The sequence below is a fragment of the Chenopodium album genome, chromosome 7 (genome assembly GCF_948465745.1).
Source record: "Chenopodium album chromosome 7, dcCheAlbu1.1, whole genome shotgun sequence".
In the NCBI taxonomy this organism is placed as follows: domain Eukaryota; kingdom Viridiplantae; phylum Streptophyta; class Magnoliopsida; order Caryophyllales; family Amaranthaceae; genus Chenopodium; species Chenopodium album.
This window is the reverse complement of record NC_137840.1, coordinates 6,430,793-6,494,049: the sequence shown is the minus strand read 5'-3', so window position 1 is coordinate 6,494,049 and position 63,257 is coordinate 6,430,793. Positions and strand designations below refer to the sequence as shown.

The window sequence follows — 63,257 nt, the reverse complement described above, 5'->3', positions numbered from 1 at the left end:
AAAAATAAACATATATGAACATATTTGGTAATTAAAAAATAAACATACGTTTTTTTAGCTCTTCTTTATATCTTAACCTTTTCTTCTTCTTTCTTACCTTTATTAGTTTTCTATCTCCTCGGTTTTCTTCTCAATTCAAAATTTTCTCTCTCCTATTTTTTTTCTTTTACTTAGAAGTACATTTTCTTTCTTACCTCTCTTCCTTCAATCTTTAAACTTCTTTATCCTTCTACTTTGGGTATTCTCCAATTCGTCATCTTCTTCATTGCAATTGTGATTCTGGAGCTAAATTTGTTTTTTATTTTTTTTTATTTTTTTTTAATTTGTTCTATAAATATATGATCTGATTATGTGAATGTTATAAAATTGTTGAATTCTATCAATTTTGCATTTGTAATTCCTAATCTACCATGTTATAGATCGGTACTTAAAGATCCTAAAGGCTTAGCGTGGTCTGAAGAAATAAAAGGAAGAAAGGAGTGTAAGGATTTAGGTACTTGTAGGCGTCATTCAAAATGCGCCTACGTAAGCATGTTGTGAATATGCTTCGCACTCATAGGAAGTGGGAATTGACATTATACGATTAGGGACAAGGAAATTAGGGAGTCGCCAACAAGTTTTTGAGGAACTTGTAAACTGTGTTCACGGATCATTTAAGGCAACCACGAATAAGGGACAACGATTGACCCGTGAAGGTTACACCCATACATAATACATGAGCTCGAGATTACTAACTCCATATGGTTCGGAACTACGAAAAGGAGGATCGGTGATGATGGTACGAAGTGAGTCATGTAGTCACATTCGCCCGTATTGGCCTCTACACGATTCTTATAGTGAAAAGTATTTCCTGCGGTCTTAAAGGCATGCAAACAAAGATTCAATTTGCTCCAAACTATAATTATACTTAATTGGTTGAATATTAATATAACATATAACTCTAAAATATTGTGATCACTTGATTAAACAATAAGATTAAAAAAATAAACCTAAACTGATCATCCAAATTATCTTATTAGTCTTAATATTCCAATTACATATTCCTTTTAATTTAAACATGCAATATGGTGATCAACATTGGAAGCAATTTAACAATAATATTGTTAGTCAAATCAAATCATAATAAACCTAATCATGATACTAGCAATATAAAATAAAATAAGTAATTAGTGATTAATTACTCACTTTCCGTGTTTCCTTCAATTGCTACATCATGAATAAATTGTTAGTAACTTCAATAAAAATATAAATTAAATTGAAATTAAATTAAATAATAGTAGAGTTGATTTGGGGCCAAACCCAGTCGGATCTATCTTTCACGTCTTGGTTTAAGTATAGAATTTCGAGTGTTGTATAGACTCTTTAGAGTGCTTATTGAAGGAATAGTGTAATTAGGAAAATAGGTTAAGGCTTAGAATAAAAGAGAGGAAAGAGAATGATTTTTTGGTGCATAAGAGAGGAAGAGAAAAGGATTTTTGGTGCCTCGAAACTAAAACTAAGTAAATCAGGTTCGTATTTATAGAGAAAATATGATAGATGAAGCAAGGAACCCTAGAATTGAAGGCGCCGCGAAGCAAAACAATAAAAAAAAACTCGTGTCACGGCATGTGTGCTGTGATACGGCGTAATTTGCCTTGTCACGATATTTCTACCGTGGCGCGGTATTTTCCAGTTTTCACTTGTTTTTAAAACTGTAATAACTTTTGATCCGTAGCTCACAATAAGGCATATAATATATCGTTGAAAATCTACTCGACCCAAACAAAATCAGGTCAAAATCTTTTGTAGATTTTAATGTATGGTCATTTTAATGAAAGGGTGTCGGATTTGCATTGGGCCGAGTTTAGTGCTTTGCTTATATATATATATCTTTGTAGACACCTAAAAATGTCTCCCAAAAACCAAACACGATGATGAACAACCTTTCACCGCCACTATTGGTCGGGTTCAGTATTTAATCCTGTAGACACCCATTTGTGTCTCCCCAAAACCAAACCCAGTGATGAGTGCCTTTCACGTCGAATCATAATCGAATGAAACGAAAGTGTGGAAAGGTCTTGTGTTGCGGAAAGTTTTATTTCTTTTCTTTTCTCTCCTCTCTGTTTTTGAAAACTTTATTTTTAGAAAACAGCCAATCCAGTTTGGTTGGTCCATGATATGGGTCCAATAGTGGTGTAGTTGGATGGGGCTTGCAAAGACCTTTCCAACGACATATTATAAGCCCAATTCCGATGAATATTGAGAAATTTATGGCCAATTTACTAAACTGGGCCCGGTTTGAGTTTTAAGTACGGCCCAATGATCTAGGGGAGGGCCTAATATGATTTATCATTCCTAATTACGGCTTTGGTCTTCTAGAACATTCTAGAAGGTTCTTATCATTCTTAATTCAATTAGGATTCTTCAGAGTTTTAATTAGATCAAATAGCATTTTTGACTGAAATTATATTATTTTATCTTCCAGTACGGTAAGTTTATTAGATTTTCGAAAACGCGTTGAAAGCCGATTTGGCGTCCAACCCCAGGCCTTGGCGCCTGGAATCAGGATTGGCGCCAGACGCCAGCCATTGGCGCCTAGCGCTAGCCACTGGTCCTGGCGCCAATGAGCCAGGGCTGGCGCCAAGTTAGTTTTGTGATCTTCAGACTCTGTTTTGATAAATTATCTTTTTTGGATGATTTTCTCTAAATATCGTATCGAGAACTCCGTTTTCAGGGATGAAGGGTCACCAATTCTCTTTATTCATCATCTTCATCTCTTTCATCAATAATTCTTAACATAAATTCATTTATGCATTCTTTCTTCTTTGCTTTTTAATACAAAATTCCGCATTCACAAGATCTTGAAACACCTAGCCATATTCGAAGTTGCCTTCGCCCTAGACGTGAAAGGTTTTAATTTCTGAGGGTTTGGTCCCAATCTCTCTTTCAATTATTTAATTTGATTGTTTTGATTATTATTTTCCTTGAAGTTACTAACGTGTGTATTTTGTAATTAGAAAGAGGTACGAGGCATCCACATAAGTACTTTATTGATTAATTGATTTTATGATGTAGAAATCATGTTTACATTGTTATTATGATATTCCTAGTATCATGTCTAGGGTAATTTTAATATTAAATATGATTGCTATGATGCCTTTTATTCTCTTCCTAATATTTATGATTGTTAGTATCATGTTAGGGTTAAAGCTTTGATTTTTATTGCTTAGTGACATGCTAGGGTTTGTTATTAATCTTGTTAGTATCATGCCTAGGATCTTGCTATTTTTATTATGCTTTAATATTAACATGAACATGATCATGATCATGATTATGATTATTATTATTATTATTTATTATTATTATGATAATGATTATTTATTATTATGTTGCTTGATGCTTATTATTTATTGCTTGATCACCTTTTATTGCATGTTAAAGGGAATTGGTATTTGCAATCACGCTTAATAAGATATTAATAATCTTGTTAGGGTTAATTATGATTAAATTCAAGTGATCGCCAATAATAGTTTATGTGTGCATTATATTCAACCAACATAGATTAAACAGGTTTAGGGTTAATCCTATTGATTGTATGTTAATCAGAAAGCGCACATGAATACGAGCAGAATAAAGTAGAGGCCTATTATTAGGGCAGGTTCAATCTCTTTTAGGTTGGATTTGTACCATCATCCCCGAACCCTTATTTGGTTCATGACCTTATGGAGTTGACGATCTCTTGGATCGTTAAGGGGTGTAACCTTCACCTCGTGAACGGTTTACAAGTTCCTTAAAAACTTGTTGGCGACTCTTTTGCTCTATCTTCTTCCCTTTTGGACGCCACCGTACTTTAGTGTATGATCACAGTGGGGTTCAAGCTAGTGGGATTTTAAAGGCTTGAAAATATTCCCTACAAATCCCGAGAGTGCTTAAAAATTCGTATTTAATTAAATTCAATTTTTGAATAGTCCATGGATCAGTCTTGATGTTTAGTCAAAGCATAGTTTTTAATTTCACCCCAAACCCTTTTTATTTTATTGTTTTATTATTTATTTTGGCCCAAACCTTTTATTTATTTTATTTACTTAATTTCTTATTTTAGCCCAAATAATAATAATAAATCAGAAATGGCCCGAAATTATCAATCGGCACTTAAAATGCTGAGCGAAACTAGGGTTAAAAATGAATTTAGACGGAAAAACGGACCACAGACTCCCGCGTCACGGGAGCTGTCCACCGTGTCACGGGAAACTGTCCCGTCTGACGGTGGGATTCCGTGTCCTTTCCGCGTAAACCCTTAACGTGTTTTCTCCCCCGTTCACTAAATATTTCCCGTGTCACGGTACACTTTGCCGTGTCGCGGTATACTTTTTTAGGGTTTTTATCTTTTTATGGTTCCGTGTGATCCCTCAGCACATTTTTTCTATAAATACCCCCTCATTTCTGATGTACGGGGCATCAATTAATTCTCTATTTTTCTATCCTCTATGCTCTAGCCTAAACACCATCTTACCCTCCTTCTTTCAAAATTCCTTCTTCAAGCACTCCAAGGAGTCCGTACTTTACTCGTGGTTCTGTCCTTAAGCCAAGGCGTGAAAGGTAGAACTGTTTGAGGGTTTGGCCCCAAATCAACTCAACTTTATTTAATTTAATTTAATTTAATTATTGTTTTATTATTATTTCCTTGAAGTTACTAACTCGTTTATTATTTTATAGTTGCAAGCAAACAGAATCATAGTAAGAATTATGTTCCTTTTAGTTCTATTATTTTTCTAACGATTTTATATTGTTGGAATTATTGTTAAATTGCTTTCAATATTAATGTTTATTCTATTATTGTTATGATCACCATATTGCATGTTTAAAGGGAATATGTAATTGAAAATCACGACTAATAAGATAATTTGGACGACCGGTTTAGGTTCCTTTTTAATCTTGTTGTCTAATCAAGAGATCACGATATTATAGAATTATATGTTGCATTAATATTCAACCAATTTAGCATAATAATAGTTTAGAGCGAATTGAATATTTTGTTTGTATGCCTTTGAGATCGCAGGAATCACTTTTCACTATAAGAATCAAGTAGAGGCCAATACGGGCGAATGTGACTCCATGACTCACTTCGTACCATCATCCCCGATCCTCCTTTCGTGGTTCGGAACCATATGGAGTTAATAAATCTCATGGATTATGAATGGGGTGTAACCTTCATGGGTCAATCGTTGTTGCCTATCGTTGTCCCTTATTCGTGGTTGCCTTTTATGATCCGTGAACGGTTTACAAGTTCCTTAAAAACTGGTTGGCGGCTCCCTACTTTCCTTGTCCCTAATCGTATTATGTCAATTCCCACTTCCTATGAGTGCCAAGCATATTCACACATGCTTTAATGTAAGCGCACATCGAGCGACGCCTACAATTTGGCGACTCCACTGGGGAGGATTCTTGGTTATTTATCGATTTGAGTGATCGGTATTTAATTAAGATGAGTGGATGAGACTTGAAAGATTCTTGAAAAATATTCCTGTGAATAATTTGGCATTGTTGCATAAGCATAGACGTTTTAACGTCGCATTTAGGTCTGTCCCGTAGGAAAAATTGAATAACTTGATTGCGTACGAAGGAAAACAGGGCACCAGTCAGATTTTCTGACTGTCGTGCCACGACAGAATCTGCCGTGTCACGGCAGTCCTAACGGTGGCTTGTTTTATCTTCTCACAATCAACTTCCTTCGATTTTTATGAAAAAAACGTGTGTGTTCTACATGCGTCTTAGCCCCGGGGGATTTAATCTCTATCAACCCAAAAACGCTCATGGCAATAAGGGTTCATCCGAGTTATTAAATCCACCCTAACCATGGAGTTGAGTTCGATTTCATCACGAACTCACGGAGCCGCCCGTTGGCGTACACCCTCAAGGGAGGCTGCCTTGCTAACGCGTCCAAACTCTTAACCATGTAACCCTATTGACACCAAATAAACCTGACCATAGTCGAACATAGAACTTGACCTTAGGTTGTGAACTATTCGTTGCATCATTGTGCCTACGTGTTTTATGTTTGGTCGTTTTGATTCTAACCTTAACAATCTTTATTTTTCTATGGTGGATTATTTTATGACTAACGATTGCCAATGGACCGTACTCACTTAGTAATTAGCGCAAAAAAAAAAAAAAAAAAATCGTGCCACGTCAGCATCCACCGTGTCACGGCAATTTCAACCGTGGCACGGTGGATTTCCAGCAAAAAAAAAAAATCTCGTGTCACGGCAATTTCCACCGTGGCACGGTGGATTTCCAGCAAAAAAAAAATCTTGTGCCACGGTGAACTTTCCCATGACATGTCAGCATACACCGTGCCACGGGAAAGTTCACCGTGTCACAGCAGTTTCCACCGTGGCACAGTGGAAACCCAGCAAAAAAAAAACCACCGCGTCACGGCAGCTTGTACCGTGACATGGTACAGTTTTCCGTGCCACGGTGCCCTTGAAATAAGTCCAATCATCTTTTTTCTAGTCTTCCGTGTTAATTTGGTCCTCTCGTAAGTCATTTTGGTTATTGTTCACATGTCTAGCCATACGATCATACCACGAGTCTTATAACATCACTTAGTCACTCACGAGTCAAGTATAGTCCACACAATTTCTTTATGTTCCGACTCGAGTCGTGCACCAGGTCGTTTATGATCGTATACTAGTTTCATGCACCGTTTTTTCGTCATAATAAAAAAATGAGTGGAGTTTTCTCACCTGTTTTCAAATGTCTATTTTTTCCTTCCTTTCCTATCTTGAGCAATAAGTCAAACAATTAAGTGAATTATTTTATTTCACAGTACTTGGTCAAGGAACAGGAATAGATTAATACGGTTCGAGTCATTACCGCAACAATCTCTCAGATCTAATAGGCGTTCAAAGAGAACTTTGCCATCTCCACATTACTTATCACCTTTCAATGGCCACTAAAGAAGATATTGAGAACATAAACAAATCCATCGAGGCAGTGTCTGCCATGATGCAAACCCTTACCTTTCACTGTTTCCACCCTTGACAAATTGAAGGAACAAATGAGTAAAATTTATAATGATTTCACTTATGTGGAACGGCCTCCCACTCCTTTGGATGCGAAGGACAGACTCCCTGAAAAGTTCTCCACTGCTGATATTCCAAAGTTCAAGCCTACTGACAATCCAATATTCCATTTGAAGGCGTTCTCTGCAACCATGGCTCTTAAGGGATTGAACGTAACACTCTTCCCTACGGTGTCCCATCTCTCCTTAGAACATGCTTGCCAACAATGGTTTTATTCCCTAGATGCCAAGTGTAGACACCCATTTGTGTCTCCCAAAAACCAAACCCGGTGATGAGTACCTTTCATGTCGAATCATAATCGAATGAAGTGAAAGTGTGGAATGTCTAGTGTTGCGGATATTTTAATTTCTTTTCTCTCTATTTTTTAAAATCTATTTTAAGAAAGCAGCCAATCCAGTTTGGTTGGTCCATGATATGGGTCCAATAGTAGTGTAGTTGGATAGAGCTTGAAAAGAGCTTTCCAACGATATATTATAAGCTCGATTCCAATGAATATTGAGGAAGTTATGGTCAAATTACTAAACTGGGCCCGGTTTGAGCATTATATGCGGCCCAATGATCTAGGGGAGGGCCTAATATGGATTTATCATTCCTAATGCAATTAGGAATGGTTTTAGTCTTCTAGATTCTTCTAGAAGGTTCTTTTCATTCCTAATTCAATTAGCATTGATAAATTGACTTTTGTTGACTTTTTAGAGTTTTAATCAGAATAAAAGAGTGTTTTTGAGGAAAATACGATTTTGTCCTCCTGTACGGTTAATTTCTATCTTATTTTAGAAAACGCGTCAAAAACTTGGTTAGCGCCTAACGCCAGCATTAGCGCCTGGCGCTAATGTCAGCGTCTGGCGCTAACTCTGTTTTTTCATGTCAGAACTCTGGTTTGATTTTTTATTTTTTTGGCTGATTTTCTCTATAAATAGCCTCCTAAAAACTCCGTTTTCATTCATCTACAATCATCAACTCTCATCAAGAATTTCTTGATTCTCTATCTCTTTCTAAACCAACCCTTTTACAAACACAATTCCTCATACATTAGCACTAGACATACCTAACATTGTTCGAAGTTGCCTTCGCCCTAGACGTGAAAGGTTTTAATTTCTGAGGGTTTGGTCCCAAATCTCTATTTCAATTATTATTTAATTTAATTGTTTGTTTTATTATTTTCCTTGAAGTTACTAACGTGTGTATTTTGTTGTTAGAAAGAGATACGAGGCATCCAAGTAAGTGCTTTAATTGTTTAATTGATATTATGATACAGAAATCATGTCTAGGTTGTTATTATGGTTCCTAGTATCATGTTAGGATGCTTGCTGTTTTGAATGACAACAATGATTCCTAGTATCATGTTTAGGGTAACAACTATAATTTCTATTATCAAATATGACAATTGTGTTTCCTGCGATGTTTCCTATTCTCTTCCTAATATTCTTGTTAGTATCATGTTAGGGTTAACATTTACAACCAGCCCACGTTCGGGGACAAGCGGACCATCTACAGCCCACGTCCGTGGACAATCGGACCATTTACAACCAGCCCACGTCCGGGGACAAACGGACTATCTATAGCCCACGTCCGGGGACAAGTGGACCATTTACAGCCCACGTCCGGGGACAAGCGGGCCATTTACAACCAGCCCACGTCCGGGGAAAAGCGGGCCATCTACAACCTACGTCCGGGGACAAGCGGACCATTTACAACCAGCCCACGTCCGGGGACAAGCGGACCATCTACAGCTCACGTCCGGGGACAAGCAGACCATTTACAGCCCACGTCCGGGGACAAGCGGACCATCTACATCCCACGTTCGAGGACAAGCGAACCAACTACAGCCCACGTTCGGGGACAATCGAACCACCATCATTTCACAGCGCAAGGTTCTTTATACACAGAGACTTGCAATCTCATCATCTGTCGACTTTCCTCAAGCATGGAAAGTATTATCCGGTGGATTTCTTCAAGCATAGAAAACCGCCAAATTCATATGTCGGCTTTCCTCAAGCATGAAAAGTATCATCTGGTAGATTTCTTCAGGCTTAGAAAGCTACCAAATTCATTTGTCGGCTTTCCTCAGGCATGGAAAGCGTTTCCAAACTCATTTGTCACCGATACACTGGTGTCAGATACGTATTCTATCCTTTTACTCTTTTATATGTGGAATTAACATTTTTCTGCAGGTATCGGCGTATATAGAGTGATTTAGGATCGCAGAACGTCTTAATTCATTCTCCGTCCATATCGGCTACTTTGACTATCGTTTTCGAAACTGACGTTTCTACAAACTCAGTCAAAGTGGGGGCTTCTGTAGACACCTAAAAATGTCTCCCCAAAACCAAACCCGATGATGAACAACCTTTCACCGCCACTATTGGCCGGGTTCAGTATTTAATCCCGAGAGTGCTTAATAAATCGTATTTAATTAAATTCAATTTTTGAATAGTCCATGGATCAGTCTTGATGTTTAGTCAAAGCATAGTTTTTAATTTCAGCCCAAACCCTTTTTATTTTATTGTTTTATTATTTATTTTGGCCCAAACCTTTTTATTTATTTTATTTAATTATTTTCTTATTTTAGCCAAATAATAATAATAAATCAAAAATGGCCCTAAATTATCAATCGGCACTTAAAATGCTGAGCGAAACTAGGGTTAAAAATGAATTTAGACGGAAAAACGGACCACAGACTCCCGCGTCACGGGAGCTGTCTACCGTGTCACGGGAAACTGTCCCGTCTGACGGTGGGATTCCCCGTGACACGGGGCACCTGCTGTGACATGGGGGTTTCCGTGTCCTTTCCGCGTAAACCCTTAACGTGTTTTCTCCCGTGGTCACTAAATATTTCCCGTGTCACGGTACACTTTGCCGTGTCGCGGTATACTTTTTTAGGGTTTTTATCTTTTTAGGGTTCCGTGTGATCCCTCAGCACATTTTTTTATATAAATACCCCCTCATTTCTGATGTACGGGGCATCAATTAATTCTCTATTTCTCTCTCATCTATGCTCTAGCCTAAACACCATCCTACCCTCCTTCTTTCAAAATTCCTTCTTCAAGCACTCCAAGGAGTCCGTACTTTACTCGTGGTTCTGTCCTTAAGCCAAGGCGCGAAAGGTAGAACTGTTTGAGGGTTTGGCCCCAAATCAACTCAACTTAATTTAATTATTGTTTTATTATTATTTCCTTGAAGTTACTAACTCGTTTAATATTTTATAGTTGCAAGCAAACAAAATCAAAGTAAGAATTATGTTCCTTTTATTTCTATTATTTTTCTAACGATTTTATATTGTTGGAATTATTGTTAAATTGCTTTCAATATTAATGTTTATTCTATTATTGTTATGATCACCATATTGCATGTTTAAAGGGAATATGTAATTGAAAATCACGACTAATAAGATAATTTGGACGACCAGTTTAGGTTCCTTTTTAATCTTGTTTTTAATCAAGTAATCACGATATTATAGAATTATATGTTGCATTAATATTCAACCAATTTAGCATAATAATAGTTTGGAGCGAATTGAATATTTTGTTTGTATGCCTTTGAGATAGCAGGAATCACTTTTCACTATAAGAATCGAGTAGAGGCCAATACGGGCGAATGTGACTCCATGACTCACTTCGTACCATCATCCCAGATCCTCCTTTCGTGGTTCTGAACCATATGGAGTTAGTAATCTCATGGATTATGAATGGGGTGTAACCTTCACGGGTCAATCGTTGTTGCCTATCGTTGTCCCTTATTCGTGGTTGCCTTATGATCCGTGAACGGTTTACAAGTTACTTAAAAACTTGTTGGCGGCTTCCTACTTTCCTTGTCCCTAATCGTATTATGTCAATTCCCACTTCCTATGAGTGCCAAGCATATTCACACATGCTTTAACGTAAGCGCACATCGAGCGACGTCTACAATCTTCTTCATTTTAAATCGGAATTGGGCTTATGATATATAGTTGGAAAGATTATTGAAAGGCCTATCCAACCAAATAATATTTGGATCAGCATTATAGGGCCACAATATCAGTCAATCTCGGTTTTGTGACGTGAACACGAAAAGTGGAAAGTAACTAAGTAAGTTATTGTTTGAATAAATTAAATAAATGGGCTAAGAATTAGGTTGGTTTATGAAATATATTGGATTAAACATGAATTTAAGCACTCCAAAGATTAAATACTTCACCTGACCAGTAATGGCGGTGAAAGGTTGTTCATCATCGAATTTGGTTTTCGGGAGACATTTTTAGGTGTCTACAGTACCATATTGCGGAATTCCACGAATCATATTCATTCGCACTTAAACAAGATCTACAAACATAACATATAAAAAAATCACATAATTTAGACCTTTAACGCTTGATTTTCCACAAATGATTGACTGCAATGAAGGGAAAATAAGAGCTCCAAGAGTTACTCCTCTACTTAGTCCACGGGCTAGGATTGAACCTCCACTATTGCTAAATAGTCAGTCACGAAAACTGCGAACCACCTTCTACGAGAGGGGAGGAGAAAACCGGGCTACGAACAACCACGACCACCAACATGCACCATACGCACCACCAGTGTATAAGGACGTGAGGGGAGAAGAGAGAGTGAGTGCATGAGGCTTTAGGGTTTGGTTGCTTGCATATTAATTCTCGATTGACTGCTTAAGTGTTTTATGCAAACCGTAGGCAAGACCTCTATTTATATTTATACATCACATGTAAAATTAAAGTCCACACCAAGCCCAAACTGCTCCCTCTCTAATCCCATATGGCTGGTGAGTCCATGAGGACCAATAATGGGCTTCTTTATTTTGTTCAATCCATCACCTTTGTGTGACCTTGTAGGAATCATTCTATTGGGCTTTGGACTATTCGATCATTGATCACGTCTAGAATGAACTTACTATCTCCTTAATATATCTAGTAATTGCACTTGAAGAAAACATAAAAACTTTCAATTCAAGGAGAGCTCAGATGTAGTTGTAGTTCTAGTTTTGAGGGTCAAAAGGCCGATATTGTCTATATGATGAACCAAGATTAATTTTAAGGTGAACATTCAAATTTTGAAGAGTTAACTACAATTAAACTTTTGTATAATTTCTATTAAAAAAAATGTACACAAAGTACTTTAAATTTAAACAAACTTTGTATAAAATGAACATTTTGTACACTAAAAATGAACATTTAGTACATAAATAATTAAAATATTTTAACGATTTATTTATCTTTATTTTTTGTTAATAATTATATACAATGAATTTGAACCTGTATGAATATATGAAAATCATGTTTATTTTTAATATATTAAATGTTCATATTTTTTTAACGTGTTCAATTTTTTTAACGTGTTCAATTTTTTTACGTGTTTATTCTTCTTATTCCAAATCTTCATTTTATTTACTGTGTTCATATATTTTTATGAAATGTTCATTATATTAGGTATAGTCCAGCTATTCTATGATTGTATATTTATTTTTTTTAAATATATAGTTGTGGGTATGGGATGAGGATGGGGTGAAAAGGGTCAGGCAGGGCGGGTACAACCTAGTATCCATCCCGTCCCATTACCCATGGTGGGTATGGTTTTTATCCCCATCCCTGCCCCACCACCAATAAATAGGGATCCATCCCCGCCCATTAGGGTGAGTCTCCTACTTGATCTGCCCAACTGACATCCCTACATGCTATTGTGTAAAAGGTAGGAAAAAAAAAACAAGTTTAAAGGAGTATTTTTCATTTTCTTGCTTGCCTTGGCTGCCAGGGCAATTCCGACGTGGTAGGGCGGAAGAAGGTAGAAACTATTTTTCAAGAAAAATGAGAAATATCATTTGCTCAGGCAGACTGGGCAAGCTCGCCTAGTCGGGCGTGAGAAGCCACGTTTGGCTGGGCTTGCTCGCGCGATCGGGCGTGGTCTTGCCCAGTCCGGGCAAGTGGGATACCGAGTTCTTGAGCGTCTTTTTGCCTTCTTCTTGGATTCCTTTCTTGTTCTCTTTTGATTCCTTATAACCCTACATTTAAGAAGATGATTATGGTGATTAAATATTCATCTTAATTTTGATTTATTCACCCCTCATTGATACTTGAGATTCTTCTATGATTTTCTATGTTTTTCCATCCTTCTCTATAAATGTAAGACTTAATTTTCTTATTTACACACTTGAAAATAATAAAACACAATAGCTTAAACACATCTCTCTTTGGGCATAAGATACTAGACTCCAACCTTCCCCCCAAAATTGCATTTGTGTGGAATTGGTGTGTTAACCTTATGGAACGTGACGACGAATACAATTGAGCGCCGCAGTTGCGCCGATATTTCGTTTTCAAGTCAGTGATTTGCATCACGACACACTGTTTTGTTCCTTTGTTTGTAAGATCAATTTTTCGATCTTGTCATCTTTTATACTATCGCTTTAGATTTCTTCCATATTTACAACACATGCAAATGCATAACTTTGACCATTAATATTTGTAATTATATACTATTAAGAAGTCTAAATAATTAATTTAATGAAAATATACCTGAAAACTAATATACAAATATTTTTCATAACAACATATGTTATTTTATACTCCGTATATCGGTAAAAAGTATGATTAAAATAAGCACATAATTATAAAACTTTAGCCAAAGATCAAAGCAATAGTTGAAAAGCTTATGTTGTATGGCAATGGCACATGAAAAAAGAGGTACAAAAACTAATAAAGAAGTAACGAATAAAAGGAAAGAAAAAAAGAACTCTCTTCATCTCTTGTACTAGACAAAAGCCCATGAAAATGGGCCTTAATCAACCTATCAGTCCATCACTCTGCATTCATCACTTCTTTTCTCTCTCCTGCCTCATTCAACATTTATTCAATCGTACGACTCGCAACGGAATTTGAATTCGAAAAATTACACCATTTTTACTTCCAATCCACTCTTCAAACCCTGTTATTTTTAGGGTTAGGGTTTTCCAAATGGACCCAATTGCTTCGATTGTCGATAATTTAAAATCATTTGCAAAATCCGGCCAAGATTTTATCTCCGGCGTTTCTCGCCGCCGGCAGAATAAGTCCCGTCAAAATCCGGTACTTTTTTTATCAATTCAGTTTAATAATAGGCCTTATTATTTTCTCCAATTTGATGCTGCAATTTTGTAAAATGCTGAATTTGGTATTGTTTCCAGCTTATATATGCGAATTTACAAATTTGTTTTGTAATTTTTCTTTGATTGTGTCAAAATTGATCTTAATTGCTTTAATTGTTCTTGTTTCGGCCAATTATACGCGGGAATCATCATCTGAGCTAGTTGACATACATATTTTTGTTTATTAATAGGCCTTATTAATTAATTTCTCCAATTTGATGCTGCAATGTTGTAAAATGCTGAATTTGATCTTGTTTCCTGCTTATGGTATGCGAACTTACAAATGTCTTTAGTTATTTTTGCTTTGATTGTGTCAATTTCGATCTTAATTGCTTGAATTGCTCTTGTTTTGGCCAATTTTATGCGGACATTATCATTTAAGCCGGTCTACGTTTATATTCTTTATTGGCTATGTTGTTGGGTGGACAATTTTGAGACATTCCTTGTTGAAAGATGTAAGTATTTGAGTATGGTAGCTTCCCTGTTGTTTGTAAGGATATTTTTTTTTTCTGTGGTATCAATGTTTCGTGCTTATGTTAAAATTTGAATATGATCATTTAGGTCCTTGTCTAAGGGATTTGGGATGTCAATTAGGCTTTCAACGAAGTTGATGTATGTTTTTAAGCTTTGAACATAATCATTTAGACCCTTGTATTGTTCGTGGGTCGATGTGAGTAATTGGCTCTTTTTTTCAATAGATGAGTACAAACCATCTACCAAGCAACAACGATAAATGCTTTAGCATAAACTGACTGTTTTTGCCACTTATCATAGTCCTCAAAGTACCTACTAGCGTGATAATTTATCATACAAACTCTATGTATGTACAGCATTTTGTTCACTAATTAAGACAATCTTCATAAGGGTTTGTATTAAGACTTGTGTAAGGGAATAACAAGATGCCACTTTTACAAAAATAAAATAAAATGCAGGATTAGATGTTGAAGTGTAAAAAATGAAATGGATTGTTGTCAAAAAACTTATCTTCCCATTGAATGATTATATTGCTTAGGGCTATGTGACTTTTTGCCAACCATTGCCTAGTGTGGCGTCTATAAACGCTGAATGGCTTTAGATGTCATGGCGTGGAAATTGATGTTTGACAGATTTGTTGCTTTCATAGGTAACAAGCCGTCTGATGGGGCTTTACAACTCTTGCCATGATATAATTTTCAGATTGAAATCTTGAAGCGTTTGCAGCGAGAAGCATTTTCTGACTTGATGAAACTTAGAGACAGACAGGACAAAGTGGAAAGAATGCTTACTTTCTCTAGGACTTCAAAGGGGAGTCCATTTCAAGACTATGGTACCAATGTGAGGGGCGAAATTGATGTGATGGGAACTTTGTTCTTAACAGATTATCTTGACCAGGAGAATGTTGATGCAATCAAAAGGACTGGAGTTAAAACAGGAATAAAAGCGAAAATCTCCTTCGAGACCAAAGTCCGCGAGAATGATATTCTTGAGGCTCAATTCATTTCTAATCAGAGCAATCATACAGGTTCTAGCAATGCTCTAGAAGGTGCTCTTTCCCTTGCTAAAGTAAGCTACACAGCCAATATGTCTGACTGGTGTTCAATGGTCGCAATTCCTATGGGGGCTAGATGTAGAGACTTGTCAGCTTCAACGGATTTTTCTTCATATCAGGTATGCAATAACTTTGCTACGCAGAGAAAATTGCTGGGTGCTCTTTTCTATTGTAATTTTTGATCTGTACTCCTATATTCATTTTAGTTTCTTTTATCTGACAGGAGAGGGGCCTTACCGATTACTCATCTTTTGGACCACCTCTGCTGCATCAAGATCATGGATGTGCAATTGGTGTCACTGTAAAAAAATCAAATGTTGTTGCTTCTTTAGCTCAGTTAGCTGCTGATCTACCAGGTTCATTTGGCCATTGCTTCAGCACCTTTGGTCAGATCGTCTGTCAGCTCCCAAGGAGTGCAAAGCTCTCCCTCTTTGGCCTTCACCAGGTGCCAAAACCAAGACAACAGGTCAGTGCTGGAGCCTTGGCAATACCACTAGGCATATTGCGACGCCAGCAGCATTCTGAGGAACCAATGGCAGCCTCACCACCAGTTGCAGGAGACTCAGTTGCTGTGATGCTTGAATCTGAACTTGATGAAAGCACCAGAGTTCGAGGGTGGTTACAAATGAAGAACGATAGTCCAAATCATCTTCAGTGGTCAGTTAGCATGTCTGATTTTCCAGAAGATGAGATTGGATGGGGTCTAAGTTTGGGCGGGACAATCCAAGGTCCAAAAAGGTGGGACCACTTTCAGGTTGAAGCGTTTCTGAAATTCAATTTGGGTAAGAGATTGAGCTTGCAACCAGCTTTTGTTTACTTCATGGATGGGAATAAGCAAACTCCTGCCTTAATGTTGAATTCAACTTGGTCTATTTGATTTTTTGTACCATATCTTGTGATTGTGACATTTTTTTGACCAAGTTTAACCTTTTGTAGTCAGTTATTATCCTATTTTTCCATACCCAATTTTATTTGGATGCATCATCATAGTGTATCTCAAGAACTGTGAGTGAAGTTGGAAAAAGTTTGTGCTGGTCTTGTCTGATCCTCACTACTTCTGTCGATTAGATTCTGTGGATATTTTCCAAAGAAATTTCCACATTCATTGCAATTTGGTGATAGCGGCAGTGATATTGATCATATATTACTCACTCTAATATTTGTTTTGTAACGCCTGCAGAATTTTCAAAGTAAAATTTTGACAGTTATTAAGTTATTGCTCATAATGCTTAGGCAGAAAATTATGTAAAAATTTTAATGTACATGTCATGCTGAACCTAATGGTATAATTTTTATACTCTCTATGATTTTGTTGACATATTTTATTATTTTTTTTGAAGAAGATTTTGTTGACATATTTAAAGACACAGAGTTATCAATTATGGCTATCAGTATTCAGTATTTGTAACATTCGAGTGAGGTGAACTCCCAATGCCTGGCGTTGGAGCATTGGCTTCATAAAATTTTTGATTAGTTATTGTGCTGCTTTAGATGCAGAAGCACTTGGATGTAGGACGATCCCCTTTGGCTCGTTGCTTCTTCAGTGCTTTTTTTTTTCTTCTTTACTTTTTTCTTCACAGGTTTTCCTTCTCAATTTTAGGTCTCCATAAAGACCATGATGTTTCTCAACCTCAGGTCCTCAGCCCTCTCAAAGTTGTGTATTTCCATTGTCGTTTCCTCACAATTCCGAACCAAACGATTAAATTGTTTGATCATGGAGCTTAATCATCCTTTAGTAAGTACTTATATTTAATTTTTATCAAAGACGGGGTTTACTTTTATCCTTTCATATCATTTGGTCTCAACTCTCAAGCTTAATTAGTACTGTAGTAATCACACCAGGTCAAACTGTCAAAGTAATGCAAAAGTTGATGTTTTACATGTAAATAAATGAGATTAACTGAAGAATCTCATTTTTTCCCTGATTCTTCACGTTAATCTCCTTGATTATATAATTATGTGATATCCTTATTAAAAAAAAAAAAAAAAAAAAATTGATCTTTTTGTGTTTTCCTGGGTTGATGTAATTACACCAGGAAAAAAAAAAAAAAGCAGCTTGCAGAATATCATGCTTTTGCATCTCCATAGACAACATTTGAGATAATTTTGTCCTTCTGTATTATTTAATCAACACCATGTGACGTTGCCTTGGATATATAAATTCAGAGCATATTCTAAAAAATCCAATGTACTTCCTATATATTCCGAGAGCACAATCAGTCGGAATCAGATCATATGTAGTTATATACTGGATGTCATACGAAGTTTTTAGGGAAAAAAAAAATTAAAAAAAAATAAATAAAAAAAGATAAGATGTCATACAAAGCATATAATTTGATACAATACAGCTCTTGCTACTAAACCTAATGTTACAGTGTAAATTGGAGCAGATTTTATAGTTGTTACTCCGTATGACCATACTTCCTAGTAATTGATTAGAAAAGTAAAAAATTAGTGAGTGCGTAATCAATCATCAATTACATACTACTAAAAGCGAATCTTAAGACACACTTGTCAATGTATTATTAACAAATTTCCTGCCAAAAGTACCTTCTAAAAAAATTATTGTTACTTAAGGAAAAAAAATTATATCTAAATTATGACATAATTTGTTTTATATAAAATATAAATCATTTCCTAACAGATTAAACTATCCATTATAAGTTTATAACTATTACATGTTTTTTAAATACAGAAAATTTTGCGTGAACTTGGTACACATCAATTACATACTAGCAAGGGGAGAGCAGCTGGGGCGGCTGCCCTGGGCCCCTTGTTAAAAAGTCCAGCTTCAATACAATACAAGGCCCCAGAAAAAGATACTTCGTACTAAATAATACTATGTATATATATTTTTAAGAAAAAAGAAATAAAGAAAACAAGAAGTGTGTAATGTACAACACTACAATAGTGCCGTAGAATTCCAAAATATCAAATGACATTTTTGGTCAACGTATTTCTTCCCTAATTTTTTGCCCAAATTATTCACTTTCCTAAGTGAATTTGATTAACTAAAAAAAAAATGTCATTAATTTTAATTGTATCCCCGCTTTTGGTAATTTTATTTTTCAAAATGTATCTCATTACAATTTTCAGTTAGTTAAATTCCTTCTCTTTCTCGATTCAATTAAAGATGAAAACTAAAATAAACGGTCTTTTTACACTTCAATTTTCAACGGGAATTTATCTAATTATATATAATTCTCTTTGCATACCCATTTTTTTTTTAATGGTGCATACATGACTTTATTCTTCAAGTTCTCTTATTTGTATTAAATTATATTTTTCTTAAACCGTATAACTACTTTCATATTCAAATATTACAAAATTCGGGGAAAAAAATCTAATTGATTGGTTGGATACTTGGTTTGAATGGTTCGGCTGGTGTAATTATTTCAACGAGAGTTACGGGAATGTAATTCAATGTTTTATGAAATTTGATGTTTTTAAAAATTATTAATCATAATAAGATATGTATTTTCATTTTGCGTACCCAATTTTCTTAAAATTTTATATAGTATATGTGAATTAGGGCCCCAATTTATGTTTTTGCCCCAGGCCACCGAAATCTCAGAAACAGCCCTGCTAAAAGCGAATCTTAAGACACACTTGTCAATGTATTATTAACAAATTTCCTGCCAAAAGTACCTTCTAAAAAAATTATTGTTACTTAAGGAAAAAAAATATATCTAAATTATGACATAATTTGTTTTATATAAAATATAAATCTTTTCCTAAAAGATTAAACTATCCATTATAAGTTTATAACTATTACATATTTTTTTTAAATATAGAAAATCTTGCATGAACTTGGTCCACAATAATATTATTGTGAACTTAAGGTTTAAACACACGTAATTGACATTATATTCAACATAGTGACCCTTAATTTTAATATAGTAACCTTATTTTTAACATAATAACCATTTTTAAAATTTGTGTGACCTTTAATGTTATTATGAACTTAAAATACGACACTATATTGAATAGTAACCTAATTTTAACATACCGATCTTTATTATTCATATTGACCATTATACTAAAAATTTCATTAAAAAAATTAACCTCTTATAGCTTTTATAATGTCATACTAACTTTTATTTCAACATAATAACCTTTGTTTTAATATAGTGACCTTAATTTTTTATTAATAAAACAATCTTATTGTTTCTAATGTTAGTGGTCCACGATAAATTAGTGTGAACCAGGTTCGTTTAAGAATTTGTATTTTAAATATTTTCTCTTGCATGTTTTTATGTTTAATATACTCTATATTTTTTAATACTCAAGTCATTATATTAAAAATTTTATTATAAAATTGTCAAAAATATTTTACAAACGTGCATTGCACGGGATTTTAACCTAGTTTATACACATAATATATAACTATATAAGCTACATATACTCCATCTATCGAAGATTTAGGTGTAAGACTTTGACTTTTATGTTTTCATATGCCTAATTCAATAATTAATATCCTTTATTATAACTAAATAAAAATTATTAAAATTAACATTACGAAAAAAAGTCAAACAGTAACATTTATTAAAATACAAAAAGAGTACATTAATTAAAGACACGTATCCTACAAGTCTACCACTGAACCAACGTGATAGACATAATTAATTAATTACATAAAGCATAAGCAGTTAAGCACATAACAGTTTAACAAGTGATAATAGTCTGAGTATCAGTGCTCCGTGGTGTAACATAAGACCCAAGTACGTACGCACGATTTCCAGATTTACAGATTTCCAAATAATTGTTGGCAGATCACAAACCGACACTCACAAAGTCTTCTCATGGCAAGACTACAGCAGCTTGACGAGACTGAGGTTAAAGCGAAAGAGAAGAAGAATAGAAATCATGGATCCACTAAATTCTTTGTCTTTGTAGATTATCTTTTTCTCTTCATTTTCTTCGCCTTTCTCGTCTTCATTCTCTTCAAGTTGTTCCCTTTCTAGATTTTAATCTCTTCATTTTCTGTACTCTTTTCCTTTTCCAATTTCCAATGATTTGTTGGAATTAATGAATTCGATTTATTGATTTTACTTTCAGATTTACGATTGTTTGTTTTTATTATTCTCTCGTTTAATGCTCTTTTTAGGTTTGATCCCAACAAAAAAATGCAACTTTGATCTATTTACAATTGCTTTGGATTGATTTGGGCTTTAATTCGTCAAAATATTTTCTGGGGTTGTTGATTTCATGCTCTACATTGCGCAATTTATGCTTATAATAGTCTCACTTTGTTAGAATTTGTACCAAAATAGCTTGGGGTTTAGTTAGTTGGGTGTCTGCTAGGTGTTTGATAAAAGTCCTAAAAGAGTGAAAATGCCGAATTGGGATACTTTGGAAGATATTGGGAATGTTGGTCAAATAGCGGGTGTTCATGCGGTTGGGTTAATAGGGTTAATAGTAGATGCTGCAAATAGGGCTAGATTGCACAAGAAGAATTGCAAAAAGTTTGCTCATCACTTGAAATTAATTGGGAATTTGTTGGAGCAGCTTAAGATAACGGAGCTGAAAAAGTACCCTGAAACAAGTGAACCCTTAGAACAGTTAGAAGAAGCACTGAAAAGGGCTTATTTGTTAGTTCATAGTTGCCAGGATAAAAGTTATCTGTATCTGTTAGCAATGGGGTGGAGCATTGTGAACCAGTTTAAGCGCATTCAAGACGAGATCGATCGCTACTTGCGGATTATGCCTTTGCTGACGCTTGTTAGCAATGCTCGCTTCAAGGTAAAGATCATTCTCTTGTTGGGTCCTTTAGCTGTGTCACGATTTTGTTGCAATGCCATATGTTTCTTAATAGTTGTTTAAGCTTTTCCTGATTGCAGATGAGGATGTTATTCTTTGATTTATTGTTGATCAATAGCTCATATGCTACAAAGTTGCAAGATATTCAGTTGCTTTATATAATTTTTCTTAAGTGTTTGTTGGGGTTTCCATTGGCATTTGTTGATGTCAATGTATTGAGGATTTGAAGTGATGTAACTTTACACGATAGTTGAGATGATCCGTAAAATGCTTGACAGAAAAAATAACTGAATGATATGAGGTGGTGTAGCTTTACATGAGTTGAGAGATAAAGATAACAGAATGGTGGGCTAACTTTATCTGGGTAATACTTCGGGATGTAATATGTTTCAATTAAGGGTGTGTGTTGGGTGGGCTGTGTCCTGTGTGTCTGGTGATTCAATATATTCCTTCTTTTGATGGACAGGAAAGATTAGAACGTATCCAAAATGATCAATATGACTATACATTAGAGGAAGAGGACAGAAAGATGCAAGTAGCAATTTTGAATAAGGAACCATCAATGGCTGATACCGTGCTTCTCAAGAAGACCCTATCTTGCTCATATCCAAGCATGCGATTTGAACAAGCCCTTCTAGAAGAAAATGAGAAGCTTCAGATGGAACTGCAGCGGTCGCAGTCTTCCATGAATGTCCAACATAGTCAAGTGATTGAACACTTGATTGAGGTAACAGAAGCTGCCTCTAGGCACTCCAGAAATTTGGAGGCTAGCTATTCAAAATCTCATGATGGAAAAGCATTCTCTGGCGTTGAGACCTGCCATAAGAGTATTGGTGCTTTGTCTACCGTCAGGTAATTCAAGCCCTGTCCCAAAAGATTGATTTATGCTTAAATTTGAACTCTTATTGCGTTATCTGTCCTTTTTTCTGCATAATGTATTTACGCTAGCATGTTTTCTTGCCTGGGTAACTAGTTAAGTCTATTAGATTTATCTGTTGAGGCGTGGTCTTGTGGAGCTTGACTGTGATGTCTAGGCTAAATTTTTTTGCCCATATTTGTACAATTGGGTGCAGAAATACTTCCATACCATCTCCAGAATATGAGGTGCAATATGCCAGGGGATCAGATGATATGGAGGACTGGCACACTGACCTGCTTGACTGTTGCTCCAAGCCCAAGTTGTGTATGTTTTCTCTGTTTATATTCCTGATATTACTACTTATGTGACATTTGCATACAAATATATAGCTTTTCAATTATAATAATGAATTCGGCTATTTCACCAAATGCCATTGAGTACTTTAAAAATTCACCAAATGCCATCGGACTTTTCAGAATTCACCAAATGCCACCGAGTTTTTAAAAAATTCACCGAGTGCCATTAATGACTAACGGTAGTTAACTCCGGTAGTCATTAAGGCTAATTATGCCACGTGGTATATTCTAATTGGTTCATTTTATTATTATTTTATTTATCAAAAAAATTATAATTAAAAAAAAAAACTGAACCCCAACCACTCTTCCCACCGCACCACCGCCCCTACGCCAACCCAACCCCTTGCCTCCACCCCCACCGGCGACCAACATCGTCGGCGGCCACCCTTCCCCCAAACCCTATGCCCCCTACCATCTGCATCCACTCCCCCCCTAAACACCCATTCTCGACACCCTAATAAAACCCCAAAAACGAAATCTCCAAAATCGAAAATCAAATTTGGTTTTCGATTTTAAGCAAGGTGGTTCAAGGGTGGAGATGGGAGGGAAAGAGGTGGTTTGGGTTCGTCGAAGCAGGAGGGATAGAGTGGAGGGGGTTACGAATTTAGGGAAATCGATATTGGGGTTTAAGGTGTCGAAACCCTAGAATTCGATTTTTGGGGATTTTAATTTAGGGTTCCGGCGTGGTGGTTGAAAGGGTGGAGCTCGGAGGGGATGAACTGATATGGGTTCTCCGGCGTGGGGAGGGGGGCTTTGGTCGTCGACGGTGGTGAGGGGAGGGATTTTTGAGGGAGAAGGAGAGTTTGCGAATCGGCTGGGTGCGTTGTCGGCGCGAGCTGGCTATGCTGGGTCGTCGGCGGCGCAGTTGTTCAAGGCTGGGTCGCCGGCTCGATTGTTCAGGGTCGCCGCCGCGTGGGGACTGGTTGGAGGTGGGGATATAGGGGTGGTGGTCGGGCTAGGTCATGGTGGGTGGGTGGGTTTTTTTTTTTTTTTTTTTTTTATTATTATTTTTTTTTTATAAAGTTTTTTATTAAGTAATTAATTTACTAATTTAATAAGCAACCAATCATAAGCCACCACGTGGCATAATTAGCCTTGTTGACTAACGGAGTTAACTGCCGTTAGTCATTAATGGCATTCGGTGAATTTTTTAAAAACTCGGTGGCATTTGGTGAATTCTGAAAAGTCCGATGGCACTTAGTGAATTTTTAAAGTGCTTAGTGGCATTTAGTGAAATAGCCGTAATGAATTAGATCTGATAAACAGTATTGCAATCGAGGTTGGATGTTTTCACTTGCAATGTAGGGCATTTATTTATTGATGTTTACATTGTCAGGTTTAAAAACATTCTTCTTTCCCTGCGGAACATTTTCAAGGATTGCATCAGTGGCAAACAATAAGCACATGTGTAAGCAACACAGTTTTTGCTTTTCTATTCTCAAGTTAGGATATGATGGTATCTTAGTAATGTTAGAATATAGCTTCATAATAAATTTGGCACAGTAGGTATTATACTATCCTGTTTTTAGCAAGCTTTCCTTTGCCTGTTTAAAATGGAAATTCTGGAGATGATCACCAAAAAGCCCAATTATATTCTAGTGCTATAAATCTCGTAATCTGATATAAAATGTAAGTTTGCTGTGCCTAGAATCGTATTAGGTGTATTGTTTATTGTTATGGAAAAAAAAAAAAATCTATAATAGGTCAAGCAAGAATTTTGGTGGAGATTCACGTTTATATACACTCGAAAGTATTTAAGATTGTTTTTGACCTCTTCCATTGTCCTTAAAATGAGTCTTGTTGTGTAATTCGGAAACAAGATCTGGCTTGAACCCTGGGTGTATTTCGAGATAGAAAAATCGCGGCTATGAAAAGGAAACTCAGACTTTGAATAATAACTTTTAACTGGCACTAAGTCTCTAAGCGATTAATTTGTTTTAAAGGTGAGTCTTATCTGAAGCACCAGACCTTTCTCTGCATTCCTCATCAGTTTAGGTCGGCTACCTCAGCCTGGCTTTACAGCCTCTTCAAATTTACATGTTTCGAAATTATCCTTTGTTTTGACAATTACAATGACATTTGAAGACTATTACTTCATTCAGAGTTTCATTGCCACCTTTTTTGTTTTGGCATGTTCAAATAAAAATCATATGATTCATATCTAAAAATCAGTTTCCTTATGTATAATGGTTTCTTTCCTCTTTTTGTAATGTTTGAAAATGTAGTACAATGTTATTAGAGTTAAAGTAGAGGGACTGTTAATGAGTTTTGTCAATGATAATGGGCCATGAAATTTCTAATTTTTCCCTGACTATTCTTGTCTCTTATTGCTACAGCTTCAGGAGATGCATGCAATGAATTGACAGCATACTCGTTGGTATTGTCATGTTGTTGCTACACTTGCTGTATTAGAAAAAAGCTTCGCAAGATACTCAACGTCAAGGTCTTACTCTTTCACTAAGCCGATCAACATGTCTTTAGCCTTATGTCATAATTTCTGCTTTCTACATATTTGCTTAGCTCCAAATTGTTGTTCAGGGAGGTGCATGTGACGATTTTCTCTCACATTTATTATGTTGCTGCTGTTCTCTTGTCCAAGAATGGCGAGAAGTGGAGATTAGGGGAGTGAAAGGTGCTTTTTACTGTAGCCTAACCAGCAATAACTATGTCATTTTAGTTTTTGCGTCGCATGCTAGTAGTATTAAAATTAATCACCTCTGTTTAAACCTTGGATGTAGGTCCAATGAAGACCATGGCACACCCACCTTCAGCACAGCAGATGGAGTTCTAATGTGACTGGAAAATCCATATTAGATACTGCCTTCCAGTTACATGCTTCATGCAATATACTCCGTGAGAGCTGCTCTTTACAAAGGTTGGCTGTGCAATCATCTGAAATCCTCTTCTCTGCCACTAATCATAGAGGGGGTGGGATGGGGAGAGAGCGAGAACTTAGGCTGTTGTTTCTATTTGCACTTAGAAGTAGAAAATGAGGATATTACATGGTAGTGTTATGTAAATAGTTCAGTGCAGGAAACATAGCGCATAGTAACTATGCAAAATTGGAGTATAAACAACTCTTTTATAAGTCCAGTTTATTACTCCTCTCACTGTGATGTTTGGATTTGAATCCTTCTCTTACCCAAATTAGCATTATGTATGTAGTGCTACATCCAGGGGCAGAGAAGTAGAAGTTCCAAATTAAAAACATAAAGAATATTTGTAGTAAACCTGAGAATAGGTGTGAATTATGCTGAAAGCACAATTGCTCAACAATCTCAGGCAGTCTGTTAACTCAGCAAAACAAATCAAATCTTACAAAATTAGTAAACCCATTCAACGTGGCGAGTTAATGATCGTATAGTCCATATTTGAATACACCAGAACTTCAACTATAACGGTAGAGAGGTATATACTATTGAAAAGGCTTATGAATTAGACCCTATTCAATTTACATTAGGTTAATGTATGCCTTTTACACTTTCTATTGAAAAGGCTTATGAATTAGATCTATTCACTTCACTTTAAAAAATAAGAGTAATATTCCATGAAAATAATTTAAGTTAATTAAAAATAAATCTAAAATTTAATCCAGCTCAGTAAAAATAATTTTAATTCGGTAAAAATCAGTAACATTAAAGGAGAAATATTATACACGGAGTATTGTATTTTAGATCAACAAAATAAGGTTAAGTGAACATGTTCTTAATACAAATCCTTATCTTGGCTAAGACTTATTTAAGGAATAATGATTGAAGTCATATAGGATTTTATTTTATTACCGGCATTAGTTTACTTAATTAACTTGGGATAATATTTTCCCAAAAACAAAACAAAATAACTCGTCTTTAAAAAAAAAAAAAAAAAAAAAAAAAAAAAGGAAAGTTTACTTGCTTGGGCACCAAGAACTTTAGATGAACTAGGATTAGGAAACGTGAAACCCTTGTTCCCGTATTTTCTATAAATACTCCAAATAATCCTTATTTTCTTTCACACTCTTTCAAAGTCTAATCATATTCTCTCATACTCCAATTCTCCAAATAATCCTTTTTTTTTTTCTCTCTAATATTCTAAACTTTTCAATAGCAATGGCATCAACCTCTTCTTCAATTTCGTCCAGGAAGATAATCCTTAAGAGTTCCGATGGAGAGAAGTTTGAAGTTGACGAAAACGTTGCAATGCTTTCTCAAACCATCAAACACATGATCGAAGATCTCGACGACATCAATAGCCCGATTCCGGTGTCTATTGTTCCCGGAAAAGTACTCTCTAAGGTTATTGAATATTGCAAGAAACATGCTACCGAAGATTCCGACTCTGATGAACAACTTAAGCAATGGGATAAGGAGTACGCCAATAATATGGACTTAAACACCCTCTATAATCTCCTCCTTGTAAGTATTTTTTTTTTCTTGTTCAATAAATCTTGTTTATTAATATTTAGTACTACCTCCGTTACATATTAGTTGCAATTTTGGAATATTTTATCTCTCACAAATAATCCCCAAAGTTGCAACTAATATGTAACGGAGGTAGTATATTTTTTTTATGCATTAATATGTCCGTTTCATTAAATGTGTATACTAATGAAATTATATGTGATGATATGCAGGCTTCAAACTATATGGAGATAAAAGGTTTGTTGGAGTTATTAACACAATGTGTGGCTGACATGATTAAAGGAAAATTACCGGAGGAGATTAGGGCTCATTTTAACATCAAGAACGATTTTACACCTGAAGAAGAAGCAAACATTCGAAACGAGAATTCATGGGCATTTCAAAATTAAGTTCGATACATCGATTAGAATGTTATCATCTAATGTTTAAATTGTTTGTTGATACATTGTGATGATTCTTTTAATTTTGATTTTGTGTATGAGTAATTTTTTTTTGTTCATCATTTGCTACTCGGAAAAGTTTGTGTGGAATAAAATTATGGTTTATAGTTAAAAGGACTATTTTATTTTCCAATTAATTTGTTTGTTTTTAGACAAGATCGCAATAACATTCTTAAACAAATAATTAAGCTCTATAAAAGATCTCATCATTCACTAATGTAATGAAAAACCTTATACCTTAAGTTAAACTCAAACGTGGATGATCGACTAGTATAGTTGATTAAAGTCTTAAAAGGTAATACATTAGATCAAATCCTGCCAACGTCACTTGTCATTGCGACGGTCTTTACAACCAAAAATAGGTTAAACTCAAATCAAAATACCAAATGACAAAACAAAATAAAACCTTATCTTTTCTAGTTTTCTTACATTTTTATCTTGATAATTTGCCTATGCTTTGCTAATGCGTGGATGGGTAAAGTGTTAAAATGTTAATGTTTTTAATTTAAAGAACTATTAATCCCATCATGTTTTACTACTGTTATCTAATCTCATTTGGTTTTGTTTACATTATTCTATTTGTAGATTAGTATATAAACACAGCATAGCATAAATTCCTTTTAGAGAATGGAGTTTATTAATTTTCATATAAAAGTCTCTTTTTAATGTTAATTTCTTGACCACCTGAATAATTGTACAATACATATACTGGCTACCTCAACTTTATGGGTGCATTATGTTCAATTTCTAAAATTAAATTCATCACTAATGACAATATAGGTAGATCAGAGATGTCAAAACTACCAATTGGTTGTTGGTGTAGTGGTGATTGGGACTACACTTGGTAGGGAGGACTCGTGTTCGATCCCCCGCAGCAACAATCGGGAGGGGACTGGAACCTAACCACCCAGAACTGATCCCCGAATCTGGATTAGCCCAAAGGGTGAACCGGGTGGAACACCAAAAAAAAAAAAAAAAAAAAAAAAAAAAAAAAAAGAGATGTCAAAACTGATCTGACCCGAAAAAAAAAATCATATGTTTCAATCGAGTTGTAACTCAAAATTTGAACTAATATGATTTTAATTAACCCGACACTGGTTTGACCTGGCCTGAATTCAACCCAAAATCGATTAGACCCAACTTGAACTCAAACAAAACCGATTTGACCTGATCTAAACTTAACTCAATCCAAAATTGACTCGACAAATACCGAATTCAATATGATTTGTTTTAACCCAAAATGATATTAACCTGTCTTGATCCGATTTTAACCCTACCTGATTTTAACCCAACATGATTTCAAATCAACCATTTTAAAACTAACCATAATTTTTATTTTATTTTTTATTTATTTATTTTTTTTTGAAAGAAAAAACTAACCATAATTTTAATCCAACATGTGATTAAAATTTCAAATTAATTATAAATTTATACCCAACCTAAGAACTCTAACTAATATCTTACACAACTTGAATTAGTAATAAAGCAAACCAACAATGCTCATAGCCTCTTAAGATCGCACGGTTGAAGAGTAATAATAACCTTAAAAATGACATTATTTTGTTTCTATATCACCATTTGTGATGGCTATCATCTATCAATCTATCACTAGCTCATTACTAATCGTCTTAACACTTATGTAGGTAAGAAAAAAATCTTCGATAATTCAATTGTAATTTGGCATAAAGATAAAAAATGGTACAAGAAGTGATCAAATGAGAAAACTAATAATTTGGCACTCTTTATATTAACGTCACAATATGAAAAACGCACATGAATGACCCAATATCGACCCAATAATAAGGCCATAACTCAATAATTACTCTTTTTTGAAAATGACATAATTATTTAAATATTGAATTTAATCAACCCAACTAACATTTAGCCAAACTTGAAAAGGATTTAAATGGGAATAGACCTAATACTAATTCAACTTTATCTTAATCAAATTAAACGTAATCGAATTGAAATCTACCAAACCGGAATCAACCCACCTTAAGTTACCTTCCCCGGAACCATAAATTTGTCAAAATTATCATAATTCTCAAAATTTGTCAAAATTTAATTTGCCTTGAACCCAATTTGAAATTATCATAATCGAATATGAACCCATTTGAAATTGATCCAACACAAATCGACCGTAGCTGCACAGAACCCGAAATCAATGCGGTCCTGAGATGAATAATTAGAAGGGTAATCTTGACCTGAACATACCCAATCCGACCAAAACTCCATTCCATTATCCGTGACACCTCTACTTATGACGTGGCATTTAAGTTGACAGGTTTAATTAGGTGTAAAAATATAAAGTGAAATTCATTTTTATGTTTGAGATAAAAGTGAAAATCATAGCTAAAATCTAACTAGTTGGTCAACAATTTATTTTAATTTTTTTTTTTTTTTTTTTTTGAAATTATTTGAAACAAGTTGGTCAACAATCAAATAAGTCGATATGGAGAGAGTGAGGGATAGCTCAAGTGGTTAGAGCTTCCCTCCCGATTTCAGGAGATCATGAGATCGATTCTCACCCCGCCCTCGTGGCTCTTTAAACACCAAAAAAATACGTACATTTTTTTCCCTTTGGTTTTTGTTTTTGTTTTTTTTTAGGAAATCAATGTAGTTAATATGAAGAGAGCACAAATAATACGAAGTAATAATCTTTTACCACAATTCTTTAAACCCTAATTATTCAATTTCTACATAACCTTTTATGTATACACCTAGGAACATTCTATATGGTTACCTCTGTTTTTTTTTAGTTGACACGTATTCTTTTAAAAAAATTTATTTTTAATTGACACGTTTTCTTTTTGGGTAAGTTTTGTACCTATAAAAAATTAAAAAAATTCTATTAAAAAAATAAAAATTCTGACATTAAAAAAATTAAAAATTATCTCGTTTGGCATTGTTGCGGTTTTCAGTTTTTTGTATTTTAAAAGTGTATGATATATGTAATATAATGAATACAAAAATTAGTCAAACTTATTAAAATCATGATAATTTTGGAAACTGACAACAGAAAAGTGAAAACACCTTTTTTCTTGTTTCCTGTTTTTGGTTTTTTGTTTTTAAAAAAATTGAAAACTCAAAACAAAAAACAATGCCAAACAAGCCCTAAAAGAAAAGGAAAGTACCCGTAAAAAAAAAAAAAGAAAAAAAAAAAGAAAAGGAAAGTAAAATGTGGTACTAAACGTGAAAATAAGGGAAGTATTTATTTTCCTTTTTTGAAGGAAAAAAAAAAAGGAAAGTATACTTCAACTAGAATTTAGTCAATGTTTAAAAAAAAAAAAAAAAAAAAATCTATAAATACCAACGAAGTCTTCCCAAAGCCTCATCATTAATTCATATTCTTTCATACTCCCAACAAAAATTCTCTCTCTCTCTCTCTAAAATCTCTTAGCTTTTCTGAACCTTAAAACAGTCAACCTAATTAGGAATGGCAGCATCAACCTCTTCTTCATCTTCGAACAAGAAGGTAACCCTAAGGAGTTCCGATAAAGACACTTTCAACGTCGACGAAAAGGCAGCAATGCTTTCTCAAACCATCAAGAACATGATCGAGGACCTCGGCGACAGCACCGATCCCATCCCGCTGCATAATGTCACCTCTAAAACTCTCGCTAAGGTTATCGAGTATTGCAACAAACACGCTAATGATGATAACTCCGAATCATCTAATAATGATGAACTCAAGCAGTGGGATAAGGACTTCCTCAATGTCGACAAAGACACCCTCTTTGATCTTATTCTTGTAAGTATCTTTCTTTTACTTTGATCTATTTTCTTTATTTTTGTTGATTTGTGATTGACTTTAATTTCTTTCTTTTGTTTTTCTTTTTTTTGTTTTTAAATTTATTTTGTTGATTTAAGATATTATTAGGGCTAATTTTACGATTGATCGATCTTTTTAGGGCTTAGGTTCGGATGTGTATATTTGATTAATTATTTTATATTTGAAAGGGTTTGAGTTAATGTGTAAAATAATTTTTAGGGTTTAAGGGTTCGAAAGTATAATAATACGATTACCTTAATCTTTTCTTGTCTTTATAAAATCTAGTTAGTCTTTAATTTTTGGGCTTGAATTATTTTACAAATAAAATAAAATTGATTATATTTGTACGATTAAATTATATTAAATCTTGATTTTGGGTCTGATTGGGTCGTCCATATGAATTCAATGAGCAAATTGGAGTTCTACGAGTTCTTTGGATTTTTTTTTTAAGGCTTTAATTAAATATTAGCTAGTTTTTGTTTTGGGATTATATTAGTTAGTTATATAATTTTATCATATATGATTATCATAATTTTTAATAATATGATATCGTAATAGTTTAACACTTTGACTTCGCAATCATCGCATTAAACATTATATTGTACCAACTTTTTTTTGCTTAGATAAACTTTTTTTGCTTAGATAAACTTTTTTTTTTTCTTAGATGTATCATGTATGAGTTGTTTGTTAATATAATTTAAGGATTGTTACAACGGATAAATGTAAGTGAACATGTTGTTTATAATATATACATTTACGTGGTCAAAACAAAATTAATTATGTGTGATGATGTTATGCAGGCTGCTAATTACATGGATATTAAGAGTTTGCTGGATTTAACTTGTCAATGTGTGGCTGATATGATCAAGGGAAAGACACCCGAGGAGATAAGGAAGACCTTCCACATCAAGAACGATTTCACACCCGAAGAAGAGGAAGAAGTTCGCAGGGAGAATCAATGGGCTTTCGAGTAAAACTCAAGTAGCAATGGAAGCATAAGGAAGACAGTCATACATTTGTTTGTTTAATGTTTTAGTACTCACTATGTTTACTGCTTCTTTGAAGAACTCACTATGTTTAGGATTTTTTTTACTGCTTCATTGAATTAATTTCAAAGACCTCACTACTATTAATTGTTTACTGCTGCATTTAATCAATTTCAAGCATAAGAAGTTAATTGTATTTTTTTTTTATTTTTTGTGTTAAATTTATTGCTTGTGTATTTCAAGCATAAGAACTCACTATGTTTACTGCTAGACTAAGAATAGGGTGATTGTTATACTTGTTACAAAGTGGACTATAATCAAAATAATACTCAAAATTAAGAAAAATATAAAAATATAAAATACAATTAGCTATTAAGGATTTGGTTCTCAATGTTTTATATTGAATCTTTTATGACTTTTATTTAAGGGTGTGTTCTTTTCATTATAAGAAACAAAGTCTTAGGTTAGGTTTAATATTTATAAAGGTTCAATCAATTATCTTGCGACAAGGTTAAATCAAGTCTAGTAGGTTTTATTCGTGTTTAATTGATATTTCATATCAATCAACATTAAAGACATTAATAAAACGGTATAGCTAATAAAAGAAACTTATCAGCCAACAAGAGATACATATAAGTCAATAAGAGGAGTTATCAGCCAACAAATGATACCTATTAGCCAACAAAAGGGACATATCATCTAGCAAATGAAGCATATAAGCCAACAAGAGAAAAATATATATCAGCCAACAAAAGATACATATAAGCCAACAAGAGGAGTATATCAGCCAATACATATAAGCCAACAGAAGAAACATACAAGCCAACAAATGAAGTGTATCAGCCAACAAAAGCAACAGGTAAGCTAACAAAATAAACATATCAACCAACAAAATGTAATATACAAGCCAACAATTAAAATATATATATCAGCCAACAAAATAAACATATAAGCCAATTGAAGAAACATGTAAACCAAATTGTGTCTAATATTAGCCAACAAAAGGCAAAAAAAAAAAAAAAAAAAAAAAAAAAAAAAAAAAAAACAATCATCCAACAGAAGAAATATATTAGCCAACATCAAAAATCATATCAGTCAACTTAACACATGAAACATATAAGCCAACGAGTAAAATATATCAGCCAACCCTCCCGCACCAAACAGTTCGTGCGTCCGTACGCACGCAATATCATCTCATTGAAAAACAATGTTAAATAAAAACAACTAATATTAAATATTAATAACTATAAAATGAACCGCTAATGTTAGTAGCAATTTTATTACGACCTCCGTTTCGCATTAGTTGCAACAGTAGGTTTGGCTCATAGTTTAAGAAAATTATGGAGTAGGCTTATAGACTAATAATATAGAGTATTGTTAATAAGATATAAAAATAATAATAGATAAAAAAAAAATATTGTGGGTGAGGTTGGTAGGAAAGAGAAACAATAAAATATTTGTGAAAGTGGGGCTAGTGGAAGCAGTGGCAGATTCAGGAATTGTACTTAGGGGGTTCGAAATTCATCAAACACCCGATATCCGAATGTACGGATATAAATCGGGTATTCAAGTATAAAATAGAGTGTTCAAATAAATACCAATACACAAGTACACAATAAAATAAGTCCAAATTTCAATAAAATTACAAAATAAAATGATCAGATACAATACTAGTAACACCCTACAAGTAGCCCATGGCGCACCATGTGGCCTGCCGCACTGAAAACCTCTGTTTCTGTTCATTAAAATTTATTTCATTTCAGGAAAAAAAGTTTATGCTTAGGGCATGTTCACATTTACGCAATTGAGCTGAACGGAACTGAAGTGAACTGATCGGAGCTTAATTGAACTGAACTGAACTGAATTGATTGGAGCTAAACTGAACTGAACTAAGCTAAAATGAATATTTTATGAGAGAAGAAAATTTGGAGCTGAACTGAATTGATTGAAGCTGAACTGAATTGAATTGATTGGAGCTAAACTAAACTGAACTGAAATTAAGTAATTGTGAACAGGCCCTTAGTATACATAATATAATTTCAGTTCAACAAAAATAAGGTGAAGTGAATGGGGCCTAATAATTATGATAATAATAATGATAATAATGATGATGATGATAATAATAATAATAATAATAATAATAATAATAATAATAATAATAATAATAATAATAATAATAATAATAATAATAATAATAATAATAATAATAATAATAATAATAATAATATTTTACCACAATTCATTAAAGGAAAAATACACTTTAATAATCCCAACTTTGCTCAATTTACTTTAAATAATCCCAACTTTCGATTATTCTACAATGATCCCAACTTTCACATGCTTTTTTTTTTCTTCAATCCCAAACCGGTCAACAAAAGTCAATGACCTAAAATTCTAGGTCACTTGACACGTGTCAATAAGTCGTAAGTGGTCCAAAAAAATATAATTAAAAATTAAAGAAAAAATCAATAATAATAATAAAAAAAAACTAGCCACCACCAGGCCAGCCCACAACCACCAACCACTTGCGGTGGCCAATTCCATCCACAGACAACCCCGAACCACCACCTCCCTTACCTCGACCACCAAAAACTCCCTACAAACTGCCGTTACACCGCGAAACCGACTCCTCTACCTCTCCCCACCCCCTAAACTAGCTATAGCCAAAACTCTTGCGTCGAAACCGCCGCCCATAAAACTCAAAACAACCATAACCAAAGCCCACATCCCTGAAACTGTCCCTATCCCCTCCCCCAACCCCCGAAACCACTTGTCACACCAACCCTGACCATCGAAATCACCTCCCCTTTCCCCGAAATACAAAAACACAACCCTTTTTCTCTCCTATAGTCGCCGGAAATCGCAATCAAAAGGAGTGACGATAAGGTTTTCGGTGAGGGGATGGTTTTCGGTAGGTCGAAAAAGTGGGGGTTTGGGTTTCTTGGATGGTCGGGGTTCGTGGGAGATCGGAGTCGTGGGTATAGGTGTTTGGGTTTTGTGGGTTGGTTGGGATTTTGAGGTTGGTGGGTTTTGTAAATGAGATCGGCATTTCGGGGGTGGTCGGGCCGGGATTCGTGGGTGGTGGGAGTTCGTGGTGGCTAGGTTTCGTAGTCGGTGGCTTGGCTATGGGTCTTGCCGGTAGGGGAAGTGTGGCCACTAGCGCTGGATGGCTGGTGGTCTTTGTTTTTTTTTTTAAAAAAAAATCTTATTAATTTAAATTTATTTATTTATTTTTTGAACCAATTAGAAATCAACACGTGACATATAATTTTTTTTTTCTAAAATATTAACCCTTTCTTCCGGTAACCAGTTTTCCGGATTGAAGAAAGAAAACACATATGAAAGTTGGGATCATTGCAGAATAATCTAAAGTAGGGATTATTTAAAGTAAATTGAGCAAAGTTGGGATTATCAAAGTGTATTTTTATTTCATTAAACCCTAATTATTCAATTTTACAAAACCTTTTATATACACCTTGTTTAATTTTTTTAATGGTCAAAAATAAATTTACCTGACTAATTTTTTTTTCCTCAAACTGAATCCCAATATCTAAAATTATTTAACTTTCCAAATAACATTCTAGTAACAATAACGATGATAAGGTATAATCAGCAACCAGGGTATTGTAAAGTATTAAAAAAGTCCCTTCTCTAGGGTTTAGTGAGTCCTGGTTTTGGGATTCGTAGTTGAGTATTCTCGTAGTGAAATCAAGCAATTACTTGTTCCTTTTCCACGTTTCTACCCACGATTTTTGCGATTATGGAGTCAAACCTGATCAAAGACTTTGAGAAATTCCAATTAACGGAGGAGGAAGGGGAGGTTATTGGAGCGAACGCAGAGGACGAATCTGACGAAATCGCCAATAACCAATTGAAGCTGACCTTAATTGGGAAATTATGGACAATTAAACCATTTAGTGCTGAAGCAATGAAGCGAACCTTATTGAATGTCTGGAAATTGAAGGAAGGCGTTGCAATTAGGATGGTCGAATCGAACTTGTTCATATTCCAATTTTTCTGTTTGGAGGATAAAGACAGAGTTAGCAAAGGTTGTCCTTGGTTCTTTGATGATAAATTACCGGTTCTAAAGGATCTAAGCGGTGAAGAACAACCCTCAGAAGTACTCTTTACTCACTGCCCAAAGTGGATTCGATTGAGAGATGTCCCGTTTAATAGGCGGACTGCCACTGTAATGCGTGATATTGGTGAGGTTCTTGGGGGATTTCTGGAACTAGATGATACAGACCCGCTTGGATGGGAGGAATTCATGTGAATTAAAGTTAATTTAGACCTGAACAAACCAATGAGAAGAGGAATGTTCATCGCTACTGGAACCTCGTCCTCGAAGTGGGTCGACTTTCAATATGAAAGATTGGCAGAGTTCTATTTCTTTTGTGGCAAATTGGACCACACTAAGCGCGATTTCCTGGAAAAAGAGGACTGTGCAAATTCATCTGATGAAATAGTTTACCAATATGGCCCGTGGCTGAAGGCTTCGCCATTGAAACGAGCAAGAGCATCTGGTATCGACAGAGACAAGGAGTTAAGATGGCTGAACTCATTGTCTTCAAGGAGCACTGTCCGCAAGTTACAATGACCCCGACTCAATTAAATTAGGCCCCCAGGAGCAACACGCAAACTGCTCTTTGCTTCACCCCTGAAGACTCCTGCCCATCCGAGTGTGAAACGCAAGGAGATTGCTCTTGTGACCGTGGAGGATCCTATCACCTCTAAGGTGGTCCTTCGTCCTAAATCTCTGTGTGGGGAGGCTAATTCAGAGAGTATTGCTGCAATTTCCCAGACTATCGAGTACCAACAACACCAGGAAGTTTCCCCTCAACAGACAGAGACCCCCATTCCCCCACCTGACCCTCTCTTCTTCATACCAGAGTCAGATCACCCCAAGACTTCTCATGGGGCTAATGCTGACAGTTTTAAGGGTACTCTAAAAGGGCGGTCAAGCAAGTCTTGGAAGCGCATTGATAGAGACATAGACAGTACAATGGAGGAGCAGTCATCTTGGGTTGGGAAGAGGAAGCAACTGGAGCAAAACGTTAATGTAGAAGGAGACGAGGCGCAATTTGGGAAGCGGACCAAATCCATCCCTGAGGCATCCCATCATTCTGCTAGCACGGCGGAGGTTGATCTCAATCAACCCCGCCCATCCCAATGAATTCCTTATGTTGGAACTGTCGGGGACTATCCAGTTCCCGTGCAGTTCGGGCACTACGTAAGTGGTGCATTTCTTTAGCTCCTGATATTTTATTTATGTCAGAGACAAAATATAATAAATCTGTTGCTGAAAATAATAAAAATAATTTTGGTTTTGAGTATGCATTTGATGTTAGTAGTATTGGTAGGTCTGGTGGTCTTTGTTTGTATTGGAAAAACAATGTGGATTTTTCTCTTGTTTCGTTCTCTCAAATCATGTATGTGGTGATATAAAAAATAATGAGGGACTGGTGTGGCGTTTTGTTGGAATCTATGGTTGGCCGGAAACGGAAAATAAAAACAAAACATGGACTTTAATTAGATCTCTCTGTGACGGATTTGATGGTCCTATCCTAATTGGTGGCGATTTCAATGAAATATCCTATGACGAGAAGGAGGGAGGAGTTGACAATGAAAGAAAGGAAATGGAAGGATTTCGTGATGCCCTTCTTGACTGTGATTTGCATGATTTGGGTTACAAGGGTCAATGGTATACATGGGAGAGGGGTTTGTCCATGGAAACTCTTATTCGAGAGAGACTAGACCGATATGTCGCTAATGGAAAATGGCTTGATGTTTTCCCTAACATAGCCGTGGAGAACCTGGATAGAGGGAAATCTGACCACTCCCCCATACTCCTCAAATTTGGTGCGCACAGGCGGAAGAAAAAGAGAAAAAAGAAGAAAAAAAGATTTCGTTTTGAAACCTGTTGGTTGCTTGATGGGGAATGCGAGGAGATAATTAGGGGAGCTTGGCGGGAAGAGATGGGCAAGGTGGAGGACCGTGTTAGGCACGTAGCAGAGGATCTTCAAGTTTGGAGCAAAAGCTTGAGCAGCAAATTGACTCCACTGAGGAAGACTTAAAGAAAGCAAGGAAGGAAAAAGCCTCTAATAATTCCCTAGCTAAGTGTACCGATTTAGAGAAGAGGCTTGATGATCTGCTTGATAAACAAGAAGCTTATTGGTACCTGCGATCCAGAGCCTCGGAAATTAAAGATGGAGATCGTAACACCTCGTATTTTCATCACAAAGCTTCGTAGAGAAAATCGAGGAATGAAATCAGGGATCTATTTGATGATAAGGGCGACTGACAGGAGGATGAGGAAGACATTGAAAAGATTATTCAGGGTTTCTACATACCAGAGCTTATTTACAGCTGGCACTTTATCGGAAGAAGCTTGTGAGACAGTCTTAGATGCAACTGAAGAGCTGATAACCCCGGAAATCAATTCTGATCTCTTGCGCCCTTATTCAAAAGAAGAGATTTTTGCTGCACTTTCTCAGATGCACCCATGCAAGGCCCCGGGACCTGACGGTATCCATGCTATATTTTTCCAGAAATTTTGGCATATTTTTGGTGACGATGTTTCTAGACTTGTTAGTAACATTTTGCAGGGTAATGAGTCATTTGGCCCTGTAAATAACACTAACATTGTTCTTATTCCGAAAGTGAAGGAGCCTACTCTGGTGTCGGAGTTTAGGCCTATTGCTCTCTGTAATGTGCTTTATAAAATTGCCTCGAAGGCTATTGTGATGAGATTGAAATCGGTGGTCCCTAACATTGTTTCTGAGAATCAAAGTGCTTTTGTTCCGGGCCGGCTCATTACAGATAATGATCTCATTGCGCTTAAACTTTTCCATATGATGAAGAAGAGATGCAATAGTAGGAGAGGCATGGTGTCCATGAAGCTTGATATGAGTAAAGCATATGACAGAGTTGAATGGAATTTCCTAGAAAAATTGCTCTTAAAAATGGGGTTTGCAAACAGATGGGTGAAGGTTATTATGGACTGTGTGACCACGGTCAAATATTCTTTTATTGTTAATGGGAATGTGTGCGGTTCTGTCGCTCCAACTAGAGGGCTCCGTCAAGGTGACCCTCTATCCCCGTACCTGTTTATTCTTGTTGCTGATGCTTTCTCAGATTTGTTGCGGAAAGCCTTGGTGGACAGTTCCATTCATGGGGCCAAAGCTAGCCGTAAGGGACCGGAGATTTCCCACCTCCTTTTTGCAAATGACAGCCTTTTATTTGCAAGAGCTAACCGAAGGGAGTGTTCGAAAATTGTTGAAATCCTTAACACATACGAACATGCTTCCGGGCAGAAAATTAACTATGACAAATCGGAAGTCACTTTTAGCAAAGGTGTCAGTGCTTCAGTGCGAGAGGAGTTGTTGAATGTTTTAGAAATGTGGCAAGTCGATAAACATGACAAGTATCTTCGAGTACCAACAATCATCGGAAAATCCAAAAAGATGATTTTTTCGGCGCTCAAAGATAGGATATGGAAAAAGTTATCAGGATGGAAAGAAAATTTTTTATCCAGAGCAGGAAAGGAAATTCTTCTTAAATCAGTGATCCAGGCCATTCCTACATACATCATGGGGGTATACAAAATTCCGACAGGGGTAATTGATGATATTCATGCTATGATGGCCCGTTTCTGGTGGGGACAAGAGAATGATAAAAAAAGAGTTTCTTGGAAGAGTTGGAAGGATCTTTGCACGCCGAAATGTCTTGGTGGTATGGGTTTCAGAGACCTACGAGTATTTAATGATGCACTTCTTGGTCGACAAGCGTGGCGTCTCACAAACAACCCAAACTCTCTTCTGAACAAAGTACTTAGTGCAAAGTACTACCCGGGGAAGAAATTCATCGATGCTCATCTTGGAGTTGGGGGTAGTTACTCATGGCAAAGCATCTGGTCGTTGAAGGCTCTGTTTAAAGAGGGTTTAATCTGGAGGATAGGAAACGGCTCTTCGGTTAACATCTAGAGTGACCCTTGGGTTGACAATGGTGATAGCCGATTCATTAGTTCTCCGATTTCTGATGAGGTTCAAGTAGTGAGCGATTTAATTGACCACAATACTTGTGAGTGGGATGTGCATCGACTTGAAAATATCTTCAATGAAAAGGATGTGCGAAGCATCCTAGCCATTCCCTTAAGTTCGATGGCAGGCCCCGATATGCTCACTTGGGCTTTCTCCTTCGATGGAAGCTACTCCGTAAAATCAGCCTATATGATTGGTAAGTCATGCAATCTTGATTTATTTCATAAATCTTGGTTGGATATTTGGAGCCTTGACATAACCCCGAAGGTGCGTCATTTCTTGTGGCGGGTGTGTACGGGTACTCTTCCGGTTAGGGTGTACCTTAAACATAGGCACATGACTGATTTTTCAGACTGCCCCTGGTGTAATGATACACCCGAAACTGTACAACATGCACTTTTTGACTGTCCTACAGTCAGAGAGCTCTGAGTAGAATGCGAATGCCCGAAGATGTCGTTATGGACGAATAACATGTCCTTTCTTGAGCTATTCGAATCTTGGAGCAAGCTTGATGTTAAGAAGGTCTGCAAAGGTGCTATTTTGTTGTGGCAGTTGTGAAACCGTAGAATTAACATGGTTTTCAACGGCAAGGAGACCTTTCACCCTGTCATTGTTGATCGTGTGAAGCGCCTGGCAGCAGATTGTAATGCTTATTCTAAGAAGATTTATGGGGGAGTCAAGAGGAATGTCTGTCGCAGCCCGAAACGGTGGATAGCCCCTCCTGATGGTGTAATCAAGTTGAATTGCGATGCTTCACTCAGTGTTGAAGGTTAGGTGGGTCTTGGGGTTATAGCCAGGGATTGTAGAGGAGAGATCTTATTTGCAGCAACTCGGAGAATTAGAGCTCACTGGCCCCCGATAATCGCAGAGGGAAAGGCAGCAGCGATGGCAATAAAGCTTGCAAAGAGTCATGGCTTATCTGACATTATTATCGAAGGTGACAATCAAGTGCTCATCAACCGACTTTCCAAGGCTTCAATGTTCTTCACCGATCTTGACAATGTGCTCAATGATATTTTATCCTCTTGTTATTTTTTCTCTTCCGTTAATTGGTGTCATGTTAAACGGGACGGTAATGCTGTAGCTCACAATTTAGCCCGTTTAATTCCTTTTGCTACCGAACAAATTTGGGAAAACCATTGCCCTTGTGAGGTTTCCCCATATGTTTTGATGGACAAATCTAATATATATATATAAAGGGGAGTTTTTTCCCGCGTTTGTAGAGAGCCACGTAGGATTTTGTTAATTTAAAAAAATTATAGAGCGCCACATAAACACTAGTAGAAAATATCAAAAAGGCACCCCCTAATTGGCACCGGTTAAGTCCAAACCGGTGCAAAAAATGGGCTACAAAATTGGTGGGAAGGTAAACCAGAGTAAAAGGCACCGGTTCACTTCAAACCGGTGCCTAAAACATAAAGGCCACCGGTTTGAACCGGTGCCTTTGTGAACCGAACCTTTTAATTATTAAAAAAAAAAAACGGCCTTATCTCTCCTTAAAACCCTAAAGCGCAGCCTCTTTCACTCTCTCCTCTCAATCCGCCTCTTTCAACTCTCAATCTGCCTCTTTCACTCTCTCCTCTCCATTCTCTCTCCTCTCCTCTCCCTTCTCTCCCCTCGATCTCTCCATCCCATTCACTTCTCTTTCTCTACAACAACAACAACACCACCGCAACAAGAACAACACCACCACCGCAACAACACCACCGCAACAAGAACAACACCACCACCGCAACAACAACAATAACACCACCGCAACAACAAGGGTTTCACCACCGTAACAACAACAACAACAACATTAAGGGTTTTTTGTATCAATTTTTTTGCGTTTTTGGGTTTCAACGGGTTTTTTGTTTCAATTTTTTTTGCGTTTCTGGGTTTTTGTTTCACTTCTCTTTCAATTTTTTTTGTTTTCTGGGTTTTTGTCGATTAAAATCCAAATAGTAAGGGTTTTGTTCGATTTCAATTTTTGTTTTCAGATTGGGTTTCTGGGTTTTTGTTTTTGCGTTTCTGGGTTGTTGTTTTCAAATTGGGTTTTTCAGATTTGGGTTTTTGCGTTTTGGTTTTTCATATTGGTTTCTGGGTTTTGGTTTTTCAGATTGGGTTTGAATTTTTTTTTCAATTTTTGGGATTAAATTCTGGTTTTTTTTTGGAAGCTTAATTGTATTAATTTTTTTTTTTTTTTTTGTAATTTATATGTTGTAATTGTATTAAATTCTGGGTTTTTTTGGAAGCTTAATTTATATGTTTTTGTAATTTTTTTTTGTATTTATATGTTGTAATTTTATTTTTGATTATGTATTGCAAATTTGCAAATTTTCGATGATATTGATGTTGCAATTTTCGATGATATTGATGATGTTTTAATCGATTTATGTTACATTTTGATGTTGTTATGTATTTTAGACTAATTAATTTTTAAGTGGAAAAAACAAAAAAAAAAAAAAATTATATTTTTTTGGCACTTTTGGCACCGGTTAAAAAACAACAAAATTATTTTTTTTGGCCCTTTTTGGCATCGGTTAACCGGTGCCAATTCCGAGTTTTGGCACCGGTTCGAACCGGTGCCTTTTAATAACCCTTTTTGGCACCCCTCACATAGGCACCGGTTCAAACCGGTGCCAAATTCATTTTTTCACGTAGTGAAATGTGCGATGTAGGGTTGGGATTTAATGTGTGCCACATAGGTTAAAAAAATATTAAAATATTAAAATTATAAAAGTCAAGGTGAAAAATAACAATATATATCATCTATCTTTATGTACTCAAAAAAAAAAAAAAAAAAAAAAATTATGTGCTATACGTTTCACTGGCCCAAGCAATCGATCATATATCTCACCAAGAAAATAAATAAAGAAATAAAAGTATTGATAATTATCATCTATCTTTATGTACTCAAAAAAAAAAAAAACTTAAAAAATTAATCCTTTTCACCTACATGTATTATCTTTTAACAAACATTACTGACTTTGTTCCTTTAATTATGATAAGCAAATTTAACGTAAGTTAGTTTGCTCATAGTTGATATATTATTAGTCAATATGTTTCAAATATTATTATTTCTAAGGAAAAAAAATTAATTAGGAAAAAGATAATAAGGATTACAATTTTAATAATGATAAAATTTAAGTTAGGAAAAAGATATGAATTGTTTTAATTAGCTTATGATTTGTTATTATTATAAATAGGCATTAATTTAATCCACGCGCCACCAAAGAATCACGCAATACTTCATACAAAGCAATTTACGACTTTATATTGTGGTTTAAGAAAATGTACGTCTAATTCCTTAAACTCAAATTTTTTTTATGAATTAACAATGAATATGATGAGGTATTCACAAATAATATTATTTTTAACTACTCCGTATTTTTTTTCATTGCATTGTTTTCTTAGGTCTACTTCGTTGATTCGAGAACTTAATTCTTCCAAAAATGATTGGAAAATTAAAGTACGCGTATCAAGGCTTTTTGATATATTGAACTTTCAGAAACATAATAGTTTGATTAGTTTGGACATGGTTTTAATTGAGGAAGAGGTATGCCTTTTATTTTATTTTTTTTAATAATAATATATAATTCTTTTTTTGAAAATTTATTGTGTAACTTACCATATTATTTTAACTTACAATATTTTTTGCATATGTAGGGTGATTATGTCCATGCTTCAATCAAAGGAAAATTTGTCCAACAATTTCGTTCTAAACTGGTTGAAGGCAAAGTTTACACAATTCGATATTTTTCTGTTGTACCTAACAAGAATGAATATCGTGTTGTGAGCGATAACAAGATAATGATACAATTTTTTCAAAATACAACTGTCAAGGGCGTTGCAGATAATAATAAAATTTCGTTGCATAGATTTGATTTTGTTCAATTGCAACATTTAGATAAGTTCCGTAGTAATGCTACACTCCCCGGTATATATTTTACAGATTTTCTATTTTTATTTTTAAAAAATTTCTATAGTGTTATCTTTTGCTTAACTATTTTTTATAATTTTTTTTTTTTGTTTCGTACATCACTTTGTCCTACAAGATGTGGTTGGCATGGTTGTTAACGAAATTGGAGATTCAATTGAAATAGAAGATAAATGGTAATTATTATTTTAATATATTTGTATATATTATTATTATTTTATCAATTACAATTTACTAAGATTTATATTTGATTAATTTTATATTTATTAGTAAATTATTTGTATTTTGATATCATGGTTAGTGGACAACGAATCCAATTAAAGATTTGGGATAATGTATTTCCTGAATATTCAAGACAAAAAGACCTACTTGCTGATTCTACTAAGCCTTTTGGTATAGTTGTTACTTCAATGGTCAAATATTTTAATGGTAAGTATCATATATTAGTTATTATAATAAATTATTTTTTAAATATTTACAAGGAATAACCTAATTTGCCATTGTCATTTTGTATACAGGAAAAATTAATCTAAATACTTCTGCATCAACCAAAATTTATATTGAGCTTCAAATTTCCGAGGTTGATGAATTGAAATCTTTATGGAGGTATGTTATTTCAATAATTTTATTTTTTTTATAATATTCTTTCTAAATAAATATACCTCTTATATATGATCATTATAATGCAGTGAGAAGTTAGATAATGCTACCATTGGAAAACTTGAAATTCAGAGTATTAAGATTGGACCCGAAGAAATCAACTCTAAAAAAGTTGATATTTTAACGCTTATGAATCATGTACAAAAAAACTTTAGAAAAGGTATTTTAATACATCACTTTATTATTCCTTTAAAAAAAATACATCATTTTATTATATTTAATATGAAATATATGATAAATCTTAAATTCAAACCTAATTTTATTTTTAAATCATATAGGATTTGATCTTCTATTGCATGGCTAAAGTGGATGCAATTATGAGTGAATATAGTTGGTATTATATCGCATGCCCAGCATGTCAAAAACGCATCACTCCAAGAAAAACTGATTTTTGGTGCTTTGCTTGTGAGAAACAAATTGAAAGGCCCATCCCAAGGTTTGTTTCAAATTTCTTCTTTATCCATATTATGATAATAGATTAAATAAATAATAAATCATATACTACCTAATTTTTTCATATATTTTTTTTCCCAATCAGATATCGTTTGTAACAAAAGTTGCAAGTTTTGTATTTTGTGTATCAAAGTTTTGCTTATTCATAAATATAAAGAAGTAAAAATTCCAAATTAGCTTATTAGCTATATGAACTCATATACGCAAGTGGAAATATCAGTCTTATCTCATGTTGTAGAATTTATGATAAAAAAATTATAAGGGTGAAGACTAAATTTGTAAATTTCTCAAGTTTATCTTATATTCAATAAGATTATGATATAAAAAATATAAATAAGTATCATGTTGTAGAATTTATCATAATAAAATTTAAAGGATGAAGACTAACTATTGTAAATTTCTCAACTTTATCTTATCTTTATTATTATTTTTTTTGACGGAAAACTTTATCTTATCTTATAAACTTTTTTTCTCGTAAAAAAAAAATAATATATATAAACTCTTGTTATAGTTACTATTATTATTATTTTTTAATATTGTATTATAATTTATGATCTTTGTTCTGACAAACTATTGAATTACGACTAACTTTCGGCTAAAAGTTGAGCATCATTTAATAAGGATATGCACTGATTCCAATTCCATGGCATTTTTGGTAAACTTGATGTAGTGTTAAAAAATCTTACTTATTCCCTTATTAGTGTCAAGAAAATTATGTAGTGTTAAAAAATCATACTTATTTTTTAATCATATTGTAATTCGGAAGTGTATTGCCATATTGTAATTCCAACAATTTTTACCTATTTTTTACTTTTAAACTAAATAATTAATGTGTATCAATCAATGTGGGCACGATTTATCATCTTTGCTTATTCTTTATATGTATTTGTTTGTTATTATTATACCAAGGGTGTTATACTTGTATTAAAAGCAATTATTAGGGTGTGTAATAAAATTAAAATTGATATAACAATTCAAAAATAAAGGTAAACAAAACTATTAAGTAAATGATTTTATGTTAATAATAAAACATATACGAAGTATAAAATAAAAACTATCTTCTAGAATCTCGAAAGTTGTTACATGATTAACTAAATTAAAAGGCTAACATAAGTATTATTTGTTCCTATCATCTAAATCTCTATTTCTTGAACATGGAGTTTTATTATATTTCGAGAGAATCCTTGTCTCCTTGATTCATAACACTAAACCTGCATCATACACAAAGTATACAGATTAAAGTGTTAATATTAGTATACTATTAAATAATTTATAAGATAAAATTAGAATTAGTCAGAAATATCTAAATGAATTATATATATTCTAAAATATAGATACCTTTATCTTCTTTGATGTGATTTGGTCGAATGAATCATGATCCTTTTTCGTTGAATCGATATTATCAAAAGGGCGTTTTGCGGTTTCTTCAATGACTGTAATTTCATCTTTTGAAGCATCTTCACTACCTTTTATGACATCTTTATTCTACATCAAAATTATTTATGTAATGTTTTGAGAAATTAAAATTTAAAATTATGACTTCTAAATAAACATTAAATACTTGTAACAATTATTTAGTACCTCAATGACACTTTTGTCAATAGATAAGAAATGCAGCAAAAATTTCCCAAAATCATTTAATCAAGATACTACTATCGACAGTAATGGTCAGCCCATATATAGAAGGAGGGACAACGGGAGGTAAATACACATGATTGGTTAGGCTTTTTAGGGACAGAATAACCATTTTCATCATAATTGGTTTTATTTTTAATTTACAGCAATAAGATTTATACATGCTTATATACCAACATACATGACTGATGCTTATACAAATACACATTAATGAAAACAGGTTTATAAAAAAAGGTGATCATCTCATGGACAATCGGTCAATAGTGCCCTACAATGCAGGACTGTTAATGATGTTTAATGCACATATCAATGTAGAATGGTGCCACACTGCAAGAGCAATCAAGTACCTTTTCAAGTATGTGTGTAAAGGACCAGATAGGACCATGATCATAACCGGCGACGAACAAGATGAGATAAAAACATACCTTGACTGTAGATACATCTCAGCATGTGAAGCTGCATGGAGAATCTTCGAGTTCGAAATCCAAGAAAGAACTCCAGCGGTAATGCGCCTGCTTGTACACCTAGAAGGAGAACAAGCAGTAGTGATGAGAGACAACGATAGTTTGAACTTCGTGATAAATAAAGAAGACATTAATGAGACAATGCTGACAGAATGGATGAAAACCAATGCCATCGATGAAAAAGCAAGGACGTTAACATATGCAGAGTTTCCCACAGAATATGTGTGGACAACCACTGAACAAATCGATGAGCTTGGGAATAAAAAAAGAAAAAGTCGTGGGCAAGGAGGCAGGAACGTAAATGCATCGGCAGAATTACATATGTTCATCCTACTGCAGGGGAGAGGTACTACCTTCGCCTACTACTCAACATTGTTAAGGGACCTGAAACCTTTGCGGAAATTAGAAAGATTGATGGACAAGTGTGTCCTACATACAAAGAAGCTTGCTACGTACTAGGCCTACTCAACAACGACAAAGAGTGGCATGATGCTATACAAGAAGCAAATCAGTGGGCAATGCCAGCGCAATTGAGGGAACTTTTCGTCACCCTACTATTGTTTTGCGAAGTAACTGATATATCAACACTATGGGAATGCAGCTTCAACGCCTTCTCAGAAGACATACAGCGAAAAAAGAGAAGGTTGTTCAAACATCCAGAACTCATACTTACAGAGGATCAGATAAAGACATACACACTACTTGAAATTGATAGGATTCTGGTGAAATTCGGAAAGTGCTTGGCAGATTTCAAAGACCTACCACAACCTGATTTTACAGAAGCAGAAACTATGGAAAACAAGCTTATTGCAGAAGAAAGACTTTACGACATCAAACAACTGAAGGAAGATTGGTCCAAAAGAATAAAGAACTTGAATAAAGAGCAGTTAGATGTTTATGGCAAAGTGGTGCAAGCAGTTGAACAGGACACAGGGGAGATATTTTTCTTATACGGCCATGGAGGGACTGGAAAGACATATTTATACTGCACCATCACAGCAAAGCTTCGGGCAGATCGAAAAATAGTTCTGAATGTAGCATCATCAGGTAACACAATTTTAGTTCAATTATTTTAAAATCAGATTACATCTCCTCTATGTATACAATTAAACTAAGTTTTAAAAACACAAGTATTTCAAAAAAAAATATATATATATATAACTAACATATTTGGAATGACATATAAGGTATTGCGGCATTGCTTCTCCCAGGAGGAAGGACAGCTCACAGTCGATTTGAGATACCGATAGACCTACTAGAAAACTCAACATGTAACGTCAAACGCAACACCCAGTTAGCAGAACTCCTCCAACATACATCATTGATTATTTGGGATGAAGCACCAATGGACCATAAATACACATTTGAAGCACTTGATCGCACCATGAGAGATATAGTAGGACACAAAAAACAAGGGGCAGAAGCTAAGCTGTTTGGAGGCAAGGTTGTATTACTGGGAGGAGACTTTCGCCAAGTACTACCAATAGTCACAAAAGGAGGCAGACAGGATATCGTTCAGGCATCAATAAACAGATCCTACATATGGAATGCATGCAACGTGTTCATTCTTAAGCAAAGCATGAGAGTAAGAGAAGGGGAAGCCAAGAACGAGAGCTACTATAAAAACAAACGGTTCAACGAGTGGCTTTTGGCTATGGGTGATGGAAGACTTGAAACAAAATCTGAGGACCACGAAGTTAAAGGGACTTGGATTGAAATACCAGATGAATATTTGGCTGACGTTGGGGTATCTGAACTACATAAGATAGTGGAAACCACTTACCCAGATTTTGAGCTAAGAAGATCTGACGACAACTATTTAAAGGAAAGAGCTATACTCACTCCGTTAAATGAGACCACAGACACCATAAACGAGTACATGATGAGCCTCTTGCCCATAGACGAAAGGACCTACAAAAGCTGTGATGAAGTATGCTTATCTTCTACTGAATGTGACCAACAATTCTCAGAATACCCAACTGAATATCTAAACAGCTTAAAATTGCCAGGATTACCGCACCACGAGCTTAAAATAAAGGTAGGAATGCCAGTCATGCTACTTCGAAATATAAACCCCCCACAAGGGTTGTGTAATGGTACTAGACTGGTTATAACCCACCTAGGAAAGTTTGTAATTGAAGGAAGGATCATAACGGGGTCGAAACAGGGTAACAAATTCCTAATTCCCAGAATTGTGATGACATCTACGGACACCAAATTACCTTTCATATTAAAAAGAAGACAATACCCATTAAAGCCTTGCTATGCCATGTCAATAAATAAGAGCCAGGGCCAATCGCTTTCATATGTTGGTGTTTACTTACCAAAGCCCGTGTTTAGTCATGGACAACTCTATGTGGCAGCATCAAGAACTACTTCCCCCGAGGGTCTAAAGTTCTTCATTGATGATTCCTACCAAAAATACAAAAGGCATACAAGGAACATTGTCTACAAGGAAGTATTCTCAAACTTGCCAAGCATGGTAGAGGATAGCCTCTAAAATCTTTTAAAACATTTGACATATGATAATCTTTGTGATTCAGTTCCCATGACTGTTATTTTATTTTATTTTTTAATTTTTTTTTGTAGACATCCAATGACTACTATTAAAGTTAAAATTTTTCTTCATTACTACTTTTGTATTTCATAAGTACAGAGTAAACACTCATTAGTAGCATCTTTCATCAAGCGTTGTCATAGTAGTCCTGTTTTGGAGCTTTGGAGTAAATCATTATCAGATGTTAAAGCTGTTTGGTTAAAAATGTTTAATACTGTTTATATCAAAATCAAATTTTGGTAAACACAGTAGTCATCATGTATGGATCTTTTACTAACTAAAATTGACAAATTTGCTGTTCAAATTTCAGTCAAAGTATTACAATTAAGGAAGGTAATCATTTTATTAGGAGCCTCTATATATGATTAATTTTTAGTTAAGCTGTTTTATTTAGTAGTACTCACAAGATTAAGGACAAAAGTCAACATTGAAGTTGTTCTAATTTAGCCTTCTACCAACCTATTTCTATCATTAACTTTGTTTTGACAACATAAACATCAGGTCTACCCAACTTATCCACATAATCTCTCTGTTTTTTTTTTTAATTTGGTAAATAGAAATTTAACCAAAAACCACAGATGTAACTTACATGACTCACCTTATCTCTAAACATAACTGACACACAATTTATACCAAAAACATCAATATAATTCCATCCTATCACATGATTTACAAGAGTTGCAGCAAAAATAATTAGATTTCATTCAAAAAAGAAAAAAAAAAGGGAAAACCACAATACTTACATTTTCGACCACTTCGTCAAGAACATGCAAACTTCTTTAGAAATCAATTTTAATGGTGGGTAACTCCAGCTTTTCCAACTTAAGAAAATGACAGTAACATGCATCAAGGGCCTTCAATTTCACAATATAAAATAGCCACACCTTCTTCTTTAGAAACCCCTAACTCCTTGGTATGAAATTAGACGAAATAAGATAACAATCAACAAGTTCAACGGGATTGAGGGGAAAAACCTCATTTGCGATTTAATTATTATTGGAGTTTAGATTCAGTTGATGTAAACAGAGAGTGAAATGATAGAGAAATTGATAAAATTAAGCAATTAACTGAGTCAAATTTTCAATTCTTCATTTTGGATATGGAGGATAGTGTGATTGATTTCTGGGTTTGATTTGATTTGGTTAGGGTTAATAGGATTTAATGAATTGATACGATAGAATAAAGAAAAGGGAAAGCTGGTAATAAAAAAATACGAAGTACATAGTTAGCGTGAGGAAAACAATTCCCAAAAGGAAAGTTTATAAGATTTCTTTTTTTTTTTTTTTTTTTTTTTTTTTTTTTGAAAGAAGGAAAGTTTATGAGATAGCTAAAAATAAAAGTCAAAGATATTTTTTATTTTGAGGTAAAAAACATGGAGTAATTATTATGGATAATGAAGTCTGTTTTTTACACCACTACTACAAGCTAAGCGACACAAAAAATCGTGTGCGTCAATATATCATGCTCGATTATTAGTATTCTCTTTTCAGATGAAAGGTTTTTTTAAAAAAACAAAAAAAAAAAGACAAAATTGAGAGGGATATTTTGGAAAAGTGAAATTTATCACCATCACCATCACGTAAATATAGAATGAATATATTAAAAAGAAAAAGAAAACAAAAACAAAATCAAAAAATTATTCTTATAGATAACAACTAAAAAAATGATAAAATTTAATATTAACAAGAAAAAACAAATCTTAAAAAATGATATGAATAACAATTAAAAAAGAATAGATTATAAAGAATGATAAAATTTATATAGAGAAGATATGATGAATTGTATTTCCTTATAAATATGCCTTAATTAATTCACAATACATAGAAAAACGTTAATTGTGTTTTTTTTCATAGTCAGATACCCCAAGATTCATGGCTACACAAAGTGAAAATTACAATACCTTCGAGGATACAATAGTAAACAAAGATACAACTGAGGTTGGAGATGAAGATGGAAAAAAATTAATCTTATCACCGTCATTGATCGGAGGCACAAGAAATATGTACCAGAATTACAAAGAAACAATATACTCTACACACTACATATTTAGGGCTACAAAAGGGAATAGGATAATCCTGTCAGCGTCATTCACAGGAGACCCAAGATACCTAAATCAAAACTACAAAAAAAGAATAGAGTACTATATAGAGGTGTACAAGAGATCATTCTATTTGAACATCACAAATTGTTTTTTTTTTTAAATTTTTTTTTGATAATATAATAATAATAATAATAATTTTTTAATATTGAAATATTTTTATTATTCTTTTTGATTTTTGACATTATTATTATTATATGCTGATAATTTATGGTAGCTCTGTAGACTATATAATATAATATACTGTATAATTGGTCATCGGTCCATTAATGAAAGTAATAGAGTTGTGACTTGTGTAGTTGCGTTGGCATGCATGAAACTAATATGTTCCTACGGTTCAAATCAATTGTAACACACATGTAAATTAAAGCATTCTTTCCTCTTAACAAATTACATCTTTTGCAATCCAAATCCAAAATGAACACAAACCGCAACACTTACCAACTATCCTAATGTCTTCAAATCCTTTTAATATTATTATTATCGTTAGTATTAGTGTTTAATAAGACACAAATCTTAAATAATTTTAAAAATAAACCCGTGCGTCGCACGGGCTTCACACCTAGTTATCAATATAATTGACACCTTAACGGGTCTTCAAAAAAAAAAATAACGATGATAAGGTGTAGAATTTAGTAAAAAAAAAAAAAAAAAAAAATCTATAAATACCAACGAACTCTTCCTAAAGCCTCATCATCAATTCATATTCTTTCATACTCCCAACAAAAATTTTCTCTCTCTAAAATTTCTTAGCTTTTCTGAACCTTAAAACAGTCAACCTAATCAGCGATGGCAGCATCAACCTCTTCTTCATCTTCGAACAAGAAGGTACTCCTAAGGAGTTCTGATAAAGAGACTTTCAACGCCGACGAAAAGGCAGCAATGCTTTCGCAAACAATCAAAAATATGATTGAGGATCTCGGCGACAGCACCGATCCCATCCCGCTGCATAATGTCACCTCTAAAACTCTCGCTAAGGTTATCGAGTATTGCAACAAACACGCTAATGATGATAACTCCGAATCATCTAATAATGATGAACTCAAGCAGTGGGATAAGGACTTCCTCAATGTCGACCAAGACACCCTCTTTGATCTTATTCTTGTAAGTATTTTTTTTTTTTTTCGATCTTCTTTCGTTTTTTTTTTTTTTTTTTTTTAGTATAGCTGTATATTACACTTATCGATTTTTTTGGGCTTGGGATTTGGAAGTACATATAATAGTATAAGCTAATATTATGATTAATTATTGTGAAATTTAGGGCTTTGAGTTTTAACTTTTTAGGGTTTGAATATTGAAAGTATAATCATTCGAGTACCTTAATCTTTTCTTGTCCGTATAAAAATCTAGTTAGTGTTGCCAATTTTGAGCTTGAATTATTTATTTCACAAATAAAATAATTTTGATTAAATTTTGTACGATTAAATTCTATTGAATTTTGAGTTCTGGTCTGTTTGGGTGCTCCATATGAATACGATGAGCAAATTGAAGTGCATACGAGTTCTTTGGAATATTTTAGTTAGTTATGTAATTTTATCATATAATATAATATGATTATAGATCTCTTTAGGACGTAATTGTATCTTATCATAATTTTTGATAATATGATAATAGTTTGACACTTATATTTTGCAATCGCATTATACGTAATATTGCACCCAAACTTTTTTAATTAGATGTACCGTTATGTATGAGTTGTTTGTTAACATGGTTTAAGGGTTGTTACAAAATCCTTATAATATAATCTAGTTAGTGTTTCTAATTTTTTGAGCTTAAATTATTTTACAAAAAAATAAAATTGATTGTTAATATACATTTGCGTGGTTGATTGATCAACTATACCTAAATTAATCATGTGTGATATGATGATGTTATGCAGGCTGCTAATTACATGGATATCAAGAGTTTGCTAGATTTAACTTGTCAATGTGTGGCTGATATGATCAAGGGAAAGACACCCGAGGATATAAGGAAGACCTTCCACATCAAGAACGATTTCACACCCGAAGAAGAGGAAGAAGTTCGCAAAGAGAATCAATGGGCTTTCGAGTAAAACTCAAGCAGCAATGGAAGCAATTAAGAACAACTCCATCTACCAAATTCCAAAATTGTTTCTAATTAGTTTAGTTACTCGCTATGTTTATTTACATTTGTTTACATTTGTTTGTTTAATGTTTTAGTACTTACTATGTTTATTGTCTCATTGAAGAACTAATCACTGTGTTTAGGATTGTTTACTGCTTCATTGAATTATTTTTAAGATTCATTATTTTCAATTGTTGTGTTATCTTCATCAAGAAACAAATAAAGTCTTAAGTGTAATAGTTATATATTTGTTATGATAATATCTAAATATGGATGACTATTATCCCATGTACAATTTAGAATATTCTAGAGTTGGGTATTTGGTCTTATCCATTGATGGAACCCTATGTAATGTACATTATATATCCCGTACTAGATTACCAAACATTTATCTAGAATCCCATATTATTATTATCATGTAAGTATGATCGCAGCCCATAACAATTATAATTTAACATTTATCTTAATTTAACATTTATCTACTTTTGATGCTTATTTATTGGAATATCAACATATATAACGAATACAGAGCATGATATATAATTTAAGGTTCCATTCTTATTTTTCTCCATGCTAACGTTCTCATCTTCTATTTCCTTCTTATTTATGAATGACTTGTATCAGGTTTATTTATGCATGATTATAACGTTTAGTACATATTTTGGATACTATTTATATATACTTATCTTTTAATATTATTTTGTATAGTGAAAAAATGTCGAACCTTGCCAAGCTCGAATTTGTGGCCCTTGATATTACCGGAAAAAATTATTTATCATGGGTGTTAGATGCTGAAATACACCTAGATGCTAAAGGGCTTGGTGAAACAATAAAAGAGGCTGATAAGGCAACACCTCAAGATAAGGCTAAAGCCATGATTTTTCTTCGCCATCACCTCCATGAAGGGCTCAAAAATGAATATTTAACTGTGAAAGACCCACAAATCCTTTGGAGTAATCTAAAGGAAACGTATGACCACCAAAAAACAGTGATACTCCCTAGAGCTCGTTATGAATGGTTGAATTTAAGATTGCAAGATTTTAAATCTGTTAGTGAATATAACTCAGCTATGTTTAAAATAACTTCTCAATTGAAATTGTGTGGAGAAAATATTACTGATGCAGAAATGCTTGAAAAGACATACTCCACTTTCCATGCTAATAATATTGTCCTGCAGACACAATATAGAGAAAAAGGTTTTAAAAAATATTATGAATTAATATCTTGTCTTCTTGTGGCTGAGCAAAATAACGAGCTGTTAATGAAAAATCATGAATCACGTCCTACTGGCTCTACTCCATTCCCTGAAGCGAATGTGACAACCCATAATGGGAAAGAAACTAAAAACAGAGACCATTCCAGCAGTAGTGGTAGAGGTAGAGGTCGTGGTCGTGGCCAATGGCGCGGCCGGGGTCGTGGACGTGGATATGGTAGAGGTCGTGGAGATCATTTCACAAACTCACATTCCCACCAGAAGTGGGAACGTAGGGATGAAAAAGAGAAAAGTGATAACAATATATGTTACCGTTGTGGAGGAAAAGGTCATTGGTCTCGGGTTTGTAGAACTCCAAAGCATCTTATTGAACTTTACCAAGAATCATTGAAGAAAGGAAAGAAAGTTGAGGCAAACCTTGTTCTTGAAGATGGTGAAGGTGATTTTGATTTTGGCAATGCCAATCAATTTGATGTTGGTGATTTCCTTACTTTCCCGGAAGGGAATAATTTTGATTTTGGCAGTACAACTCATTTAGAAGTTGCCGATTTCTTCACTGCCCCAGAAGGGAATAATTAAAATTATATTGTTTTATGTCAGTTTTAAGTATTAGACTTATGTTTGCTTATTCTAGTGATTTATTTAAGTTTATTTCTTTCGTTGTAATAAGAATTTTGCTTTATAAATTTATGAACTATTTGAGTGTTTTTATTGATTTATTTGTTTTATCACCTTTATTTTTATGCTTAATATTTTGACATGTATTTTATTTCATGAAGAACATGGATATTACTCAAGTTCAATTTGCTATGAATAGTGAAGAATTATGTCTTGCTGACAGTGCAACTACACATACAATACTTAAAAATAAAAAATATTTCTCTCATTTGATGATGAAAAGAACTAATGTGAGTACCATATCGGATAGTACAAATATCATTGAGGGCTCCGGAAGAGCCACTATAAAGTTGCCTTGGGGAATTGAAATTAAAATAATTGATGCTTTATACTCCCCATTGTCTCAAAGAAATTTATTAGGTTTTAAGGATATTCGCAATAATGGTTATCATATTGAGACAATCAATGAAGAAAATAACGAATTCCTTCAAATCACAAATATAACACAAGGCTCAAAACATGTTTTGGAGAAACTACCTACATTCTCTAGTGGTTTGTACTACACAAAAATCAATGGTATTGAAGCTCTTGCTATAGTAAACCAGAAGTTTACTGATGATTTTATTGTTTGGCATGACCGGTTAGGCCATCCCGGTTCAATAATGATGCGAAAAATAATTACGAATTCATGTGAACATTCTTTGAAGAGCCAGCAGATTCTTCATAATAATTTTTCATGTGCTGCTTGCTTGGAAGGCAAGTTGATTATTCGCCCATCACCAGCTAAAATTAATTTTGAATCAATTAGTTTTCTGGAACGTGTACAAGGAGATATTTGTGGGCCCATACATCCCCCATGTGGACCATTTAGATATTTTATGGTTTTAATTGATGCATCAACTAGATGGTCACATGTGTCTTTGTTATCAACTCGTAACCTGGCGTTTGCGAGATTACTTGCCCAATTGATTAAGTTACGGGCACATTTTCCAGATACTCCCATTAAGACTATTCGGCTTGACAATGCTGGTGAATTTACATCTCAAGCTTTTAATGATTATTGCATGTCCATTGGGATAAATGTTGAACATCCTGTAGCACATGTTCATACACAAAACGGTCTAGCAGAGTCATTAATAAAACGTATTCAGTTAATTGCTAGACCATTGCTTATGAAATCCAATCTCCCAATTTCTACTTGGGGACATGCTATATTACATGCAACAACACTAATTCGCATTAGGCCAACAAGTTATCACAAGTTCTCCCCATTACAATTGGTTTATGGTCAGGAACCAAATATTTCCCATCTAAGAATTTTTGGATGTGCGGTTTATGTTCCAATAGCTCCACCACAACGCACGAAGATGGGTCCTCAAAGGAGGTTGGGGATATATGTTGGGTTTGAATCCCCGTCAATAATTAAATATCTTGAGCCTACAACAGGAGATTTATTTACGGCTCGTTTTGCAAATTGTCATTTTAATGAGTCACTTTTCCCAACATTAGGGGGAGAAAAGAGAGATCTGGAAAATGAAATTAAATGGAATGAATTATCATTATCCTATCTTGATCCTCGAACTAAACAATGTGAACTGGAAGTTCAAAAGATAATTCATTTACAAAGTTTAGCGAATCAATTGCCAGACTCGTTTGCTGACCCAAAAAGAGTGACCAAGTCACATATTCCAGCTGTTAATGCTCCATTTAAAATAGATGTCCCGGAAGGACAAAATAAAATTGCTAATGAGTCTAAACCACGCCAGAAACGTGGAAGACCAATAGGTTTCAAAGATAAGAATCCTCGGAAAAGAAAATGAGCATTGATTGATGATGGTCAAATTGAAGAAACAATTTTCGAAGGATCTCCAGAAGAGACTTTAGACATGATACAAGAAGAAATTCAGGTACCTGATAATGAAGAAATTTCAATAAATTATATCATGTCTGGAATTACATGGAACCGAAATCAAATCGACGTCGATGATGTTTTTGCATGCAATGTAGCATTAGATGTTATGGATAATAATGAGGATCATGAACCAAAATCTATTGAAGAATGTAGACAAAGAAATGATTGGCCAAAATGGAAAGAAGCAATTGAAGCAGAATTAAAATCTCTTGGAAAAAGAGAAGTATTCGGACCAGTAGTCCGTACACCTGAAGGTGTAAAGCCAGTGGGATATAAATGGGTCTTTGTGCAAAAGAGAAATGAAAAGGGTGAAGTTGTAAGATATAAGGCACGCTTAGTTGCACAAGGATTCTCACAAAGACCTGGTATTGATTATGAGGAGACATATTCTCCTGTGGTGGATGCAACTACTTTTAGATTTTTTATGAGTCTGGCAATAAGAGAAAGACTTTACTTACGTTTGATGGATGTAGTCACATCTTATTTATATGGCCCACTGGATAATGACATTTACATGAAGCTCCCAGAAGGATTCAAGCTGCCGGAAGCAGCAAAATCTAGTTCTCGAGAACATTTCTGTATTAAATTGAACAAATCTCTTTATGGATTGAAACAATCTGGGCGTATGTGGTATAACCGTTTAAGTGAGTATTTGTTGAGAGAAGGTTATAAGAATGATCCTATCAGCCCATGTATTTTTATAAAGAAATTTGGATCAGGATTTGTTATAATTGCAGTGTATGTTGATGATTTGAATATCATTGGAACTCCTGAAGAGATTTCAATGACTGTCAATTATTTAAAGAAAGAGTTCGAAATGAAAGATCTAGGAAAGACAAAATTCTGCTTGGGGTTACAAATAGAGCACCTAGAGAATGAAATCTTTGTGCATCAATCAACATACATAGAAAAGGTTCTTAAAATATTTTCTTTGGATACAACATATCCATTGAGCAACCCTATGGTTGTAAGATCACTTGAAGTAGAGAAAGACCTATTCCGACCTCGGGAAAATGATGAAGAAATTATTGGTCCTGAAGTACCGTATCTTAGTGCAATTGGAGCACTAATGTACCTTGCAAGTCATACACGACCTGATATATCATTTCCAGTTAATTTATTAGCAAGGTTTAGTTCATGTTCAACCCGAAGGCATTGGAATGGGATTAAACATTTACTTCTTTACCTTCAAGGTACGAAGGATATGGGTTTATTTTTCCCAAAGTTGTCCAAAGAAAATTTGATTGGTTTTGCAGATGCAGGTAATTTATCTGTTCCTCATAATGGTCGGTCACAAACTGGATATGTGTTCACATATGGTGGTACTGCCATTTCTTGGCGTTCCATGAAACAAACCATTGTAGCTACTTCTTCCAATCATTCTGAGATTTTAGCAATTCACGAGGCTAGTCGTGAATGTGTATGGTTAAGGTCGGTAGTTCAACATATAAAAGAAGTTTGTGGTTTATCATCTGGGAAAAAGGCACCAACAACTTTATATGAGGATAACGCTGCTTGTATTGCTCAACTTAAGGAAGGATACATCAAAGGCGACAGAACAAAGCACATCTTACCCAAATTTTTCTTCTCTCATGATCTTCAGAAGAATGGCGATATAAATGTATTGCAGATTCGTTCAAGTGAGAATTTAGCAGACTTATTTACTAAGGCTTTTCCAACAGCAACATTCAAAAAGTTAGCTTACGACATTGGATTGCGTCGTCTTAAAGATCTCAAGTGATGTAGTCATGAGGGGGAGTTAATGCGCGCTGCACTCTTTTTTCCTTAACCATGGTTTTTCCCACTGGGTTTTCCTGGTAAGGTTTTTAACGAGGCAGCATATTATGCGCATTATAGTGTATTATTTTGTACGGGTTTTGTAGTAAATGTTTGTTATTGTTTTATTCAATATATAGTCATCCAAGGGGGAGTGTTATGATAATATCTAAATATGGATGACTATTATCCCATGTACAATCTAGAATATTCTAGAGTTGGGTATTTGGTCTTATCCATTGATGGAACCCTAGGTAATGTACATTATATATCCCGTACTAGATGGAATATGAAATACAACGTAACAATATTCCCTCATCTCTCTTTATTTTCTATTCCATATTTAGCAATTTTTCATATTTATGTGATTAAAATTGTTATTATATTAGTTTTAAAATATTAGATAAAATTCCTAATCTCAAAAGATAATATTTTGTATTTAATTAATTTAAACTTTAAAATCTCATTCGCCAATTTTGCTTACGTGTCATTTGAATTATTTAATGGAAAAATGGAAAAGAAAAATCCAACCTTTGCACTTTTTTCTCCTACAAATCCAACCTTCAATTTATTCCTCAAAAATCCAACCTTTATACCCCACCTTCTCCAACAGATCCATTTGACCTTTAACTTGTTAAACAGGTTAAAAAGTTTTTTTTTTCTTCAATTCACTCAATTTCCTTTCTCACTCCTCCTCTTTCTCTCTCCACCAATTCCTCCACCACAACAACCAGCACGCCACCAATACACTACCAACACCACCAGAACACCAACAACACCAGTCAACCACCATGGCCATCCCCTAACCACTCTCACCACCATAGCCCATCCCCTAACCACTCTTACTAGAACCACTCTCTCACCACCACACCCATCCCCTAACCACTCTCACCACCACCATGACATAAAATCCCACCATAACCACCCCAAACTACTCGCACCACCACCACAACCCGTAACCCAATCACCACCACCAAAATTCAAAACCCGAACCCAGCGAATTCGCAGCCACAACCAACCTCAACAAACTCGCAGCCACCACAAAACCGCCCCTTACACACCCTCTCACCACCACGCACAAACCCTAATCAGTTTTTAGGGATTCAATTTCGAGGAGGATCGCCGGCTGTAACTAGGGGAACAAGAGTCGGCGGCGACTTTAACAAGGGTTTGAGGTGGCTGGTCGGAGGTTTTCTGGTTAGGGTTTGTGGTGGTGAGAGGGTGTGTGAGGGGCGGTTTTGTGGCGGCTGCGAATTGACCGTTCGTGGTGCCTGGTCGGAGGTTTCTGGTCAGACTTCAAGGGAGATGGACGTCATCGGCGTTTGGGGAATGACTGGGCGCGAACGGGAAGCTATGTTGTGCGCCGGCAGCGTAGGGGAAGGGGGAAAAGGTGGTGACTGGTGGAGGTGGTGGTGTTTGGCGGGTTTCTGATTTTTTTTTGTTTTTTTTTTTAATTTTTTCTTTTCATTAATTTTGTTTTTAATAATTAAAAAATTAATTGACCTATTAATAGCTAACACGTGGCATTTGACTTAAAAAAACCGGTCATCAACAGGTCATGGATCTATCGGAGAAGGTGGGGTATAAAGGTTGGATTTTTGAGGAATAAATTGAAGGTTGGATTTTTAGGAGAAAAAAGTGCAAAGGTTGGATTTTTCTTTTCCATTTTTCCTTATTTAATTGGGTACTAGAAAATTAAATCCTACGTGGCTCTCTAAAAACTCGGGAAAAAACTCCCCTTTATATATATATATACATATATATATATATATTAAATTTATAATCACAAGTTAAATTACATGAATTAATATTCAAAAATCAATTAAAAGGTTTCATTCAATTTACAACCTATAATAGCTTAGGTTCCATTTAAGTAATATATATTCTAAAATTGATTATGTTTCATGTCTCTAACAACTTCAATACTAAAAAAATGTACTTCTATCTTAAAATTGAATTAAAATAATATATCTGCTAAGGAGCTGAGTATAAAACTAAAATAAGTGAATCAATTATATAGTTTTAGCATATAGAACTCTAAAGATGTGATTAGTAGTGGAGTAGTGGACTAGCGGTTGTATACATAAAGTAGCTATCACATTTAAGAATGGATTATTGGGAAGTTAGGACAAATGAGATTTCGAAGAAGCGTAAAGGTTTGAGCAATCTAATTTTTGCCGAGATTTTAGAGAGTCACGTAGGATTTAATTTTCTTAGCGCGCCATATAAGATTATAAATTATACTTGTAACCAATTAAATAAGATATTATTAATATCTTTTAAAATTAAATAATTCAAATGTCACGCAAGCAAAATTGACGAATGATATTTTTAAGTTTTAATTAATTAGATATAAAATATTATTTTTTGATAATAGGAATTTTATCTAAATATGTAACAAATTTTAGCACATACAAAAAAATTTATTTTAAAAAATTCAAACAAACGGTGCATCGTACGGGCTTCATCTAGTTATATATAAAAATGATGTTAAATGAAAACAACTAATATTAATATCAATTTTATGAAATAAACTGCTAATAATGCCAACAATAGTTTTATTAAATGAATCGTTAATTAATTCAATTAGCGTTTTATTTTGAGAGTGAGGGATAGCTCAAGTTGTTAGAGTTTTTCTCCCGAAACCAGGAGATCCTGGGATCGATTCTCACCCTGCCCTTGTGGCTCTCTAAACACCAAAAAAATTAGCGTTTTATTTTCAGTATACCGCTACAAATATTAGCGATTATTAGCCTCAGATAATTAGAAAAGTATCTATAAACATCTACTTATTATAAGAAACACTAATGATAAAGATATTAGTTTGTTGTTTTTTACTTTTTAAAATCGACCATTATATATTTAGCAGGTTTTAATAGAAACTTCAATTCTGCCAATCCTACATGGATGGTAATTAAAATGGAAAATATTTTTATAATCAACACATATAAAGAATTAGTCTATGTTTTTAACATAATTTAAATAAATCACTCAATAAATCCTTTTTTGTTCAACAATATGTTTCACTTGAGTTTTGATGATCCAAATAATTAAGATTAAAACTAACTAAAAACGAGTTGTCATAAGTTTTTATGTGTGTTAATAATGGTTATTCAAATTTCATATGTAATGTATGTTGGGTTTGAGAAGTGTGGAGAACGGTTCAAGGAGGCGAAGGGGGTGCATGGATTAGGAGTTTAAGCTATGGGCTATTGCTTGGTGTTAAGCAATGGTGGATGACAAAGGGCTGACTTCAAATGAGCATATCTCAAGATCTAGGAATGATATTGAGATGATTCAAGTTGGAAGTAATAGGTTGTCTCAAGAGCTTTCCAACGACTGGTCATAAGCTCAATTTAGCCAAGAAACGAGAAAGATATAGCTGTTTTACGAGAAGTTGTTCACCAGGGAAAATCGGAGCAGCCGCTCCTCTATGAAGGTGTAATACCCCGTATTTTCATACGTATTTTCCTAATTAATTAATTTATTATTATTTTCTAAAAAGGGTATTTTAGTAATTCCACTTACTATTTAAATCTTGGAGCCAAAATGA

The 63,257-nt window shown here is 34.5% G+C and overlaps 7 protein-coding genes and 1 long non-coding RNA gene across 9 annotated transcripts; 7 read left to right on the top strand and 1 right to left on the bottom strand.

The window, feature by feature from the left end:
- The first annotated feature begins 13,801 nt into the window (after window positions 1–13,801).
- On the top strand, window positions 13,802–16,991 carry LOC145638863 (uncharacterized). Of its 2 annotated transcripts, none has more exons than XM_081689910.1 (3): window positions 13,802–14,115; window positions 15,351–15,821; window positions 15,926–16,991. In XM_081689910.1, exons 1-3 carry the CDS (start codon window positions 14,005–14,007, stop codon window positions 16,577–16,579), a joined length of 1,236 nt encoding a protein of 411 aa, XP_081546036.1. In that variant the 5' UTR covers window positions 13,802–14,004; the 3' UTR covers window positions 16,580–16,991. The 2 variants fall into 2 exon arrangements, with proteins under 2 accessions (XP_081546036.1, XP_081546037.1); XM_081689911.1 differs by having other exon boundaries at window positions 13,983–14,115; window positions 15,298–15,821.
- A 3,378-nt stretch (window positions 16,992–20,369) lies between these two features.
- LOC145638859 (protein MID1-COMPLEMENTING ACTIVITY 1-like) lies at window positions 20,370–25,787 on the top strand. The gene is made up of 7 exons (XM_081689907.1): window positions 20,370–21,444; window positions 21,929–22,314; window positions 22,536–22,645; window positions 24,014–24,085; window positions 25,014–25,120; window positions 25,216–25,309; window positions 25,416–25,787. The coding sequence occupies exons 1-7, from the start codon at window positions 21,037–21,039 to the stop codon at window positions 25,466–25,468; spliced, it is 1,230 nt and encodes a 409-aa protein (XP_081546033.1). The 5' UTR covers window positions 20,370–21,036; the 3' UTR covers window positions 25,469–25,787.
- Window positions 25,788–26,688: 901 nt separating this feature from the next.
- On the top strand, window positions 26,689–27,520 carry LOC145640856 (SKP1-like protein 14). Its single transcript, XM_081692091.1, has 2 exons — window positions 26,689–27,071; window positions 27,290–27,520. Exons 1-2 carry the CDS (start codon window positions 26,766–26,768, stop codon window positions 27,464–27,466), a joined length of 483 nt encoding a protein of 160 aa, XP_081548217.1. The 5' UTR covers window positions 26,689–26,765; the 3' UTR covers window positions 27,467–27,520.
- Window positions 27,521–30,912: 3,392 nt separating this feature from the next.
- LOC145640855 (SKP1-like protein 1A) lies at window positions 30,913–32,548 on the top strand. The gene is made up of 2 exons (XM_081692090.1): window positions 30,913–31,268; window positions 32,090–32,548. Exons 1-2 carry the CDS (start codon window positions 30,954–30,956, stop codon window positions 32,261–32,263), a joined length of 489 nt encoding a protein of 162 aa, XP_081548216.1. The 5' UTR covers window positions 30,913–30,953; the 3' UTR covers window positions 32,264–32,548.
- Window positions 32,549–37,911: 5,363 nt separating this feature from the next.
- Window positions 37,912–38,349, top strand: LOC145639936 (uncharacterized). The gene has a single exon (XM_081691255.1). It carries the CDS (start codon window positions 37,912–37,914, stop codon window positions 38,347–38,349), a length of 438 nt encoding a protein of 145 aa, XP_081547381.1.
- A 2,538-nt stretch (window positions 38,350–40,887) lies between these two features.
- LOC145639935 (replication protein A 70 kDa DNA-binding subunit C-like) lies at window positions 40,888–45,197 on the top strand. The gene is made up of 9 exons (XM_081691254.1): window positions 40,888–41,083; window positions 42,357–42,417; window positions 43,711–43,852; window positions 43,963–44,233; window positions 44,352–44,409; window positions 44,535–44,662; window positions 44,752–44,839; window positions 44,923–45,053; window positions 45,172–45,197. Exons 1-9 carry the CDS (start codon window positions 40,888–40,890, stop codon window positions 45,195–45,197), a joined length of 1,101 nt encoding a protein of 366 aa, XP_081547380.1.
- Window positions 45,198–46,389: 1,192 nt separating this feature from the next.
- Window positions 46,390–51,273, bottom strand: LOC145640854 (uncharacterized). Its single transcript, XR_014114986.1, has 4 exons — window positions 50,746–51,273; window positions 47,407–47,505; window positions 46,685–46,831; window positions 46,390–46,557 (listed from the first exon to the last, which is right to left on the bottom strand). It is a non-coding gene; the product is annotated as an uncharacterized LOC145640854 (long non-coding RNA).
- Window positions 51,274–52,889: 1,616 nt separating this feature from the next.
- Window positions 52,890–54,153, top strand: LOC145640853 (SKP1-like protein 1A). The gene is made up of 2 exons (XM_081692089.1): window positions 52,890–53,204; window positions 53,980–54,153. The coding sequence occupies exons 1-2, from the start codon at window positions 52,890–52,892 to the stop codon at window positions 54,151–54,153; spliced, it is 489 nt and encodes a 162-aa protein (XP_081548215.1).
- The last annotated feature ends 9,104 nt before the right edge of the window (window positions 54,154–63,257 follow it).

What these genes read in the sequence shown, in the direction of transcription:
- LOC145638863 (XM_081689910.1), top strand. Translation starts at nt 14,005, where the DNA reads ATGGACCCAATTGCTTCGATTGTCGATAATTTAAAATCATTTGCAAAA. An exon ending in ATAAGTCCCGTCAAAATCCG is followed by an intron (nt 14,116 to 15,350) that starts GTACTTTTTTTA and finishes TATAATTTTCAG; the next exon opens with ATTGAAATCTTGAAGCGTTT. An exon ending in CGGATTTTTCTTCATATCAG is followed by an intron (nt 15,822 to 15,925) that starts GTATGCAATAAC and finishes TTTATCTGACAG; the next exon opens with GAGAGGGGCCTTACCGATTA.
- LOC145640856 (XM_081692091.1), top strand. Translation starts at nt 26,766, where the DNA reads ATGGCATCAACCTCTTCTTCAATTTCGTCCAGGAAGATAATCCTTAAG. An exon ending in CCCTCTATAATCTCCTCCTT is followed by an intron (nt 27,072 to 27,289) that starts GTAAGTATTTTT and finishes GATGATATGCAG; the next exon opens with GCTTCAAACTATATGGAGAT.
- LOC145640855 (XM_081692090.1), top strand. Translation starts at nt 30,954, where the DNA reads ATGGCAGCATCAACCTCTTCTTCATCTTCGAACAAGAAGGTAACCCTA. An exon ending in CCCTCTTTGATCTTATTCTT is followed by an intron (nt 31,269 to 32,089) that starts GTAAGTATCTTT and finishes GATGTTATGCAG; the next exon opens with GCTGCTAATTACATGGATAT.
- LOC145639936 (XM_081691255.1), top strand. Translation starts at nt 37,912, where the DNA reads ATGGAAGGATTTCGTGATGCCCTTCTTGACTGTGATTTGCATGATTTG.
- LOC145640853 (XM_081692089.1), top strand. Translation starts at nt 52,890, where the DNA reads ATGGCAGCATCAACCTCTTCTTCATCTTCGAACAAGAAGGTACTCCTA. An exon ending in CCCTCTTTGATCTTATTCTT is followed by an intron (nt 53,205 to 53,979) that starts GTAAGTATTTTT and finishes GATGTTATGCAG; the next exon opens with GCTGCTAATTACATGGATAT.
- LOC145639935 (XM_081691254.1), top strand. Translation starts at nt 40,888, where the DNA reads ATGGTTTTCAACGGCAAGGAGACCTTTCACCCTGTCATTGTTGATCGT. An exon ending in TGCTTCACTCAGTGTTGAAG is followed by an intron (nt 41,084 to 42,356) that starts GTTAGGTGGGTC and finishes TGGGTTTTTCAG; the next exon opens with ATTTGGGTTTTTGCGTTTTG. An exon ending in ACAAAAAAACTTTAGAAAAG is followed by an intron (nt 45,054 to 45,171) that starts GTATTTTAATAC and finishes TAAATCATATAG; the next exon opens with GATTTGATCTTCTATTGCAT.
- LOC145638859 (XM_081689907.1), top strand. Translation starts at nt 21,037, where the DNA reads ATGCCGAATTGGGATACTTTGGAAGATATTGGGAATGTTGGTCAAATA. An exon ending in GCAAGATACTCAACGTCAAG is followed by an intron (nt 25,121 to 25,215) that starts GTCTTACTCTTT and finishes ATTGTTGTTCAG; the next exon opens with GGAGGTGCATGTGACGATTT. An exon ending in GGAGATTAGGGGAGTGAAAG is followed by an intron (nt 25,310 to 25,415) that starts GTGCTTTTTACT and finishes CCTTGGATGTAG; the next exon opens with GTCCAATGAAGACCATGGCA.